We start from the raw sequence: 65,518 nt of genomic DNA, 5'->3' as shown, positions 1-65,518 counted from the left end.
AGCGCGCATGCTCTCCATCCTCCCCTCCCGCCGTGCACGCGCAGGTGTGGCCACGCCTCCCCCAGCCCCCCTCTTCTCCTCCCCGTGCTCGCGCACGCGCGCTGCGGGCCCCTCCCTTCCCGCAGGTACCCGCCGGTGCGGGGGGGGTGCGCGGCCGCTTTAAGGGGAGCGCCCGGAAGGGCGCGCGCCCCGCCCGGCCCCGCCCCGCAGCGCACCGGCCCCGGGGGGGTGCGGTCGGTGGTGGCTGCGGTGGCTGCGGGAGCCGGGTGCGGGACATGGCGCGGGGCCGCCGGGCGCTGCCGGCACCGGGGCCGCGGCTGCTGCCGGTGCTGGGAGCGCTGCTCGGCGCCGCCGCCGCTTTCAACGTGGACCGCGCCTTCCCGGTGCTCAAGGAGGGAGCGACCCCCGGCGGCTTCTTCGGCTTCTCGGTAGCGCTGCACCGGCAGACCGAGCGTCCCGAGCGGAGCCTGTGAGTGAGGGGCGGCTCGGGGCGGGAGCGGAGTCCTCGGGCTTGGGGGAGAGGGATGCGGGAGGTGTGCGGGGCAAGGGTCCATGGGGTAGAGCGAAGGTCCCGGGGTGGGGGGGAAGCGGGGAGGAGGAGCGGGAGGGGCTTCGGGTGCGGACAGAGGGGTTCCTGGGGCTGGGGGGCCCCCCCGCTGGGGTGCGGAGGTGCCGTTAAATCGTTCAGGCGTTTATCGCCTGCCCAGGACTTTGGTTTGCATCCTGCATAGCACGGGGTTCCCTGGGGTTTCCCCCCACAATCAACCATTGGGATACCGGAGCCCCCACCGCAACCCCGCGCTGACTGCGGGGCAGGAGCCCTGCAGCATCCCCCGACCGTGGGAACCATCCGGTACCCGGCGGCGGGGTCCCGGTTCGGCATCGCCCGCGCTGACGCCAGCCGGAGCGGTCGCGTCCCCCCGAAACTCAGGTCGCTGCTGGCCCTGGGGAACTTGTTGGGCTGTAATTCCTGCTGCCAACAAAAGCGCTTTCAGCAGGCACGTTCCCAGTGCGATCCCACCGCCAGCCCTTGCCGTGTCCCCTCCTGTCCCCGCCCTTCTCAGCCGGACCCCCCCGGGCCAGCATTCCCGGCTCCCGTTCCTCATGGCCGGAGGTGCGAGCTGCGTGTTCGTGCAAAAGGGAAGAAGGCGGCGGGGTTGGGTTGGGCTCCTCTCGCTCGAGGGCACAGGGTTTTGCTGGCTCACCCGCCCGACGTGGAGCTCCCGGAGGGCTCCCTTTTTCCCTTCACCCCCGCCTTTTTTCCCTTTCGTTTTTCCCGCCGTGTTCCTGGCAGAGGGACTGGCAGCAGCTGCCGGACGGAGGCATCTGATGCTCCGCATTCCACAGATGCATTTCAGCCTCTCGCCCTGCCGTGGGATGGCTTGTTGTTGCTTCCATCCAGGAGGGAGTGCAGCCATTCCCCATGGAGCAGCAGTGGGCCCAGTGACCTGGGGAACCCACGTTTCCACCAGGACGTGCTGGCTGCCGTCCATGGCCGGGTTCCCTGGCTCTGGTGCCATCAGAGCAGCTGGCGGGGGGACACAGATGTCGCGGTGCTGGCTGGTGTCTGTCTTCTCAAGACATGGGCAGTGGCTGTTGCTGTCTTGGAATGGATATGGGGGGGCTTTGGCAGGCGTTTGCGATCCCCTGGCGTGGGCCACATGGCCTGAGCGTGTCTGGGCGGGATGTGGAGGCTCTGGGAGAAGCCTTTGGAGTGTGAAACCCCCAGGGGATTTGCATCCCCTTCCTCTGGGAGCCCCGCTGCTTGTCCCCATGGGGGACATGGAGGGGCTGTGGGGTGCTGGGCCCATCTCCGCTTCCCCACGGGGCCCTGCATGTGGGCAACAGCCCTGGGGGGCCGTGCAGGCAGCTCTGCCTGTGTGCCGTGGGCAGGAGGGGCCAGGGCAAGTGCAGGCAGCTCCTGCCTAACCCTGGCGTGTGCTTCGGCACGTCCGGGGAGGCACCTGCCTGTTGTGGAAGTGGCAGGAGGGAAATACCGGCATCAGGGTCCTGATGGCCGGGGTTGGACGGGGTTTGGAGCAACCTGCGCTAGTGGAAGGTGTCCCTGCCCGTGGCAGGGGTCGGAACTGGATGGGCTTTAAGGTCCCTTCTATAGGGACGTTAAACATTTGAACCCAAACCATTCCATGGCCATCCAGCCACTGTCCTGCAAGCTGAGGAGCTTCTTCCCCTAGTGCTGGTCAGCATCTTCCCCTGCCCATCCCTCGGCCATCGCAGGTGCAGCGTGGCCACAGCCAGGGTGGGGACAGGAAAGTGATGCTTCCTGCACCACATCCCAGATGGGGGATGCAGGCAGGGAGTTGCCCCATGTTTTTTGAGGGGGGCTCGATGTCTGGTTGCTGCAAGGTGGCTGCCAGAGGTGTTGGGATGGCAGCGTGGAATGGAGGGATGCTCAGAGCACATTCCTGAGCTCCTGAGGAGAGCCGGTTCCTGGCTGAGTGCTGGCGGGGGGCCAGGCTGTGTCCTGTGACAGGGCTCCCCCCCGCCTCCCCTTGGTGTTTTCCATGTCCCAGGGCTGTGCCCATGCAAAGGTCTGTTTGCTTGCTCCTCCCCAGGCCAGGCGAAGGCAAGGTGGGACCAGTGGCGTTATCTGCTGCCCTGAGATTAAGAAACTGCTTTGGCTGCTGGTGCTGGATCTGGCTGCTTCTTAGTTTGGCTTGTGGTTGTGCCGGCAGAACCCAGTGCTGCCCTGGGGATCTGACCCATGGGGGTCCTATAACACCATGAGGAAACTGAGGCACAGTGCATCTGTGCCAGGGAGGAAGGCACAGATGTGGTGGCACCCACATGGGCAGTGTGCTTCATGCTTCAGTTTCCCTTCTGTGTTCATGGGGAGCAGGGGCTCTGCCCAGTGCTTGGGGTCTTCCTGGTCCCTTCTGACTGGCGGGGAGGAGGAGAGCAGCTGAATTCCCGGCTTTCCCTCCCCCTTGCCTGGTTCTCTGCCGATGCCGGGGCTGGCTTGGCTGCGCTCCCCCCAGCTTGGCTGGGCTCCTTGGCAGGCGCAGGGGGGACGGATATGCTGCAGCGGGGCTGGCGCCCGGGGGGTCATCCATCCATCCATCCATCCCTCCCTCCCACCATCCCTCGCTGCCTCCAGGAGCAGCCTCCCCCTCTCCCGCCTCCTTTCCGGCAGGGGCATCAGCAGATTTCCCTGCTTAGGGCTCCCGGGAGGACTGATCATTCCAGGGCAAATGTAGTGGCACTGAGGGGGTTGGTTGGGGCTGGCCTGGAGCTTTGGAGGAGGGTTATGTCAGGGGCACCCTCCAGCTGCCTGTCCTGGGGGGGTGGTTGAGGCCCAGTCTCAGAGCTGAGCTCTGGGGCATCATTGCCAAACCATCCCGCAGCTCCCCCAGCTCAGTCAGTGCCAGCGGGGAGCACCCACACCACCATCATCCCATGTTCCCTGCTTTACCGGGGCAGATTAGGACGGGGCACAGCCTTGCATTCCTGCCTCCCTCCCTTCCCGGCCTCCCCCTCGTGCTGCTGTTTGTCCATCGCTGCCTTTGCTCTGCACTCCGAGCCCAGTCCCTGGGCTGAGCCCCGTCTCCTCATTTTACCCTCAGCCCCCATCCATGTGGCACAAGCTGGTCCAGGCCTCCCTGCAATGGCAGCCCCAGCATCCCAGCTCCTGGTTTTCCCACATGGCAGCTTGGGGCATGCACGGGTGGGGGACGCCTGTGCATGTCCCAGCCCTGCTCTTATGAGGTTTGGAAGCCCCCAGCATCCTGCCCCTCCGGGAGCAGCGCCTGCGGGTGGGCTGCAGCGCCGGGAAGTCTTGGCTGGAGGCAGCAAGATGCTGGAGCCGCTTGGCCCGGCTCTGCTCCCACCCCCCAGGATCAGTGGGGCACAGCCATGGGGAGGGGTGGCGCCTGGGAACGGTCCGGCTGAGCCAGGACCACCGGGGGAGCCCCTGGCAAAGGGCTGAGTGTGTGTTCCTGTGCCCAGGAGCCACGGTGATGGTGGGGCAGAAGGGGGCAGGACAACACCACCACCCCCCCCAAGCTTCTCCCTCCAGCCCTGAGTCACTTCCCCCTGGATAAATGGGGACAAGAGTGACCTTTGTGTGTCGTCCCCCCCATCCCCCAGGTGTCTGGGAGGGGGGTCAGGAATCACGGGAGCAATTCCTTTGTGCCAGGCTGAAAAGAATCAGGAGGACTCATGACCCTCCATGCCCCTACCTTCACACCCAGTGGGATGTGAATCATGCCGGCATCCTCAGCCCAGCATTCTCAGGGGGAGCAGGCACCCCCATACCCCCATTGCACCCCTTGGGGGGGCTTTTCTGCGGCTGCATCCCACCTGCAGCGTGTGATGGTGCCGGAGCGATGCTACCCGCGGTGCCCATCACCGCGGCGTCGCGGCGTGCCGGGGCGGGGGCTGCCTGGGGCCCCACATTCCTCCTGTGCCTGGGCTTTGACTCAGCCTCCTCGATGCTGCCCGGACGCGCCCGCGCTCCCATCGCCCGGCGCTGCCTCCCGGTGGGAGCCGGGATCGCTCCTGTCCTCGCCGCTGTGCGAGCTGAGGACCGGCTGGCTCATCACCCTGGTGCCCTGCGGTGAGGCTGCAGCAGCTCCCTGGGTGCGGAGGGACGCGCTTCCTCTGCTGGCATCAGGCAGCTGTGCCTCCTCCACGCCATTGTCCTCGCCATCCCAAAGGACTTCCCTGCGGAAAGGCTGGCCTTTCCGGAGCCCCCCGGGCACGCGGGGTCCCCCAGCCCCATGGCAGCGCTGTGGATCCTCTGCCCTGGTGCTACCAGCGATCCCCTTGGGGCGTGTGTTGGGGTCAGCATCACCTCAAAGCCCCCAGTGATGAGTTCATATGGAGCTGGGCTGCGGGTGTTGGTTTCCAGCGCGGGCATCCCTCCGTGGAGGGTGATGAACCACCCCTGCATGGCACTTCCATGACTCAGCCGGGATGCCTGTGCCACTCCAGGGCCCTTAGTCACCCCCGGAAGGGCGCTGTCATTCCCCCCCCTCCCCGGGACCCCCTCTGCTGCCTGGATGTGTGGACACAAGCCCAGGCCCATCCTGGGAAGCGGTGCATGTCCTGCGCTGCCTGGAGCCGGTCCCCGAGCTGGGACCCCCGCGGCATTCCCACAGCATTCCCTGGCGCGGCAGCAGGAGCTTGTCTGCCGGACACGCGGCAGCTGCTCAAAGGTTGGCCGGGAAGGGCCGTGGGTGTTTACACAGGAGTGGGGGCCCCGGCGCTGGCGCGGCCGATTCGTGCCGAGCGGCTCCGGTGCTCGGTTTGCAGGCACCAGCCTGAGGCCCTGTTCTTGCACCCCACACCATGCACTGGGAGGGGGGGGCTCAGCCGTGAGCGTGCGCTGGGATTGGGTCCAGCGATCACAAGAGGATGAGTGTGTCCATCAGTCTGTCGCCCACCTCGTCCTGTGCGACCTTTCACTGTCCCTGGGGGTGATGGGCTGGTTGCTGCCAGTCCCATGCATGCCCATCCAAGGGGAACCCCGCTTCCTGGTCTGGAGATGGGGCTGGGTCTGCCCCCTGTTATTTGGGGGTGTTGAGGTGTGACATGCTCTAGGAAGCAGCTCTCATCCCCTTTGAGCACCTCCAGGCCACCTTCATACCCCACCGCCCTCTCCATGGGGCACCCCCAGAAGGAGGCGTTGGGGTGGGTCCTCCATCACCCACCCACTCCCTTCTCTCTGCCCCCCCAGGCTGCTGGTGGGGGCCCCCCGAGACATGGAGCCAGTGAACGGCACACGGACAGGCGCTGTCTACGCCTGTCCCCTTACTGCATCCACCAGCGACTGCCAGCGCCTTGACATTGAGCTGAAGAGTATGTGGGCACCCCAAAACACCCCCTGGCACTTGGGGGCCCTGCATAGTGGGGGGTCCCCCTCTTACATCGCCTCTTCCTCACCCAGATGAGCCGGACAAGGCCATCATCGATGACATGTGGCTGGGGGTGACAGTGGCCAGCCAGCGGCAGCCGGCGGGGAGGGTGCTGGTGAGTGCATGGGCGCCCTGGTTCTTCACACACGTGTGTGCCAGTGCGAGCTGGCACCTTGCGCATCCCCAGGGAGCCTCTGCTGCTTTCACATGGGCCTTGAATGTGTGCCCAGCGTGGTGATGGCAGGCGGGGGCTCCACTGCCACCTCCCTGTCCCCATGGGTCAGGGCTGTGGGGTGATGGGGGGATTGGACCCTAATCCCAGTCACATGCACTGGTGCCAGTGCACAGGATGGTGATGTACCCTATGGGCCATTGTGGCAGGATAGGGCTGCGGCGCAGGGGGTGGGCAGAGGTAGCACAAGGGGTGGCGGGGGACATAGCCCCTTGTTTTTAGGGTGCTGCAGGCGATGCTGGCTGTCCCCACAGGCCTGCGCTCACCGCTACACCAAAGTGCTGTGGTCGGGCAGCGAGGACCAGCGGCGCATGGTGGGCAAGTGCTACGTGCGGGGCAATGACCTGCGCCTCAACATCAGCGACGAGTGGCAGACCTACCACAACGAGATGTGCAACTCCAACACGGACACCGACGAGACCGGCATGTGCCAGATGGGCACCAGCGCCGGCTTCACCGCCAACATCATCTACTTTGGAGCGCCCGGCGCATACAACTGGCAAGGTGCGACAGGGGGTGGGCAGCCCCTTCCACACCATGGTTATATCCCCTCTGCATGCAAGGGCATGCTCTGTGTGTTCATGTGTGTTCATGCGCCTACATGTGCACGGTGTGCAAAGCATGTCATGTGTGCATCTTGCCATGTGCTTGTCTACGAGCCCATGCAAACACATGTGTATGGGCACGTGTGTGTTCGCATGCACTGCAGGCATGAAAGGGGTGCAGGTGCCGAGTTAGGGGCGAGGGGCAGCTCTCCGCTGTGGGGTTAACCCCCCCTCCACCATTGCAGGTACCGACTACATGCTGCAGCGGGAGATGTGGGACCTGCATGACTTCTCCTACCCCAACAAGAAGAACGGCAACACCTACATAGGTGGGGGGCAGTAGGTTAGGGGGGCTTCCCCCTTGGGGGGGGTTTGGGGTGAGGAGGAGGTTTAGGGGATGTGGAGTGCAGGGAGGCCCTGGGGATGTGAGCAGGGGTGCAGTGGGGACACTACGGTGGTGGACGGTGTCATGGTGGGGGACATGGGGTCTGGGGCTGTCGGGGGGTCCCCATCTCACGGCAGGGTTTGGTGGCAGGGTACACGGCAGAGGTGGGCAGCGCGGTGCTGCAGCAGGACGCGGTGACGGTGGTGACGGGCGCTCCCCGGTACAAGCACATGGGCGCCGTGTACCTGCTGAGCCGCAGCCCCCAGCAGACGCTGCAGAGGAGCCTCCTCCTGCCCGGGCACCAGGTCGGCTCCTACTTCGGCAGCGCCGTGGCCCTGGCAGACCTCAACAATGACGGGTGAGGGCCGGGGGCCAGGACCCGCCAGCTTCTTGGGATGTGGGGGGGTCTTGCTTGGGGCATCCTGCGGCTCACAGTGGGGTCTGTGTGGGTCTTAGGGTGGGTTAAGGAAGGGGATTCTGCCTCTTGCTGCGCTCTGGGGAGACCCCCCCTGCGGTCCAGATCCAGCCCTGGGGCAGCAGCACAAGAGGGACCTGGAGCTGTTGGAGCGAGTCCAGAGGAGGCCGTGGAGATGCTGCAAGGGCTGGAGCAGCTCTGCTCTGGAGCCAGGCTGAGAGAGCTGGGCTGGGGCAGCCTGGAGAAGAGAAGGCTCCTGAAGGGGAGACCTTAGAGCAGCTCCAGTGCATAAAGGGGCTGCAGGAAACCTGGAGAGGGGCTTGGGACAAGGGATGCAGGGACAGGGCAAGGGGAATGGCTTGAACCTGCCCGAGGGGAGACTGAGCTGAGCTCTTAGGCAGAAGCTCTTCCCTGTGAGGGTGCTGAGGCGCTGGCACAGGGTGCCCAGAGAAGCTGTGGCTGCCCCATCCCTGGCAGTGCTCAAGGCCAGGTTGGACACAGGGGCTTGGAGCAAGCTGCTCCAGTGGAAGGGGTCCCTGTCCTTGGCAGGGGTTGGAGCTGGAGGAGCTTTAAGGTCCCTTCCAACCTAAACCCGCACAGCTCTGGTGGTGGTGATGGGGGTTATGAGGGGAGTCATCTTCTGGCTCTGGGGGTGGTCCCCACCATTTCTGGTGTCTCGGTGGGGTTGTGCTGCAGCCCTAGCCCTGACCGGCCCCTCGGTCCCGCAGGTGGCAGGACCTGGTGGTGGGAGCTCCCTACTACTTCCAGCGGAAGCAGGAGGTGGGGGGGGCCGTGTACGTCTACATGAATGAGGTGGGGGGGTTCCAGCCCCACCCCAACCTGGTCCTCACCGGCCCCAGCTACTCCGGTTTCGGCTTCGCCGTGGCCAGCATCGGGGACATCAACCAGGATGGCTTCCAGGGTGAGGGGTTTGGGGGCGGTGGGGAGGAGCCTGGTGGGGGTCTTTGTGTAAGAGGGGATGTGGGGGGTCTCTGGAGAGGGCTGGGGTGAAGAGAGGGAGATGAGGGGTGTTTGATGTGTTCAAGGAGGAGAGGGGGTGGGTTGAGGTTGGGGGGGTGGGATTGGAGAGGGGGTGTGTGGGGCTGACCCTGCTCTTCTCCCCACAGATATCGCTGTGGGGGCCCCATTCGAGGGGCCTGGCAAGGTTTACATTTACCACAGCAGTGCAGAAGGGCTGCTGGAGAAACCTCGGCAGGTAAGGGCCCATGGGGAGCCCATCACCAGGGCTCTGGCTCCTATCGGAGCATCCTGTGCTTTGGGGTGGGCTGCAGTGGGTACATCCCCAGCTCCATGGGGCTGGTGAGCAATGGGTGACCCCCCTGCCCCAAATGCAGGTGATCAGTGGGTCAGACCTGGGACCCGCCAGCATGCAGACCTTCGGGTACTCGCTGAGCGGGGGGCTGGATGTGGATGGGAACTCCTACCCTGACCTGCTGGTGGGCAGCTTGGCCGAGAGGATCGTCCTGCTCAGGTAAGGGAGCAGGGACATGGGGGTCCTGCAGCCCCCTGCCTGCCCCAGCACCCGCAGGGGTGCTTCTGGGGCAGCAAGGTGGGCGTGGAGCAATGTGCCAGGGCGGGGGGCTCAGCTGAACCCCATCTCTGCCCAGAGCTCGGCCTGTGATCAACATCCTCGACAAGACCTTCACGGTGACCCCCAGCAAGGTGGACCCAGCCCAGTGCACACCGGAGTCCTGGTGAGCCCCATCCCTCACCATGGTGGGGTCCTGCTGGGGGCACGGCTTCACTCACAGCCCTTTTCTGCCCCCCCCAGCATCACGGTAACCGTCTGCTTCTCCTACAACCAGAGTGCTGGAGACCCCCGGTACAAGGAGAAGATCAGTGAGTGCCCGGGGTGCAGGCCTCAGTGCCTGTGCATGGAGGGATGCTCAGCACTGGTGCAAGGAGCGGGCACCCATGGGGACATGTGCACACAGGGGGTTGTGTGTGTTGGAGGCAGCACCCACAGCACCCTGCTCTCCCCGCAGCCCTGGAGTACACCCTGGAGGCTGACAAGGACCGGCACCCACCCAGGGTCAGGTTTTTGGGGACCCACTCTGCCACCTACCACGGCCTCTTCCCCATGCCCGAGACCCGCTGTGAATCCAAGGAGCTGCTGCTGCTGGTGAGCATGCACCCGTGTGTGTGTGCATGGCAGGTTGCTCTACATGGGCACTGGAGCTGGGGAACCGGCTTCCAGGAGATGGGGAGAGGGGTCATGGAATCCCAGACTGGTTTGGGTTGGAAGGGGCCCTAAAGCTCAGCCAGTTCCAACCGCCTGCCACAGGCAGGGGCTCCTTCCACTGACCAGGCTGCTCTAAGCTCTGTCCAACCTGGCGTTGGTGGGGTGTGGAGGGTCCTGGGTACATCAGGGCCAGGAATAGAGGTAGAAACCATCCCTCCATCCCTCCTATGAAGAGTTTGTTTGGTATCAGGAGTGGGGTGTGAGTAGGAGCTGGTGGTGCCCCAGACGTGGCCAGGGAGCTGGGGCTTTGCTGTGACTGCTGCCACCCTGCAGGACAACATCCGAGACAAGCTGCACCCCATCGTGCTCTCCATGAACTACTCTCTGGTGGAGAAGCCCAGGACCTTCCAGCTGGGTCCCCTCTCCCTCGACACCTTCCCCGTCCTCAACCAGGACCAGTCCCACGAGAATGAGACCAAGGTGCTGGGGGAGCGCTGGAGGTGCTGGGTTGGAATCCCAGTGAGCCCAGCTGGGGCTGGAGGGAGGCTCATGGGGATGTCTGTGTCCCTCCAGATCGAGTTCCAGAAGGAGTGTGGCTCTGACAACAAGTGCTACAGCAACCTCCAGCTCCAGAGCAGCTTTGTCACTGACCAGAACCAGCCCCTGCCCAGGTGAGAGCAGCTCCCTCTGGGTCCCCATCCACCTCCACCACCCGCTGTGCCGTCCCCATGGGCACAGGTTACCCCCCAGCCCTCCCCGGGCCGTGCCAACGGACAGGGCAGAGGTGTCTCCATCCCACTGGGATGGGCCGCCCGTGTGCTGAGCAGGGCCGGTCTCTGCGCAGGCTGAACGGGAGCCAGGTGCTGCAGTACAGCCGGGACGTGCGGAAGCTCCACCTGAGCATCAACATCACCAACGTGCCCACCAGCCCCGCCAACGGCGAGGACGCCCACGAGGCGCTGCTCAACGTCACGGTGCCCGCCAGCCTCCTGCCCTCCTCCGTGCGCCCGGTACGCGGCCCCCTCCCTGCTGGAGATGGTGCAGGACCAGGGTGGGCTTTGCTGGGATGTTCCTAACCCCCTTCCCTCCCCTTCCCTTCCCTAGAGCGGGGCCTGCACCTTTGCAGAGACGGTGTTGTGCGAGCTGGGCAACCCATTCAAGAGGAACCAGAGGGTGAGTGCTCCCCCCCAGCGACCCCCAGCTCTTCTGGGGGCTTACAGGCTGGTGAGGGCCCGGCTGAGCTGCTCCATGGTCCTGTGCTGCAGGCAGAGCTGATCATCACCTTTGAGGCCATTGGGATCATGCTGGACACACGGGAGATCTTGGTCTGGCTGGATCTGTCTACGTGAGTGTCCCTGGGTGGGTGGGAATGGGATGGGAAGAGGGTCCCTGGGGCGATGCTGGCCTCTCTTTTGCTTGGTGCAAGCACAGTGGTGGTGGATTGGGATCATATCCAGCGGTGTTGCTGGTTGGGAAGGATGGGAGGGCAGGCTGGGCTCCTGGGGTGGGCAGGACGGGCACCTCACTGCTCCTGCTGGGAGGGTGGGAGCTGCCCCATGCTGCCTGGGGGCTGTTTGTTGGTGGGAGATGCTGACCTCAGTGCCTTGGCAGGCAAAGCACCCAGGAGGACCTGCAGCCTGTGCTGGCCAGGCTGCTCGTGGACTACAGCATCCAGTCCTCACTGACCATGTGAGTGCAGCAAGGCCGTGCCCCCCATCTCCGCATCCCCTCCATCACCCCACCGGGATATGGGGGGCGGGCACAGCCCCTGGTGCCCCACAGACGGGTGCCCAGAGACGCTCCATCCCCAGAGCCCCATCGCACGTGCAGTCCCACTTCAGCGGGTCGGTGCTGGGCGAGTCAGCCATGCGGGGGGAGCAGGACGTGGGCAGCCCCCTCGCCTTCGACTTCCAGGTGAGTTGGGGGGTGGCCAGCACAGGGGGGGGTTGGCAGACTCGGGCTCATCCTTAGCTCTGCTCCGCAGGTGAGCACCAAGGGCGAGTCACTGGGTGCCCTGGGCACCATCCTGCTGGGCTTCGAGTGGCCCTATGAGATCCCCAATGGGAAGTGGCTCCTGTACCCCACTGAGATCCTCGTCAACAGCAACGAGACCTGCGAGCCCCCTGGGGGGGTCATCAACCCGCTCAACCTCACCGTGAGTGCCCGCTGTGGTGCAGGCTCGTGGCCCTGCCCCACTGCACGTGCAGAGCTGAGGGTTCTGATGGGGCTCGTCTCCCCCCACAGCTCCTGCAGGACCAGGCTCCATCCCGGCACAGGCGGCAGCTGGAGGCCTTTGACCCGGTGGAGCCCCCCATCACCCTGGCCACCGCCAAGAAAGCCAAGTCAGAGGTGCTGCTGGTGAGTGGGGTCCGGCGCTATGTGCCCCATGCCAGGACCACCGTGCACACTGATCCTTGGCACCAGTGTGGTGCATCGGGGACCCTGGTCACCCCTCTCAGCCCTCCTCTTTACCTCCCAGAGCTGCTCCAAGGGCACAGCTCGCTGCGTGTGGTTCGAGTGCCCCCTGCTCCACACGCAGCACCCCACCACCTTCAGCATCCGCGCCCGGGTGTGGAACAGCACCTTCATTGAGGTCAGTGCAGGGTTCCCCTGGAGTCAGGGCTGTTCCCTTGGGGATGGTGCTCAAACAGGGCACCAGGTTTGCCAGGTCTCAGCTCAGAGGCTAACACCCATTCCTTGCCCTCCCTTCGTCTGTGTCACCCGTCCATCATGCATGTCACCCCCATCATCTGGGTTCCTCCCATCATCTACGTGTTTTCACCCCCTCCTCATCCCTGTCCCCCAGGAGTACAGGGACTTTGACCGGGTGAAGGTGGACGGCACAGCGACGCTCTTCCTGCGGACCCACGTCCCCACCATCAACATGAGGAACCATACAGTGCGGGTGAGCAATGCCAGAACCTCTTGCTGGGACACACTGGGAGGGACTGGGGCCACTGGGAGCTCCTCCCCCAAAACAAGGCTCTCCTTGGCCCTTCCAGTTCTCGGTGGACGTGGACTCGGAGCTGATGGAGGAGCAGCCGGCCGAGATCGCGCTGTGGCTGGTGCTGGTGGCAGTGGCGGCCGGGCTGCTGCTGCTGGGGTTCATCATCCTCCTGCTCTGGAAGGTGAGGGGGTGCGGGAGCCATGCCTCAGCCTGACGGGCTCATGTCCTGCTGGTGCCATCCTCCCCACCGGGCAAGCAGCGGGTGGAAGGTGACCCCACAGTGCCGGGAGGAAGGTGCCGGGCTCCAGAGCAATGAGGAAGAGGAGCAGAGAAGCCCCCAGTGCAGAACACTTTGGGAGCTGCCAAGGAACCCACCCAAAGCAGGGCTGGATGATGCTCTCCTTGCTGGGTGGCTCCAGCCCTATGGAGCTCCCTGGGGACCCCACTCTCTGCCCAGGAAGGGTTGGGGAGGGGGGGCTGCAGGGCCACCCACCCTGCAGTGAGCATCACATTGGGCCGAGGGTGCAGTGGGTGCCCCCCCAACCCTGCAGGGTGGCCAGGACCCCTCCGTCCCCTCTCCCCTCACCCCCTGACCCCCATCCCCTCCTTCCCCACAGTGTGGTTTCTTCCGGCGCGCCAACACGCGGGCCATGTACGAAGCCAAGGGGCAGAAGGCAGAGATGAGGATCCAGCCGTCGGAAACCGAGCGGCTGACGGATGACTACTAACGGGGGGCAGCCCCACTGCCCCCCCCGGGCGCCCGCGCCACCCGCCTGGTAATGCCCCATGGGGGCCGCCTACAGCAGCATCCTCCTCCTCTTCAGCCTCTTCTCCTCTTCCTCATTGCCTCCTCTCTCCTGCCAGGTCCCATAGGGTCCCTGTGGGGCGCAGGGGGCTCCGTGGGGTCTCTCCGAGCAGCTCCAGGACTGCTGCTCCCTTTGTCTCTGCTCTCCACCAGCTCTGGGCTCTCTCCTTCACGCTCCGGTGTCACGCCGCAGCCCCACGCTGACCCTTCCAGCTCCACGCTGACCGCTGTGTCCCCCCCTTTCTTCTCCCTGTCCCCACAGTGTGACTTCTTCCAGCGGACCCGCTACTACCGGATCATGCCCAAGTACCACGCGGTGAGGATCCGGCAGGAGCAGCGCTACCAGCCTGGCGGCCTCCTGCCCCGCCGGCGCAAGAAACACTGGGTGACCAAGTGGCAGGAGCCGGAGAAGTACTACTGACCCCCAGCCCCGTGCGAGGGGAGCACCAGGGCCGGTGTTGGACTTTGCACAAGTGCATCTCTCCCTGCCCCAACCCACCTCCTGCCTCGGACGCGGCTGCATCCCGGCGCAGGCTTCCGCACGCTGCTGTCTGCTTCGCCGGTGTGCGGCTCAGCTCTTGCACACTCGTGCCTTGCACGCTTATGGGGACGAGCCCCAGATGTGCCCCCTGTGTTCCCTGACGTGACTGCTGCTGGTCTCACCGAGTGCCTTCCCCCTGCGCACACTCCTCCCGCAGTGTTCTCGCATCCATCCCTGTGCATCCATCCCTCTTCCCTCTGGCTGGGTGCCTCCACCAGGGCTACATGTGCGGTTGGGGATGGTGGGAGCTCGTTCCTTCCCCTCCCTCCCTCCTCCAGAGCAGTGCAGGGGTCTGATTCTGCATGTTTACCCCTCTCTCCAGCCTGCATCTGCTGCAGCTTTGCCTTGGGAGGGGGGGTGTGCAGAGCACAAGGCCGTGTCCCCCCACCCCGCAGCCTTATCCCCCACAGGTCTGTCCTGCCCCGTGGATGCTGCCCCCGGGGTTAAGTTGTTCTGTGTCTTGTCGGTTTTGGTGCAGTCGGTACTGGGAGCTGGGGGGGGGTCCTGGACCCTGCCCCCTTCCCCTTTTCCCACCAGGGCCCAATAAAGCCTCACTCTGGGATTTGTAACCTCTTGTCTCCTCTGTGTCATGGATGACAGTGTGATGGAGGTGGGAAAAGCATTGTTTGGAGGCGGGTGTCTGTGTCCCCAGAGCAGGTGGAGGGAGGGGATTCTTCCCCTCTGCTCTGGTGGGCAGACCTGTGTGTATTGTGTCCAGCTCGGGGGCAGCAGCACAAGAGGGACCTGGAGCTGTTGGAGCGAGGCCAGAGGAGGCCAAGGAGCTGCTGCGAGGGCTGGAGCAGCTCTGCTCTGGAGCCAGGCTGAGAGAGCTGGGCTGGGGCAGCCTGGAGAAGAGAAGGCTCCTGAAGGGGAGACCTTAGAGCAGCTCCAGTGCCTAAAGGGGCTGCAGGAAAGCTGGAGAGGGGCTTGGGACAAGGGATGTAGGGACAGGGCAAGGGGAATGGCTTGAACCTGCCCGAGGGGAGACTGAGCTGAGCTCTTAGGCAGAAGCTCTTCCCTGGACACCTCTGTTCCCCCGGGTTGGGGGGGGATGCGGCGGCTCCGCTGCGGGGTTTAAGGGGTTACAGCGGTGGGCGTGGCCATCATCGAGGGGGCGTGGTCGCGCCAGTCAGGGGGCGGCACCAACGCGGGGGGCGTGGCCGGCGGCGGGCGGGCGGTGATTGGCGCTGCGGCGGGGCCGGGGCCGGGGGTACCGGTAGCGCCGGGTCCCACCGGTCGCACCGGGGCGCGATGCGGCTGCTGCGGTGCCTCGGGCGCCGCGCGGCGCTCTCCGGCGTCCCCACCTACATCGAGCACTTCAGCAAGTTCTCGCCATCGCCGCTCTCCATGAAGCAGTTCCTGGATTTCGGTAAATACCGGGATACCCCCCCCCCCGGGAGCTCCCCCCGGCACGGTACCGGGATACACCCGCTCCGGCTGCACCCGGCCAAGGGCCGTGAATCCCCGGTCGGGGGCGGGATCTCCGCGCCCCACCCCCTGGGAATGCACCACCCCCCCCGGTAAACAAACACCGAGCTGGGGGTGTCGGTACCGGGGAACACCCCCTGATTCCCGGTTATTATTTAGCGGTTGTTACCCCCCCCCCTCCGGTGCTCCCCTCCGTTCCTTGTGTCGTCCTGTTCCCTTCCTGCTCTTGGGTAAATAACCGGCGCTGGGATCACCCTCTCTCGGTACGGGCTCCCATTTGCCCCCCCGTAACCACTCTCAGTGGGTGTTACCCCCACGGGCAAACAACGGCCCGGGTAAATCCCCTCACCCCCGATAAATACCCCCCGCTCCATCATGAGGTGTCTCCTACCCCCGCCGGTAAATAACCCCCTGCGTGGGACCCCCAACCGGTGCTCAAGCCAGCCCCAAATACCCGGGGGAGGGGGGGAATACCCCAGCCGTCCCTGCACCCATCGTGGGCCCCTCCTGTCCCCATTCCCCTCCCACGGGGTTTAATGTCACTGCTATATTTACCCACATCTCCCCCCGCACCATCCCAGGCCGAGGCTGGTGTCTGCACCCTGGGAGTCCTCACCCCCCCACCCCGGTTCGGCACCATCTCCCCGGCACCGGGACCCCCCATGTCCCTTGTCCCCGGGGACATGGCCCCTACAGGGGCTCCGGGACAGATTTGCCCCCCTGTCCCCCCCCCCTCCTCGCTGGCCACCGCATCCTGGCTGAACACTTCAGTGTCCGGGTGGCATCGGGTGTCAGTGACCAGCTCTGTTGGTGGCCCAGGTCCTTCTCCCCTCCCCATTGCCCTCAGGGGGTTTCCAGTCACAGTCTGGGCCATACTGGGCTGTACTGGTATCCCAGCCTGCCTTCTCCAAACAGCTGAGCTCTGCCCCCCCCCCAGCCCCTCCAGTGTCCCCCTCCAGCCAAGAGCAGGACCTGGCTCTGCCCCAGTCCCCCCCAGTGTTCCCCAGCAGGAGCAAAGCCAGCGCTGGGGCTGGGGGTGTCCAGCCAGGGCTCAGCCCAGTGTCCCCCCTCCATGTCCCCTCCAGGCTCCAGCAATGCCTGTGAGAAGACCTCCTTCGCCTTCCTGCGCCAGGAGCTGCCCGTCCGCCTCTCCAACATCATGAAGGAGATCAACCTGCTGCCGGACCGCGTCCTGCGCACCCCCTCGGTGCAGCTGGTGCAGAGCTGGTGAGACGGGGGGGGGGGGCTGGCACCCCATCGCACACCGCCTCGGCTGTGTGGTCACCCCCCATCTCCGTGGGTGCTGCTGCCACTGTTGTAGCTCATGGGGGTCCCACCGCTGGCGCTTCTGTTGTCCTGCTGTTGTCACCCAGAGGGGTCCCAGCGCTGTCACCTCTATGGCTCCCCATTGGCACCACAACCCCTGCCAACGCCGTTGCCGGGGGTGGTGGGGGGGGTCCCCACCAGCGCTGCACGTCCCATCCCACCGCCGCCACCGGTTGTCCTCCGCACGCAGGGCTGGCAGGGCAGCACCCAGCCGGTGCCACGCCACGTCCTTGGCTGACAAGGTGCCAGCGGGGTGTTCCCGGCCATTGGCAGGTCACTGGTGCCACCTCCATGTCCTGCCCCAGCCTCCTGCCCCCTAAAAGGGATGCACGTCCTCAGGGGGGGCTCTGCGTGTCCCTTTAAGCACCGTGTCCCCCCCCCCAGCACCATGAACCTTCTCCCAGTGCCGCCACGTGATGAGTTGTTTGTGCAGCGTCCTCAGCTCCCCTCTTGCAGTGACTCTCGTGTCCCCATGCTGGAATGGTGGCCCTTGGGGACACAGCCCCTATAGTGGGGTGGGGGGCTTGAGGGTCACTGGTGGGGGAACATGAGGGCTGCAGACTCGGACCCCCAACAAGCACAGGGTGGTTTCATGGGGCAACAGCTTTGTCTTTGGTGGGGGGTCCTGGTTGAGGGGGTCCTGAGCCCCTCTGGCTCAATGGGCAGTGCTCAGAGCACCCTGTGCCCCCCTGGCGTGGGGGACCCAGGGTGTCCCCTCTCTGTGGGTGGCATCAGGGTGGAAGGTAACCGGCTGCTTCCCCAGGTACGTCCAGAGCCTGCTGGACATCATGGAGTTCCTGGACAGGGACCCCGAGGACCAGGCCACCCTGGGGCAGTAAGTTGGGGGGTAATACCCCTTGTCCTTGATTTTGGGGTGTCACAGAGGGGCCCTGGCACCCCGCAGCATCCCCAGACTGTCCCCACCCCACAGAGCATCCCAGTGCCACCAGCTCCTGCAGCTGGGCTCTGCGGGAACCCGGTGCCCTCCAGCTTCATCCCTGTCCCCTCCTCAGGTTCACAGATGCCCTGGTCACCATCCGCAACCGGCACAACGACGTGGTGCCCACCATGGCGCAGGGGGTCATCGAGTACAAGGACGCCTATGGGGACGACCCCGTCTCCAACCAGAACATCCAGTACTTCCTTGACCGCTTCTACCTGAGCCGCATCTCCATCCGCATGCTCATCAACCAGCACAGTGAGCGCTGAGGGGACCCCAACTGCCCCTGGGGGTCCCCTGCCTCGAGCATCTCCACCAGTCCTGGGCATCCCACCCCAGCCCTGTCCCTGATGTGCCCTCTGGGGTACCCACTGCTCTCTGTCCCCCTGCCAGCACTGCTCTTCGATGGTAGCACCAACCCCGCGCACCCCAAGCACATCGGGAGCATCGACCCCCACTGCAACGTGGTCAATGTGGTGAAAGGTCTGTGGGGACTGGGGGGCTTCCCCTGCATGGGGGGACTGAACTGGGGGGGGGGTGGGGGTGTTGAATGTCCTCCTCGTCTTCCCTTTGCCCTGGGATCTGCCTGTTTGGGAGCTGCCTGTTTGGGAGCCATTTGTGTCATGAGCTTGGGTAGGCCTCAGCCAAGGTGTCCCCTCTGCTCTGGGGTCACTCCAGAAGACCCCCAAAACCTCCTGGGTCTGGAATGGGATGGGGAGTGAAGGGGACCCCAAACACGGCCCCTGCCTTCGTGCTGGGGGTGCTGACCCTTCTGCCTCCGCCTCCCAGATGCTTACAACATGGCCAAGCTCCTGTGTGACAAGTACTACATGTCCTCCCCCGACCTGGAGATCGAGGAAGTGAACGGTGAGGCCAGGCTGGGGCTGTCACTGTGGCAGGGGGTTCTTGGGTGGCTCATCTGGGGTTGGGAAGGACGGCGCTCTGCTCTTCCCCGCAGCCAGCAACACCCAGCAGCCCATCAGCATCGTCTACGTCCCTTCGCATCTCTACCACATGCTCTTTGAGCTCTTCAAGGTAACCCCGGCCCCATAGCGTGCGGGTGAGGGGGAGCAGCAGGGAGGGTACGGAGGGGTCCCATAAACCGCTCTGTGCCTGCAGAATGCCATGAGAGCCACGGTGGAGAGCCATGAGAACAGCCCGCGCCTGCCGGCCATCAAGGTGATGGTGGCCCTGGGTCAGGAGGACCTCTCCATCAAGGTACACCAGGGACCACCAGCTCCATTGCGGGGGGGGGCCCTGACCCCATCCTGGGGACACTGTGGGTGAGGGGCTGGAGCGGGGCTGTCACCCCCCTCCTGTCACCCTGTCCTGCAGATGAGTGACCGGGGCATGGGCGTCCCGCTGCGTAAGATCGAGCGGCTCTTCAGCTACATGTACTCCACTGCTCCCACCCCGCAGCTGGGCACCGGGGCACCCACCGAGGGAACCCCCCTGGTCAGTGCCATGGGGGCCCCAACGGGACAGGGGGATGGGGGACAGGGAGCGGGTCTGCGGAGCGGGGTGGCACAGGGACTGCTGGGGGTGGCGTGGCCATGTTTGGGGGTGCTTGGGGGGTGGCTTGGAGATGTTTAGAGGTGGCTTGGGGGCATTTTGGGGTGCCTGGGGGTGACATGGAGATACTTTGGTGTGGAAGGGGGACCTTTAGGGTGTGCCTGAGAGTGGTGAGGTGACCACATGGACACTTGAGGTTTGCTCGGGTTGCTATTAGGGTGCTGGGGGGAGGTTTGGTGTCCCCTTGGGGTGCACACCCTAGCTCTGGGGACCCCCACCCCATCTCTTCCCTCCACCCCAGGCTGGATTTGGCTATGGCTTGCCCATCTCCCGCCTCTACGCCAAGTACTTCCAGGGGGACCTGCAGCTCTTCTCCATGGAGGGCTTTGGCACCGACGCCGTCATCTACCTAAAGGTGGGTTCTTCCCCTGGGACGGGGGGGCCGTGTCCTCCGGGGGTGCACGGGGCCCTCCTCATCCCCCCCCGTGTCTCCTGCAGGCCCTGTCCACAGACTCGGTGGAGCGGTTGCCGGTCTATAACAAGTCGGCGTGGCGGCACTACCAGCCCAGCCAGGAGGCAGGGGACTGGTCCGTCCCCAGCACCGAACCCAAGAACACCTCCACCTACCGCGTCCCATAGGGCCCCCCGCGGGCACGCTGCCCCCCCAGGCTGTAGATAGCCCCTCCCCCAACTGCCGGGGACCCCCATAGCCCTGGGGTGGTGGTGAAGCATCCCAGTGCTGCCTCCCCTGGCACTGGTTGGGGCTCACTGGGAAGACCCTGAAATGTGGCGTGAAGGGGTCCCAGCACCCCCCTCCTGCCTTGGTGACACTTAGGTACGTAGCTGGGGATGGTACTGGAGCAGCATGGAGGGGTTATAACCCCCGCTGCCCCACACGCACCCCCCCACCTTGGCATCCACCCCAGGGCCAATGGGGAACTGGTCCTTTCCCAGTATGACCAGTAGTACTTCCCTGTCCATCCAGCCCTAACTGGGGGGGGGACTGGGCCTGTCTGCCCCCGCCCCGCTCCCAGCCCTGGTATTGCACTACTGAGCTGCCCTCACCCACGTGTGCCCCCCCCCCCACCCGCTGTCAGTAAATTGGATGTTCACTGAGCTCCCAGTGTGGTGTTTTGGGGTCACCCCCCCCGCACACCCCCTTGGTCACTGCCCGGTGCCTCAGTTTCCCCACCCAGGCTGGGGAGGGGGCTCTGGTGTCGCACCCCCCCCCCGGGGCTGGGCTGGTGCCGGGGTTGCGGTTCCTCGCTGCTGTGTTTGCCCCCCCTTACCCCGGCGCTACCCCCGGGCCCGCCGGGGAGGACCCCCCCTTTCCACCGGGGACCCCGCGGTCCCTGCGGCTCCCGCTGCCAGCGTCGCGCCCCCTCGCGGCTGCGAGCGGTACCGCGCCCGGGGGCCATTGTACCCTCAGAGGCGCTCGGCACGGACCCAAGTGGCCAATCAGCGGCTGCGACGGGGTGGGGGAGCGGAGGAACAGCCAATAGCGAGGAGGGGCGGGGTGGAAGGGGCGGTGCCGGCCCCCAGCGCAGGCAGAGCAGCACCGGAGCGCTGCAGGAGGGGCCGGGATTGAACCCGGGTGCTGGGCATCACCTATGGAGCCCTCCGGAGCAGTGCCCCAACGGGAACCGCACCTCTGCTCTGCCACCGCCCTCCATCCCTGTACTGCCTGTGCAGGGTGCGCTCTCGGGCACCTCCGGCAGCTCCTCAAGTGCAAACATCCAAGCCCTGCTTTTAAAGCTATAGTGCCAGGACAAGGGTTTTGCTGGGCATCACCTACACACGGTGAGCTCCGCAGCAGTGCCACCAACACGGCAATCTGCCCTCACTTTGCCACCTAAAACTCCATCTGCCCTCATGCGTGATGGTGGGGCTCCAGGGAGGTTCCGCTGCCCCCGTCCCCTGCTGTGGGGGTACAGACCCTTCAAAGGAGTCGGTTTCCAGCAATAAAAACTGTTCCTGCTTCTGCTGAGCCTGTCCCCGGAGCAGCTCGGCCCCTTGGGGCTGCTGCAGCGAAGGGGATGATGGGGTGGTCCTGGGGGCCAGGGTGAGATCTCCCACCCGTGGCTGGCCCTGGCCAGCAGCTGGGCTGACATCGAAAAGGGATGCTGGGTTTAGACTCTTTCCTGTGCACTGAGTACCAGCAGCAGCACCCCTGGCTCGGGGGTCACCTGCACTCGGTGTTTCTTGGGGTGTAGCTGCTGCTCCCGCAGCTGCATCCCTCACCCCAAGTCCTGTCCCTGTCAAATAAACGTGAAGTCATGAAGCAGCTCCTGTGTGCTGTGTCTGCTGCTGTGCTTCCTGCTGGGGCTGGGGGTCAATCCCACCGTCCATCTCCCCCCTCCCCAGCTCCTCCCAGCAAGGCCGTGACCAGCAGCACCCGTAGTGCCAAGGCTTTATTGCAGGAAGGGACGTGCACCGAGTGTGCTGGTGCTCTGCGCTGCGCGGTCGCTACACGGCATCGGTTGAGTCCTCAGCACTGCGGCGGCCAAAGTCCATCCAGTCGGGGTAGTAGAGGTCGTGCAGATCCTCCATCCCCTCGTAGCCCTTGTGGTCACGCAGCTCTGCCGAGGCGAGGGCAGCGGGGTTATCGCTGCCCCAGGCCGGGGTTGGCACTGCGGTGCCAGGCTCTGCCTTATGGAGCTTCCCCCCTAGAGCTGCCCCCCCGGTACCTGTGAAGACGTGGGGCAGGAACCTGGAGATGAGGTGCTTCTGCTCCTGGGACAGGGGCTCTGGCCAGTCCCGCCGGACCAGGCTGCCTGGGGGCTGGGGGGGACCCCTCCCAGCGCCTGGGGCCTCTGCTGCGGGCCGGCACAGGCAGGCGGTGGCTGCGATGGTGAGGATGAGGCCGATGCAAAGCTTCACCTTCATGGCTGTGGAGAGACTGAGCAGGGAAGGGGAGCAGAGGGGCTGTGGCCGTGGGACAGGGGACACGTGCTCAGCCTGTGGCGAGGGGTGATCCATGCGGGAAGCTCATCCCCAGGACATGGCCAGTTCACAAATCCCCCCTGTCCATCCCAGAGGGTCCCCAGGTCCCCTCCACCCCCCCGGCTGGTCCCCAAGTCTTCTCCATCCCTATCTCCTGGTTGGTCCCCAGGTCCCCTAGAATGGACTCAAGTTGGAAGGGGGCCATGAGGATTGAGCCCGACTCCTTGTGCCTCACAGGATTACCTACAACTAGACCATATGTCCAAGAGTGTTGCCCAGAGCTCCTTGAACGCTGCCAGGCAGGCAGCAGGTGCTGCTCATCCCTGGAGATTGCCTGGTCCTCACATCCCCTCCATCCCTCCCCTCCGGTCCCCACATCCCCTCCATCCCTCCCCTCCGGTCCCCACATCCCCTCCATCCCTCCCCTCCGGTCCCCACATCCCCTCCATCCCTCCCCTCCGGTCCCCACATCCCCTCCATCCCTCCCCTCCGGTCCCCACATCCCCTCCATCCCTCCCCTCCGGTCCCCACATCCCCTCCATCCCTCCCCTCCGGTCCCCACATCCCCTCCATCCCTCCCCTCCGGTCCCCACATCCCCTCCATCCCTCCCCTCCGGTCCCCACATCCCCTCCATCCCTCCCCTCCGGTCCCCACATCCCCTCCATCCCTGTTCCCAGCCCTCCGGCACTCACCAGCTGGCTCCGGGCTCAGCGGTTCCTCAACCCAGGGCTCAGCTCTGCTTTTAAAGGCGCCACCACCGCTGCCCCACCCTGGGGCGGCCCCCAACCCCCCCCCCCCCCCCGCAGAGCCCTGGGATGCACGGACAGATGGACACACACACGGAGGGTGTCTGTGTGCATGCACATACATGTATGTGTGTGCGTGTATGTATGTCTCTATATGGAGAGTACAGGAGGTAGCTGGCAGTGGTTGTATGTATATGGGTATAAATGCCCAGCTCTTGATCCCTACCCCTCTATCTCCAGCTTTGTATTTCACAGACACATCTGTATGAAACAGATCAGTGTACACACACCCAGAGCTATGTATGTGTGCAGACACATATAAACATATACAGGTACAGCTGTAGCTGTAGACATGTGCATATGCACACATGCCTAACATGCATACACATGTAAATATATACACATAAATGCAGAGCTTGTTAGTGATATAGCCATATATACAGACACACACATATCCATATACATAGAGAGCTATACATGCACATATACAGCTGTAAGTATAGTGTATACATATAGAGATAGGGATTTTCATATGTAGCTACAGAGGGACATACAGAAGTAACAGTCTCAGTGGAGCAAGCTACAGGGCACTTGGCTTGAATTGCATGTATGTGTACGGAAAAGTAGAGGTAGTGCTAAACATGCACACCCCATATGTCTATATATATATATATATACACTTAGAAATGCTTAGTCCTACTTACACATACACAGAGGGCTATATATACACAGATACATGCACGTACATGTTGGTATTTATGCATGTAGATGGATACATAACCAGCTACAATCCATAGGAGCAGATGCAGCTGTATGTATAGGCAGGTGTACCCCCGCCTCCAGCCCTTGGCCTTGGTGGAGTCACAGCTGGCCAGATGTGCTGCAGGGACTGCTGTGCCCAGCCACACGCTGCAAAGAGGCCCCTTTCTCCAGCCTCTGTATCTCCTGCTACCCCAAACTGCTTTGGGGTGCTCTGGGCTGGGTGGGCCCTGCTCACTGCCTGTGTCTGTGGGGACACACTGTGCATCCCAGGGCTTGGTACCGCATCACCCCTGCATCCTGTACCCAGCCCATCTGCTGCCACCAGCTCTGGCTCTCAATATCGACAGAGACATGGCCCCCATTTACCCTCATTGATTTGTGGAGCACATTTGTCTCCCTCCTTCAATAACACCCGTGGAGCGAGAAACCGGGTGCTCTCCGCTGCCAGCGCTCACCGTGCCGCTATCGGTGCTCCTCAAACAACCCCAAAACAAATGGGCTTTGAATGGGCAGGAAGGCAGCAGCGCCCCAGCCCCGCGCGATCGATTCCCCGCTCCAAGGAGCGGCTTTTACAAGGAACAAACAAATTGGTTTGCAATTTCTGGCTTTTAATGGCTCAATCCGGGCCAAATGAGCCATCAGGGTCACTGGGACGCAGCGGCTGCTTCCTCCAGTGCCGTGGGCTCGGCTGTGCCTTGACGCAAGTCTGCAGCCTGACCCTGGGGTGCTGCTCCCTTCTCCCAGCCCTGGGTGCACCCTGACAGGATGGGTGCAGGGGAACAGGGTGGTGGCAGCAGCCGGGTCTGGCTCTCTTGGGCCACACTGGGCCGAGCTGATGCCTCCCTCTTGCATCTGAGCTGCTGGGAGAGCCCCGCTCGATGCCCGCAGGTGCAGGCAGGGAAGTGGAATTCCTGGAGCAGCCAGGGCTGCTGGCACGTACACACAGCACAGCATGAGGTGCAGGCAGGGCTCCAGGGCACCTCCCTCCTCAGTGTATTCAGAGGAGCTTTGCATAATTGTGGCAATTCGGTTTCCAAGAGCAAAGTCTCTTAGGAAAGTAAATGGCGTGAGGTGAAGCTGGTGCTCCACTGCAGCACATGGAGCAGGACTGGAAAACCGGGATCACTGCAGACAGCGAAAAAAGACAAATCAGTTCTTCAAAAGCTGACAAGTTACAAAGCAGCTTTGAGGCAGGTCCCCATTTCTGCCACCACCCCAAGCCCCATGGCCCTCACTGCAGTAGTTTGTCACTGCTGGAAACACAAGCACCCAGCACACAGGAACCCAACAAGCAGGAGACCTGGTGCCCTTACAGGGAGGGAATGAATCCACACAGGAGGCGCAGCACTCAGGATGCTCTGCTTCCCACAGGAAACACTCCCAGGACCCCAGCACTGCTCCCTGCAGCAAGAGGGAAGTCCACTGAGCTGCCAAAGCAGAGAGCCAGCATTGCTGCTCACCTGGCTCCAACAAGTGAGGGAATCCAGCAAGCAACTGCTTTTGAAAACCATTTTTATTTAAATAAGACTTTAAATACATCACATAAAACATTAAAAGAGAAACCAGGATTCTGTTATTTCACAGGGCATTAGGCCACCGTTGCTAGAACACACAAGCTCTACAGCTCTACCTACAAGGATACTCATTACATTAGTCCAAATCTGATCCCTTGTCAGAAGTTTAACCCCAAGCAACAGCTCCTTTGGGTGCACTACCCCGGTACCTTGGTGCTTGCAGGGTACCAGCACCTGCCTGGCTGGGACCGCAGACATCCAGTCGCTCTTCTGTGACTCCTCTTGTTCTGACTTAAAGCTTCCCCAAATGCCTCTGCTACCAGGAGCCAGCGCTGCCCAGAGGGAAGGCATGATCTCCCCGCACCATGTCACAGCTCACACTTGGTGCCTCGCTCTGTGTGGGACCGCAGAAGGCATGGCAAGAATTCCCATCCATCGGAATGGAGGAGCAGCCAAACAGAGGAGCGATTCGGGCAGTCTCCAGACTGACAGACCCAGTTCCTTGGCTTAGCTTGGAACATCTGGATACTTTTGGCTTCAGGCTGGAGCACGCCCAACTCCCCGTTTACCTCTGTGAAATGAGGGACAGCAAGACGAGATAGCATGGGCTGTGGTCAGTTTATTACATCACTGAAATACACTAGTCCAGACCGAACAGTGGACCCAAGATCGTTACATTACACAAACCGGCTGGTTTTAAACTTATGACAAGGGACAGATGGGAATTTCATGGTAAGGAAATCTTCTTGCATAAAGCTTCAGTGACCCACAGGCACTTAAAACCCATGGACTTTCAGCTGATCGTCTTTAGCCAGTCCAATCTGCAAGAAAGAAAATGCACTTATCAGCACAGCGAAGCAGAGAGGCCACAGCACCCATCCCTGCACCATGAACTGTCAAATCTCTGCTTCCCCCCTGAAGTTTGCATCAAGGGTCAGACCGCACTGTGAAACCTTGCTGGACAGTGTGTGCCTCCAGCAAGAATGTAAAGAGAAAGAGAGTCCACCCTCAGCCTGCTCATCTACTGCTACGGGAACAGGAGCTATCAGTTATTAACATAGTGCCTTATATTTAGTTAAACATTTAGCTGGGACTTGCAGCCAACTGAGGATGGCTTGAACCTGCCCGAGGGGAGACTGAGCTGAGCTCTTAGGCAGAAGCTCTTCCCTGTGAGGGTGCTGAGGCGCTGGCACAGGGTGCCCAGAGAAGCTGTGGCTGCCCCATCCCTGGCAGTGTTCAAGGCCAGGTTGGACACAGGGGCCTGGAGCAACCTGATCTACTAATGGAAGGCGTCCCTGCCTATTGCAAGAGGTTGGGACTGGATGATGTTTAAGGTTCCTTCAAACCCGAACTACTTTGTGATTTGACGATTCTGTGTCATCCTACCTCTACAAGGAACTGGCATATGTTCTTGCGCTGGTCACCTTGCAGCTGAATCACTTCTCCATACTCAGGGTGTTCAATTACAGTACCATTGCAGGCAAATTTCTACAACACAGAGAAGCCTCCTCAGGACCGTGCAAATACAAAATGCTGCTGCAAGCCCCCAGCCTGCCCCGAGCCTCCTTCCCCAATCCCACGCCCCAGCACCCACCTTTTTGAAGGCTTTCACTAGTTTCTTTTTATCGTAGTCATCCGCGATGCCCTGGACTGTGGTGAGGGTCTTCCTGCCGTTCCGCTGCTGGATCCTTATATGGATGTAGTCCTCAGTGCCGGCAGGGAGCAGGTCATCACCCTTACTTGCATCAGCAAAGGGGTCTGCGGAGAGCGCCGGTTACAGCCCGCCCTCCGCGCTCCCATTGGCCGCCCCGCCCGCCCGTCACGCACCGGTCCCGCCCCTTCCGCCGCCGGCTCCACCTCCCCGCCCCTCCCCAGCCGCGCCTGACGCAACCGGCGCCAGGAATAGCAACTGCGCCACGGGCGGGGCCGCGGGGCGGGGCTCCCAAGCCGCTCCCCCCTCCCGGCCCGGCCCGGCGCGGCGCGGCGCGGCCGCCGCCGCACAAAAGGCTCACCGAAGGGCTGGAGGTTCTGGATAGCGGACATACGATATACGGTACGCTTCCCTTCGCGGGGCGGCGGCGGCGGAGGCGGCGGGGAGGAGGCGACGCGAGCGGCTCTCGGCGGAGGATGCTCTCACGGCGGCGGCTCGAGACGCTGTCAGGGGGGCGGGACTGGCGCGGCCCGCTTATATACCGCCTCCGTATGACGCCAGCACGCACGGGAAGCGAGGGCGCTGATTGGACGGCTTGCCGGGAGCGTCACGCCGCACTGCCGAACGTGACCGCGCCCAGGCTGGCGTGAGAGGCGCTAGCGCGTGCGCACCAGAGGCCCGCGTAAGGGGAGGAGGGGAAGGGGCCTGCACGCAGGCGCAGAGCGGCGGGAGTATCGCGGGGCCGCGCGCAGCGGCGGGAGCGCGCCGGGGGCACTCCTGGGGCAGCGCCACAACCGGGGCCGCCGCGCCGGGCACCGCCGCGGCCTCCGCTCCGGACACCCCTCAGCTGGGCTCAGCCCGCGTGTGAGGCACAGGCCCGGTGCAGGGCGGGATCCCCGGAGGGGGCCGGGCCGCTGTGCGGGATCCCCGGATGGGGACCCGGCTCATGCGGAGGCAGCTCGGGTGCGGGCGGGTTCACCTCACCGTGATCACCCACACAGGAACCCTCCCGAGCCGGCCCCGGGACACTGCCGCATCCACAGGGATGTGTAGGGGTAGGACAAGGGGGAATGGCTTTAAACTGATGTCCCTGGCAGTGCTCAAGGCCAGGTTGGACACAGGGGCTTGGAGCAAGCTGCTCCAGTGGAAGGGGTCCCTGCCTGTGGCAGGGGTTGGAGCTGGAGGAGTTCAAGGTCCTTTTCAACCTAAACCATTAGAGATTCAGTGAGCCCACTCCCTTTTACCCCGTGTGGGTGCTCAGAGCCTGGGTCTGGCCTTGCAGCGCCCAGCACAGGCCGGTTTATCTGCCCTGGGCTCCACACCTTGGGGATCACTTCTTTATATGCGCCCACCTGAGAAGACTCAGGCTCATCCTGGAGAGCTTCCCTGTGGATGTGTTTGTCACTCCACTATCACTATGATGGCAGCCAAGCTTGAAGCCATATGCAGATGGAAATTGGGCTTCTCTGCTCCTGCATGGAGAAGCTCTGAGGCTGCTGCAGAACACAGTGTTCTTGAGAGAGGGCCTGGGGGCTCCTTGATGCCAAAGGGAAAGGCTCAAGTTATCACCCAAATCTGCCAGAAAAGGAAGCGTTTTTAAACAAGTGAAACAAGTGCCCTTGGACTACTGCATTTCAACCCTGACAGTCAGACCTTGGCATTTAATGACATTAAAAGCATTTAACCCTCCGTCTGAGTCCTGATTTGGGGGCCAGGAGCCTGGGGCTCGGTGTTCAGTATGAGCTGCTAAAGGAAGACACTTCAGCATTTCCCTGGTGACTGTTGCGAGGTTGAAAACCCCTCACAAAGGGATGAGTGTCTCCTAGCACTGGCTCAGCACAATGCGGAGCAGGGGCTGCTGCCAGGTGAGCATCATCACACCCAGCTCAAAGATGCTCTAAAAATACACTGAGAGCCCCAATAGGAAGATCAGTAAATCTCCTACACAATTAATGGGGTCAAAAACCATAGAGAACCAGAGCATAAACTCTTTGTCAGAGCTGCATATGGAGCAGGAATATTGCCCCTAGGGAGGCATGGGCTTGTTGTAGGTCGGTTATCAGCTCCTTTTAGGTTTCCTGTGGCTGCAGCTCGCTCTCTGTAGGTTTTCCTGCCTGCTCTGGAGCCATCTCCCACTCTCAGTGTGGTTTTGACAGGTTATTGGCATCTGGGTGTGCTGCCATCTCGAGTCTCGGCAGTCCTCACACGCTCAGATGTCACATCCTTCTTGGGGGGGTTATTTAGGATAAACGCCAATGGTTTATCCTGTACTGGGCAGAAGGAATGTTTGTGTTGCTGTATTTCAGTGTCTCAAGCATCTGTCACTCTTGTCTGTCTGTATGTGACAGAACTGGCTGACGTCTCCATCAAAATGTGCATTTGCTCCATCACCACCATGCAGATGGCTCTTCCCTCTCCTCTTTCCCTGATCACATTTTCCTTCTCTCCCAGAAAAGGACCCGTCTCTAGCAGACGCATCCTGGTGTATCCGGACAGCAGGGAAGCAATCAGGGATTTACACTGCATCTTTCTGCTAGAGCACTTCAAAGTCCTCACTGCAGCAGAAGGGCTGGGTTTGGTATTCAGTGCCAGTCCCTGCTACCTCCTGACGATGCTGCTGGGCAGACTGGTCTCACACTGAACCAGGACGCCCCACAGAGGCAATTTATCAGCGTTGCTACAGACTCACACTGTCCATAGGGCACATCCCGGGTTGTAGCCTCACCCCTGGTCCCCCATGGCCTTTGGTGAAACACCAAAAGAGGCAAGCGTCTGTTGAACACCAGCGCTAAGCCCATCGCTAGCAGGGAAATGTTAACATCCATTTTCCGTCCTTCAGAGCAGGATTAATGCCGGGTGCCTTCAGCTCGGCACGGGCGCTTTGACCCTCGCACCCTCCTCACCTCGGTCCATCCTTGGGTGCTCGGTCCCGACCCCCTCCTGCCTCCCTGCCCAAGGAGGTGCCACCTCCCAGGGATGCGCTTGTCCCTGCTCCCCACGAGGTGGCAATGCTGATCTTTGCATCTCTCAGCGGGCAGCACTGAGCTGCTGCAGCTTCTGTGCCCAGTGCCTGGCAAATGACCATCTCCGTCCCCTCTAGGCTGAACACTGGCTCCGTGCACAGGAAAACCCCCTGTGTTCGGCCGTGGTGATGTCTGGTGAGCTGCCAGGCTGCCTTTAGGCTCAGCAGGGGGAGCAAAGAGGGTCCAGAACAGTCTGTGCAGGGCATTCCTCCCCCCAGGTCATGCTTTGGGTTGTGGCAGGGTCCCGCAAAGGCCATTTCACCCTGTGCTCTGAGGTGGGGTCTTGGTGCCCCTCTGATGCATCTGGGAAGTGCAGCAGAGAGGCAGGAATCATCCCGGCCTTTTGCTTTACTGCTTCCCCAGCAGCTCACACATGCCCTCCGGGCTGAGACATTCCTAGAAACCAGCTTTTCTCCTCGCACATCCTTCCTGCAGCCTGCGTGTGACTGCACAGACCCGGATTCAGGATGAGCTGGAGTTCTGGTGTGCAGGATTTGATCCCATTAATCAGTGAGGGCAGCACTGAGAGGCGTCAGCCCCGGTGACTAACCTGCTCCTGGAAGGATCCGAGGCATGGCCCCAGAGCCAGCACAGGGAATCCCAGGCTGGCTGCTCAAGTACCAGAGTCCCCTTCCTTACACAGCCACTCCTGGCAGCTCACATCCCAAAGTCTGCAAAACCTGGAAGTATTTAAGGAGCAAGTGAGCCAACCTGTGCCCAACCCGAGGGGCAGGATGCTCCCTGTGATAGCCGTGTCGGATGCTCCAGGGATGGAGGCACCGGACGTGCTGTAACACACACATCCAAAGGAGGGTTTCAAATGCATCCTCACGCTACACCATTGTCCCAGTGCAGCCCTTTCCCCTGCAGTGGCCATCTGTGGGCACGTCCCAATTCCCACCTAACTCCTGGCACCCGGTGTGCTGCAGTCACTGCTTTCTAAAGGTGCTTCTTCACCAGCCCTGCCACTGCTCAGCTCCCCCTTCCCCTGGCAGGAGCCTTCCTCCCCCTGCTCATCCTCTGCCTTCCCCAGGGCTGGCTGTGACCCCTCTCCTCTCCGCGAGGTGCCAGGAGAGCTCTGAACACCGCGGCTCAGCCCAGCCCGGGGCGCTCCTGGCTCCCAGCCCAGCTCAGCCTCTCCCTGCCTGCACTTGGGCCACGCAGCCTCCCCCGGCTGAGATCGTGCCTGTGGCCGCCTTGTGCCGTGCCCTGGGTGGGTGCTGGGGGCTGCAGCCCAAGTGCTCTGTCCCCTAGGCTTGGGGCGGGTCGAGGGGTAGGGGATCCCCTGGGTGTCCTGCAGAGAGGGGGGGCTGTACCTTCTGCTGCAACCCAGGCAGTGCCAGTGTTGTTCCCATGGGGCTGTCCTGTACCCACAGGGATGCCCTTGGCCGAGGTTGAGGTCTCCGTGCACACACTGTCAGTGCTCACCTCAAATAAACACCCACCTTGATGGGGTCCCCATGGCCCGGGCAGCCCCAGCCCTCGCCTGGGGAGCTGGCATCAGCATGGAGCAAATCTGGCATGGGAGCAGCGATCCCAGGGGCTGGGAAGGGTGGGAGCAGCCCCGGAGCCAGCTCATGTGCCCAGCTCAGGACACCAGCAGCACGCTCAGCTCTGCCTGGCCTTGCCCTGCCCATGAGGTTTGTACCAAGGCAGATCCAGGCTTGGGCACCGCAGGCTCCATCAGCTCTGTGTGTGTCTGGTGGGGGGCAGAGACACGGTGACCCCTGTGCATGGGCCACGCTGTCCACAGAAACAACTGTGGGCCCCATGGCTGCTCCCCCCCTGTTCAGTGCCTGGGACCGTGTCCAAAGGCCCAGAGCGGGCAGGGCAAGGGCAGCTCGAGGAGCCGCACAGGGGTTCTGTGTCCAGGCTCTCCGGATGCAGGATGGGAGCGCAGTGCTGCAGGATCAGAGCCTCAGCACCGGCAGAGGCAGGGATCGCCCCAGCTCGTCCTGTTCATGCACACCAGCAAACCTGCTTTTGCCAGGCACATCCTGCGTTTCCTTCCCCCATGCGAAGGGGCCAGGCTCAACTCCCACTGCCTGGAGCTGGCTGGCACGAGGAGGGGTCCACAGCACGAGGCACGGGGTCCAGAGGGGATGTAACTCCTCTCCCGCTGCTCCTGCCCTGCTCGGCTCCATCCCTCTGCCCTAGTGCAGTGGGGCAGGGGCACTGTGGCCGTCCTGCTCTGCTGAGCCAGGCAGCATCACCCACCCCCAGGGAACAACCTGCTCTGTGCAGGGAGAGACCCTGGGAAGGGGCCAGGCAGGGCCCTGCTGAGCCATGTGGGAGCTCACCACTAGTGACACCCATAGACACAAGGCAGCCCAGTCTGGGCCCTTTCCTGCCCTGCTGGGTGCCTGGCTATGGGGACACCCTGAATGCACTGGGAAAAGCCACAAGCCCCCCCCTCCCCGGGTGCTTGCACACATGGCCCTGTGCTGCCAGTGCTGCCTGGCACAATAGGGATCAGAGTCCCCTGTTAGGGCACGGCAGGGACAAGAGGGGAAGAGCTTTGCTGTGCTGCCCTCCTCATGCATCTGGAGGGCTCCAAGGCCCATGAGAGCAGCAGCCCCTTCCCTCTGCAGGGCACTGCCCCACGCATCTCAGCCCTGAGGGTTACCCCCTGCTCAAGCCAAGGGAGGAACCTGCCCTACCCTGCAAGCAGCCCCGCTCAGGCATCCGACCCTGCCCTGTGTGACAGAGGACATGGGGCTGAATCCACCCCTCACCAACCAGGGGTAAAGGCACGGGAGACTTGTGGGGTAAGAGCAGCAGCGATGGGGAGCACAGGGCAGGGCCCAGAGTCCCCACTCTGCTGACTTGAGCAGAGAGAAGGGGCAGGTGAGGCCAAACACCTGGGTCAGCATCTGCCCCGCTCCGAGCTGGTGTTTCACTTACGAGGCAAAACCCGAAGGGGTGTGGGCAGGTCCCTGCCCCACGGCCGGGCGTGCTCATCCCTGCCTGCGCGCATCAGCTCCCCCAGGGCCAAACACTGGCGGCCGCCCAGCGCTGCCTCCTCCCTCGGCGCTGCCTCTTGTGAAAGCCTTGGCTGCGGCCCCTGGCCGGGACAGGAGCCAGGAGCAGGATTTGGGGTCCTGGTGCCCTGCACCCAGAACCCAGACACGAATGGGGACACTTCCGGGCTGGCCACCAGGACGGGGGAGCTCTGCGGGCACAGCCCCGCAGGTTGCAGTGGCGGAGGGGCTCTTGTGGGGGGTGCCTGAGGTCCTTTGGGCACTGTGGCTGCTGGAGCCACAGCTCCGGTTTGCTGCCATGTTCTGCCTGGCCCCTCTGTGCCCATTTGTGCTGCCCGGGGCTCTCTGGGCACCCTAAGGGTGCAGGAGCAGCTCTTCTGCTCGCCCCATGGTGCCAGGCAGCACAGAGCTGTTCCGGCCCCTCATTTCAGCAGCCAGCATATGCAGGTGGCAGGCTGTGCCTTGGGGTCCAGCTGGAAAACATCTCAGCCTCATCCCCTTCTTCTGCTTACGAGGTGTCAGGCCTCCCCCAGCAGCAGCACCCCAGGGATGAGCCCTCCCCAGGGGACCCTCAATCCCCCCAGTTCCCCTACCAAGGCATCTGCAGGTGGCACTGGTATAAGAGTGCTGCTGAGCCACCATGTCCTTGGCTTCCCAACAGCCACTGGGCTCACCCCATGGAATGAGGCTTCCCTGGAAAACCAGGTCAAGATGGAGCCTTTCTGCAAGTGGCTGCACCGCAGATGTTGCTGTGCTGGTGCCATGGGCTTAGCCTTGTGTTGGCCAGGAGGCAGAGCCATGGGGGCTGCTCTGGCATGGGGCAGGAAGGGCTGGTGGATGGAGCAGGGAATGGCATGGGGCAGGAAGGGCATGGGGCGGGAAGGGCTGGTGGATGGAGCAGGTTTTGGGGGCACAGGGAAGCTCAGGGCCTGGATGCTCAGGTTTGTGTTGGCTCTGAGGCCGCAGCACCCAGCGTGGTTCTCTCCAGGCTGGGGCCAGGTTTGAGTGAACCCCATGGGGCTGAGATCAGAGGTGGGGACACTGCCCCACAGCTCAATTTCAGCCTTTGCCTTTGCTCTTGAACAGGGGCAGGCACAAATACCCACCGTGGGGGGGTTCCCTCTGAGCCCGTGCCCTGCTGGAGGCAAACCCAACACAGGGGCGCAGGAGCAGGAGCCCCTCCAGCCTGGGGCAATGGGGTGCGTTGTGGCTGCATCAGGCGGTGCTGGGCGCTGACGCAGCCCTGTCCTGCCCTGGCTTGTCCCCACGCCCAGCTCCACGCTGCCATTACCGAGGTGGGTCCTGCCCGCGCGTTCCCATCGCCAGAGTCACGGCCGCGCCCGGCCCGCGTGAGGAAACCGCTGCTCCCGCTTGCAAAACACCTCCTGCTTGGCACCGAGCTGGGGCCGCCGTTCCCAGCAGCTCCCGCAGCGGGGGAGGCCAAAATGGGACATTCCCCCCCCCCCCCCCAGGCTCAGGGCATGGCAAAGCCGAGGCTCCAGACCCCAGCAGGGTTGGTCAGCAGGGTCCCGGCAGGGAGGGGATGCAGGCAGGGACCCACAGGCTGAGCGTGGGGCAGCCCCATGCCATGGGATTCACACACTGAGCCCCAGCTCCCAGGCCCCATGCTGCAGGACACAAAGGGCTTGATGCCTGGTTGGCAGTGCCATGTGCCATACTGGTCTGGTTGGTGTGACCATGTGTCACACTGGTCTGGCTGGTGTGCCCATGTACCACACTGGTCTGGTTGGCAGTGCCACGTGCTATACTGGTCTGGTTGGCAGTGCCATGTGCCATACTGGTCTGGCTGGTGTGCCCATGTGCCACACTGGTCTGGTTGGCAGTGCCCTGTGCCACACTGGTCTGGTTGGCAGTGCCATGTGCCACACTGGTCTGGTTGGCAGTGCCCATGTGCCACACTGGTCTGGCTGGTGTGACCATGTGCCACACTGGTCTGGTTGGCAGTGCCCTGTGCCCCACTGGTCTGGTTGGCAGTGCCATGTGCCACACTGGTCTGGTTGGCAGTGCCCTGTGCCATACTGGTCTGGCTGGTGTGCCCATGTGCCACGCTGTCCTCACTGGTGTGACCGTGTTCCCAGTCCTGCCAATTGGCCATGGACCGGCACAGGGCACGAGCCTCACTGCAGTGACACTCACGTTACTGCTGCTGCAGCACACACCAGCCAAGGCCTGCAGCAGGACAGCAGTCCTGGCCTCCCAGTGACCCCACCACGGGGGGCTCGATGCTGGAGCACTGGCACTGGTGGGAGCAGGCAGCTCTAGCCAAAGCTGTGCTGGAGCCAGCAGCTGCCTGCGTGTCTCCATGTTCACTGGGTATGGGGGAGAGCGCAGGGGACAGAAGGGATCTGGCTCCTTCCCTGTTGGTTTAGCAGCCAGGAAGGATGGGATGTGACCACAGGGGTCAGTGGGTCCAGGCCTGTCTGCTGTGGGGAGCGCTGGTTGCCTGCTACTGTGTGCAGACAGAACTGCCCTGAGCAGACACGGACCCTTTGGCCCAGTGAGTCCCCTGATACCCCTCATCCCTCACAACAGCCTCAGCCCCAAGCCCTGTGTCCTGGCAGTCACTGGGGAGCCATCCCCAGCCAAGGTGAAGGTGAAGGAGCTGCCTGGCCACCACAGGGCTCCATCTCTCAGGACACTGCTGCAAACCCCCAGCTTTCAGCCACCACAACCCACAGCCTCTGACCCCTGGGACCAAAGGCACCAACGAGACCTCCCTGGAGCTCCCGGGGCAGCAGGAGAGGGGCTGGGGCTGTCTGCAGCACCCGAGATGGGGCAGGGAGGAGCCCCTGAGCCCCCTGGGTCCCCACGCAGGGCTGGAGCTGGCAGCATGGGTGGAAAATAATGTCTCAGGAGCTGGCTGATGGTGAAAGTTCTTTCCAGGCGTGGCCCAGGAGGAATGTAAATCCCCTGGAGTCCTCACCTCCCTGTAATTAACCCACAGACAAGTTTCAGCCTGGCGCTGGGCCGCCCAAGCTGCGGGCGTGGGAGTGCAGGGGTGACGCAGGCGCGTTCCTGCAGCGCACACATCCCCTCCTGTCCTGCAGCACACATCCCCTCCTGTCCTGCAGCACACATCCCCTCCTATAGCACACATCCCATCCTATAGCACACATCCCCTCCTGTCCTGCAGCACACATCCCCTCCTGTCCTGCAGCACATATCCTCTCCTATAGCACACATCCCCTCCTGTCCTGCAGCACATATCCTCTCCTATAGCACACATCCCCTCCTGTCCTGCAGCACACATCCCCTCCTATAGCACACATCCCCTCCTATAGCACACATCCCCTCCTGTCCCTGCAGCACACATCCCCTCCTATAGCACACATCCCCTCCTATAGCACACATCCCCTCCTGTCCCTGCAGCACACATCCCCTCCTGTCCCTGCAGCACACATCCCCTCCTATAGCACACATCCCCTCCTATAGCACACATCCCCTCCTGTCCTGCAGCACACATCCCCTCCTGTCCCTGCAGCACACATCCCCTCCTATAGCACACATCCCCTCCTATAGCACACATCCCCTCCTGTCCCTGCAGCACACATCCCCTCCTGTCCACTGACTCAGCATGCAGTGTGCTCAGGCAGGTGTGGGGCCCCCTGTGCCCTCCAGCCTGGCTGTCCCATGGGGTGACCCCACACTGCCCTGCCCTATCTGGGGCACAGAGCCTTCTCCATGCCAGAGCAGGCAGTGTCCCGGCCCTGGAGTCTGAGCAGACCCAGGACAAAGGCGCCTCCCTGGCTCTGTGGGATGGGTCTGGCCATGCAGGACACAGGCTGGGCTGCATCCTGGCCCTCGCCCTGAGCATCCTCACCAGCTCTGCAGGCACCATCCTGTTAGGTTGCCAGGGGGCAGTGGGCATATTTCTGGCAGCTGTGAGCCTGCAGATGCCAAAGAGCCTCAGCTTGTGGGGCATGGGGCTGACAGTGTCTGGTGCATCGCAGGGGAGGCCTGTGCAGCCGACAGCCAGAACAAGGACACAGAGGCTGCCTCATGGCCCTGGCAGCGGCTTGGGGCTGGGGGCTCAGGGTGAGCATCCCCAGAGCGGAATCACTTGGGAATCACAGAATCCCAAGGGTTGGAAGGGACCTCATCTGCTCCAACCCCCCTGCAAGAGCAGGGTAACCCAGAGTACATCACACAGGAACTTGTCCAGGCGGCCTTGAATATCTCCAATGTGGGAGACTCCACAACCCCCCTGGGCAACCTGTTCGTGTTGGTTGTGGTTTTGTGTTGTGGTTTTGAGGAGCCCTGCGCTGCTCCCACACACCACAGCCGGGTCTCTGCATGCTCACGCTGCAGGCCTGCAGCAGGTGGGGTCGGTAAGAGCCGGGGTGCCCAAGGGACGCTGTCTGGAGCAGCGAGTGGTGCCATCTGTGGCTACAGCTGAGCACTACCTACAGCCATGGGGGCACCCTCGCGTGCACACCCTTGCACACTCCTTCACGTTCACCTCCTTCCCTCCCCACCCAGGAAGGGCGAGGGCCCAGTTCTGCGGGCAGGAGGCAGGTGCCAGCTCAGCGCCAAGCGCGGTGCTCTGGTGGCTCTGCCTGTGCCGGGAGTGGGCGCAGCATTGCCTGCACGGCTGCATGGCGTGGGGCTGCATGGCTTGGGCTGCATGGTGTGGGGCTGTATGGTGTGGGGCTGCTGGGGAGTACCAGGAGGGCAGGACCCCAGGGCTTGGCTGTGACCAGCACTGAAGGGTGCATCTGGCCCCGGTGTGATGGTGGCCGTGCCCTGCCTCGCTGTGAGGTTCTGGCCCCGCACACTGCAGGAGTCCAGTGCTGGGAGCAGCATCTCGCACCAAGGCAGGGAATGGGTGCCCGTGCAGTACAGCCCAGCACCCTCTTGCAAAGCCGAGCGCCTCCTTGCGCTGCCCAGCACCCGCGCTACACAGACCTGAACACCCCAAAGCTTCCCAGAACTCCCCTGCGTCCTCTGCCGCTCCTGCACATCCCTGAAGCTCCCCGTACCCCCCGGAAAACCGCATCCGCCCCGCAGTTCCCGCACCGCTCCGCTCTGTCTCGCCGCGCCGTCTGCCGACAGCAGAGGGCGCCCGTGCGCAGCGGTTGCCCCCCCAGCGCCGCCCTGCGGATCCCGGCAGAGGCTCGGGGCCGATCCCGAGGGGGAGCGATGCACCGAGACCACCGGGGCTCCTGCCGGCCATGCAGGCCCAGCCATGCAGCCCCCGGCCATGCAGCCCCCACCATGCAGCCCTCGGCCATGCAGCCCCCGCCATGCAGCCCCCGGCCATGCAGCCCCTGGTTATGCAGCCCCGCTCCTGTGCCATGCGGTGCCATGAAAGGCGGATGAAGCTCATCCTGCCGTTTGCTCCTCCCTGCAGTGCGTGGCTGAGCACAGTTATCTGGATTAAACCCAAACAATAACAGGGGCAGAGCAGCCGATCCCAAAGCTGCAGCCCGTAACTCCTGTTACAGATCGGGCGCTCCAGGCGGGAGCAGCCGGCGTTGCACCAGGCCCGGGCAGGCAGCACCGGCTGCGCTTTGAACTCAGGCAGAAAACCATTATCGCACCGGGGTGGAGCCCAGGCTGTCAGGCAGGGCCGCTGCGGGGCACGGCACCCCGCGGGGGCTGCGGGGGTCCCAGTCCTCGGGGGAAGCCAGCGGTGGGAGGCAGAGGTCGCAGCGCTGGGGCTGGTGGGTGCTCAATGGGCTCAGAACGGTTCCTGCCGGGGAGGGATGAACGAGCGGGGCAGGCAATGACCGGAGTGGGGGAAGCTCCCCAGCACAGCGGCTCCATCCATTCCCCACAGCCACAGCGGGTTTCTGGGAGCTCCCCCCCGCAATGTCCTGCCATGGGCACAAGGTGATGGGCACAGAGGGAGCCTCGCCGCCTTCTCTCCATTGCAAACATCAGCCCTCACGTAGCAAGACAAGGGAGTTGGAAGGGATAAACCTTGCCAGAGGGGCCACCTCAAAGCCCTCCTCCAGAGGGGACCAAGCTAAGAGCCAGGGTCCCACCCAGAGAGGGGCTTCTGCCTGGGACAGTGCCAGGAAAGCACAGTTCATGGGGACCATTCCCATTGCTTGTGCCCATTGTCCTGTGGCCTCAGGGCTGTGTGTGCAGGGTGAGTCTGCACAGAGGCCAGGATGAGCCCTGGAAGTGGGAGGGTACTAAAAGCCATCAGAAGCTGTCATGGGGCTGGTGGAGTCCCTGTCATCAACGCTGGCTTTGGCACATCCACCCAGGCTCCTTCGGAATGACTGGCCAGGAGGAGGATGCAATTCCTGCCCTTCTGCAGGCATGAGTGTCTCCAGTCTGATTCAGTACCTGCCTCACCCCGCTGCCAGTGACAAGGGTGTCCCCAAGCCAGGATTCCCATCAGTGGCTTGGAGACCTGGCCTGGAGTCACTGTAGGTGCAGTGGGTGTGGGCAGTGAACAGATGCGGGAGCTGCTGTTTGCCTGCCGTCAGCATGGGAAAGTATGTGTGCAACTCCCTGCCTGCTCTGCCGGGCGCAGTGAGGGGAGAGGAATGAGCAGACAGGGTGTGATTGTATTTCCACACTGATGGAATGAGACACGAGGAGATGCAAGAGCTGCCTGCTATCTGGAAGACAGACACTGACAAAACAACGTGGGAAACTCCGAAGGTTGGAGTTGGCTGTGGAGATAGAGCTGAAGTAATTCATGATAGCTTGGGAGTCTGGCTCTGCTCAGACACAAAAGATACTCATAGAATCCCAGACTGGTTTGTGTTTGAAGGGATGCTTAAAGCTCATCCAGTCCCAACCCTTGCCACGGGCAAGGACCCCTTCCACTGGAGCAGCTTGCTCCAAGCCCCTGTGTCCAACCTGGCCTTGAGCACTGCCAGGGATGGGGCAGCCACAGCTCCTCTGGGCACCCTGTGCCAGCGCCTCAGCACCCTCACAGGGAAGAGCTTCTGCCTAAGAGCTCAGCTCAGTCTCCCATCTTCGGTCTGGAATACTGATGCTTGCTGGAATGGGTTCCTCATTAGAGCCAGGCTTTGGAGACAAGACTGGGATTGAAAACTGTTCAGTGTCTGTTGGTAGAAGTGCAGCAGAAAGCAGTGCTCAGAGAGCTGCCAGCACTGCAGGAGGTCACAGCTCCTGGGTGGCTGCGAGGATGAGTAACTGCAGCTGGTCCAGGGGAAAGAGCTTGAAGGATCTGTTTAAAGACTCTCTAGTGCCAGGCAGGTCTGTGATCCCCGCAGCAGAGCAGAGACAGCCACACCGCTCTGCACTGCCCAGCCATGGCTGAGCCGCTCCCATGGCCAAGTGAACCGGCTGCACTCGCAGCTGATTCACTGGGAATCACTCCCGTAAGGGGAGCTCCTTGGCACACCTTGTGCTGAAACGGGCAGAGCGGGTCCCAGGCCGCGGGGCAGGTCTGAGCTCCAGCAAGGTGCTGATGGAGGTGGTGGCTTGCAAAGCACCAGCTCACACAGGGCCAGGCCTCTGCCTGATGCTCTGCAAACAGGTTGAGGCTTGGGCCATCATGGAAGAAGCATCACCCTCGTCCATATTCACCAAGAGGAAGTTAAGGTTAGATGTAAGGAAGAAGTTCTTTACTGTGAGGGTGGTGAGGCACTGGAACAGGCTGCCCAAAGAAGTGGCAAATGCTCCATCCCTGGCAGTGTTCAAGGCCAGGTTGGACAGAGCCTTGGGTGACATGTGTGAGACACCCCTGCCCATGGCACGGGGTTGGAACTGGATGATCCAACCCAAACCATTCTATGATTCTAAGAGGAGAAAAGGGCTTGTTGAGGACCCAGCATGGCCCTGACCCAGCACTGCCAATGGAGGCTGCCTGCCAGGTCCCACAGGAAGAGCGGGGTCTGGCTTTGCCATTGCAGGACCCAGTTTGAGCCCAGAGAAGGATAAATGAGTCCCTCCCCTTCTCTCCAAGCAGCCCTTCAGCCTCCTGCTCTGTCACTGCCTCCCCCTTGTACAGCTGAAGGCCGTGCTGCCTGTCTCCTGCACCCTGCAGGCATCCCAGTGGGCAGGAGGGGTCAGATGGGGTGAGCATCGCCCATCACCCTGCCTTTGGGCCCAGCTGTGGCTGCGCTCACTGAGCTCCTGAGCCTGCCCCACGGGAGTTTCCATTGCATACACACCATGGAGTTTCCTTTCATGGTAAGAGATCTAGGATTGCTTTCCTCCAGATACAGGGGGGTCTGTCAGGACACGTCCTAGCAGATGATAATCAGCAGCTGAGATAGAAGCAAAGACAGCATATTTCACTCCACACCTTGATATATTTGTTACCCATTTTGGTGTTGTTCAAACCTTCAGAGCGAGCCTGTCAGCAGGGGTAAAGCCCGTGCCTCACATTCCTTACAGGCAGGAGACATCTCTCCCAGGGTTGCATCCTTCAGCTGGTTTCTGCTGAGCTGTGAACTGCTTTAGGAGGCACTGGCGAGAAGCTGGCCCACAGGGAAACCCAGTGATTTCTAATTAGCTCCTATTCATGACATTAAAGCACAATTAAGTGCTATTGTTTGAGGGAAATGCACCACGCTGGCCTGGCCTTTTCTCACCACCCTCACCACAAGGGGTTACTGCGGGTGCTGCCTGTCCACTCCTAACGTATAATTTCATTCACTTCCCTTGCTAGACGCGTTCAGCTTTTTCTTTCCCCCTGCAGCACAGCAGAGGCAGAGATAGCATCTACGGCATGCTTCTCGTTGGAACAGCCTCTGATACCATCTCCTGAGCATTATGATGCGTTTTGTTGGGGTTTTTAATATTTATCTCAAGGGAATTTATTGCGGGTGAGTGTTTCAGCAGAGCCTGGGAGACTGAATTCTTCTGGTAACATAAAATAGATGAAGTGAGGCACGTTCCTCTGTAGAATCCTGCCCTGTCGAGCCAGCGCAAGGGGAACTCTGCTGAGGGTTTCTCACTTCAGAGCAGGGCAGCAGCTGACCAGCAAGAACATCCATTGGGAAAGACCAGAAAAAGCTGATACTGCAGGACAACCTCCAGATCTCCTCTTAGGCTCCTGTGCCAGCTGTAATAAGAGAGCTCAAATGTGGGCTGAGGTTGTGAGAATACAGAGAGAAAAGCCCTAAATCCAGGTATTCCCTGCCTGTGGGCCTGTGGCAGGGCTTTGCCTCATTTCAGGGCAGTTGTCACCTTCAGGCTGTCTTTAACTTGGCCTAAAACATGGGGGCAACCTCAGCAGGACAGAGCTCACAGCAGCTTCTGGTCCACAGGAGGGGCTCACAGCCAACATGGGAACTGCCTGGAGGAGGTCTGCTGGAGCAAACATGAGCAAAGCAAGCACGTCTGGGAGAGCCTGGAGCAGGGGTGGCCAAGGGATGGCTCCTGAGCAGAGCTCCCACATGGCGGCTGTTGGGCAATGCTGTACCCCCCACCACGGAGGGCAGCGGGCCAGGTTGCCCCAGGACTGTGCTGGAAGCCTGGCACAGGCAGCTGCAGGCTCTGCCCTTTGCCAGCAGTGGGGTGCTCGACATCCCCCCCTTTCCCCAGCTCCCTGAGGGATGGGGCACGTGCACATCCCAAATCCCAAGAGCTTGCAGCTTGCAGGGGGTCAAGAATCCAAATCCGAAGTCAACAGGGTCTGGGGCAGCGCTGCCCAGAGCCTAGAGAACTCCACTCAGAGGTCTCTTTCTGGTTAAGCTTCCTCCTTGGTGGCCACCCAGAAAGATCACACCACCCCTCCTGGAGCTGCTAAAGGAAGAGAACGTGACTCCCTATTAAGTCCTTGAGATCTAACAGTGATGTAGATAAAGCGTTGTTGTTATTGTGTCCTTCAGGGAACAGATGAAAGCAGGGAGGCACTATCAATTACCAAGGGTGAGGCTCTGGGAACATCTTAGCAACTCCAAAGCCAGTTAAGTGCATCAGAATGTGAAAACAGCCAGAAGGGCCCCGGGAAGGAAGGAGATCACAACAGGAGAGTGAACACAAAAGGCTTCCTAATCCCTCTAACTCTTTCACTACCTCAGAGGCACCTCTGCTAAAAGAAAACATAACTCCTCTTATCCGGGGATGACATGGCTGGAGCCAGGCAGGCCGGGCTGGGCGTGCGCTTCCCACTGAGCACTTCAGCAGTAAAGGGATTGGTTTTTCCCAACAAAGAACACAACAGAGCAGTGTCTCCTTTCCTGGTTTCTGTTACCTTTTTCACGCTAATACCTGTCCGGCTGCATCACTCTAATCACTGTGCTCAATCCCTTAATAGCCCAATCCAGGCGTGGCTATGGGGTGGCTGCACTGCCTAATTCTGCACATATCCTCTGCATTGTCCCGTTTAAACTCTGCTTTGCAGGTGCCCACAGTGCTCTAACCCCTCACTACTCCATGTCTTGCAATATGTCCCCAACATAAGAAGGACATGGAGGTGTTGGAGCAAGTCCAGAGGAGGCCAAGAGGATGCTCAGGGGCTGGAGCGGCTCCCGTATGGAGCCAGGCTGAGAACATTGGGGCTGTTCAGGCTGGAGGGGAGAAGCTGCGTGGAGACCTCAGAGCAGCTTCCAGTATCTGAAGGGGGCTACAAGGATGCTGGAGAGGGGCTCTTCATTAGGGACTGCAGTGATAGGACAAGGGGTGATGGGTTCAGACTGAAACAGGGGAAGTTCAGGTTGGAGACAAGGCAGAAGCTCTTCCCTGTGAGGGTGCTGAGGCGCTGGCACAGGGTGCCCAGAGAAGCTGTGGCTGCCCCATCCCTGGCAGTGCTCAAGGCCAGGTTGGACGCAGGGACTTGGAGCAAGCTGCTCCAGTGGAAGGTGTCCCTGCCTGTGGCAGGGGTTGGAACTGGGTGAGCTTTAGGGTCCCTTCCAACCCAAACTGTTCTATGATTCTAAGTCATCAGCTGCTGCAGTGGAGCTCCCGGGATGTGATGCAGCAAAGCAAATACTGGGAAACATCAGGCACCTGCCTTTTAAACTGAGTGAAAGCCCCGGTTGTGGGGACTTTCCAGTCTCTGTATAGAGATTCACCCCAGACAAGTATGCAAGCAGAAATTACTCAAGTTTCTTTTCTTTTGAGCTACAAGATTTCTGCCAAAGGTGGTATCAGAGCATAAATAGCACCAGGTCTGTGCTTGCCCTGGGATAGAGGTCCTGATGGAAAAACTTCCATGTGGCTTTACACTGGCCCATATAAAGATTATGGCTATGCCGAGCTCTTAAGTCAGCAGCTTTCATTGCCTTTAGACTCCTTAAGAGCAAACAATAGATTTGTAGAGTTTTAACTATATAAGGCACTCGCAGGCGACTTGGCATGAGAGGATTCACTTGTGTTACTGCACGGAGGAGCAGTGGGGTGGAGCTGGAGCGAGCACCTCTGCGTCTCAGGTGCAACAGCGGAACGCTAAAACATAGCCATGAGCGAGGAGCCTTGGGTCTGAGTCACGCCGGGTGCTGGGAACCCCAGCGGAAGGAGCGGATCCTCCGTATGCCTGGTGCTTCTCGTGGGATGTGACAAAAGACGTGAAATCAGGGAGAGAGAAATGATGATTCTGGGATTTGGCTCTGGCTGTCACGGGTGACGAAAAGCACCGGCAACGCCTCCTGCCCGGGCTATAAAGGGCTCCAGGCCAGGGGGGAGCCAGCACTCGCTGCCTGCGCTGCCGAGCCTCTGCCTCTCTGCAGCCCTCCAGCCTCCACCAGCCTTCGCCATGAGCACCACTGTCCGGCAGTACTCCTCCTCCGTGTCCCTCAAGGGGCCCGGGGGCCTGGGGGGGGGCTCCACCAGGCTCTCCTCTGTGCGGGGGAGCACCGGCGGCTACAGAGCCCCCAGCGTCCATGGAGGCTCTAGCAGCTACTCTGTCTCCTCCCGCATGGTCTCAGGCTTCGGGGGTGGCTATGGGGGCAGCTACTGCAGCAGCGTAGGAGGGGGCCTCGGCGCTGGCTTTGGGGGCAGCTATGGGGCTGGCTTTGGGGCTGGCCTTGGAGCCGGCTTTGGAGCTGGCTTTGGAGGGGGCTTTGGAGGCGGTGATGGCATCCTCCAGGCTGGCGAGAAGGAGACGATGCAGAACCTCAACGACCGCCTGGCTGTCTACCTGGACAAAGTGCGTGCCCTGGAGGAGGCCAACACTGACCTGGAGGTCAAGATCAGGGAATGGTACAAGAAACAGGCGCCTGGTCCCGAGCGTGACTACAGCCCCTACTACAGGACCATCGAGGAGCTCAGGAACAAGGTAGGATGCTGTGATTAACACAGTGGGATGCCTGTTATCAGGGAGGAAGCAGGAACACCGACTCCTACCTGTGTAATTAGAAGCACTAACTAGGTCATAAAAAGTGTCTGAGATGCACATGCAGATTGCCAGGCTGGAGGTTCAGAGATGTCTCCATGTCAGCTTTTGATTACATCCCTCAGGATGGAACAAACAGCAGTTTTCACTGGAAGAAGCAGACGTAAAGGGACGTAATGCAGAAGTGAAGAATAAGAGACGAGTCTGCATTGACAATGATTGGTTTGAGGCAGTTAAAGTGAATGTTCAGGGCAAGCTGTAGGTGTGGGCAGACTGTGAAACATTGATGTCATATTGGGAAACATTCATCAAAGCATTTGCAAACTTGCTTTAGCTCGTTAGTACTGAGGTAATTTAGATGCTAAAGAAAAAAAGACCTGACCCATAATGAACTTGTTGCCTCTTTTTGGTAGCCCCTGCCCCAGGACCAGGCTTGATGCAAACCCATCCACCCAGGCAGCCCTGGAGGGATTCCTCTTGGATCCCACCACCCCATTTGGGAAAATACTCTAGAGTTGACTTTGTTCTTCTCTGTTAGAGCTCATGCATGAATTGTCCCCAGTAAACATGAAGGAGGGCAATGTACAGCTTGAGCTGCAGGAGTGCTGGCAAAAGGTGCAGGGAATCCATTTTCCTTCCCTCTCCTTTGCTCCATAACCAACGACCTCCCAGACTGAATCTTCTCCCAGGGTGGATTAGTTGCTCCTGGCTTCGAAATACAAAACCTCAGAAGAGGTAGGCACTTCCTCACTGCCTTGTTCTCCATTTCTGCAGTCAACAAGTCAGAACCACCCCAGACCAGGACAGGTTGGACACAGGGGCTTGGAGCAAGCTGCTCTAGTGGAAGGTGTCCCTGCCTGTGGCAGGGGGTTGGAACTGGATGGGCTCTAAGGTCCTTTCCAACCCAACCCATTCCATGCTCCTATGATGCTGTGAAACACCCTGCTGGTTCATCTGTCCTGCCTGCTGTGCATGAGGAGTAGGTGGCTCTTCCTTGACCCTTTGCATCATCAGCACCCACATGGGAACAAAAGCCATCATCAGATCTCACCCACCTTACGTGCCTTCATGCTGTCTTTTGAAATACTTCCTGACAGATTCTTGGGAAGAGGTCCCAGAGCAACCAGCCCCTTCCTGCAGCCAGGCTCACCTGTGCCTCACTTGCCCTGATTCAATACACACTTCGGCTCAGGAAACTATTCCTCTCCTGATGGTCTCACTTGTGCTCCCTCTCTTGCTAAGCCAGGAGAAGCTCCTGACACTCATTACTGCTTGTTCTTTGTTCTCCACCCTCCAGGTCCTGGTGGCCACAGTGGACAATGCTAACCTGCTCCTGCAGATTGACAACGCCAGGCTGACAGCTGATGACTTCAGGACCAAGTAAGCCACTTTTGCTGGAAAAATGGAACAAAGTCTCCATAGGCATTTGATGAAATGAGGAGAAAATCCCGTCCAACCCCCCCAGAAGGGAATATGGAAACAAAGCCTTCAAAATGAAGGTGTCATTTCCAAAGCAGATGGTTATCTAACACTTACAGGCCCTTAGGGATTGTTTTGTTTCCATCCAAAACTTCACTGAATGGAAACTTTTATTCCCACTGCTTGTTCCTCTGTGGTACAGTCTCTCCTGTGCACAGAACATGGACTATGCTTCTGCTGAGCACTTAACTGTGCGTGCAAAGCCCAGTCCCAGTAACCAAGCCCACTGACACCAGGAGCAAGGTGATGTTATAGGCTCAGATGGACACTGGTTTATCAGTTGCTCGCTAGCATGCACCATCAGAAGGGTGTCCAGGGGTCAGCTATATCGCCATGATGCCAGCAGCAGCATGGAGGAAGTGAACAACAAACCCAAGTGCTCTGTCCCCAGCTGGGCAAGATCCTCTGCAGCTCCTCTGATTGTTCCTGTCCCCGCAGGTTTGAGACGGAGCAGGCTCTGCGCCTGAGTGTGGAGGCCGACATCAACGGCCTGCGCAGGGTCCTGGATGAGCTGACCCTGGCCAGGGCAGACCTGGAGATGCAGATTGAGAACCTGAAGGAGGAGCTGGCCTACCTCAAGAAGAACCACGAGGAGGTGAGCACAGAGCCCAGCTCAGAAAATTCCTCCCTGAGCCCAGAAATACAAGGTCTGGTTCAACCTTTAAGAGTATCCTGAGTTTGGAATTGCTGGGAGGGAAATGAGAAGTGCTGGTAAAGAAGTAGGGATGATTTATAGAATCATAGAATCATAGAATAGTTCGTGTTGGAAAGGACCTTAAGATCATCAAGTTCCAACCCCCCTGCCATGGGCAGGGACACCTCGCTCTAAACCATATTACCCAAGGCCTCGTCCAACCTAGCCTTGAACACTGCCAGGGACGGAGCATTCACAACCTCCCTGGACAACCTATTCCAGTGCCTCACTACCCTAACGGGAAAGAATTTCCTCCTTATATCCAATCTAAACTTCCCCTGTTCAAGTTTTAACCCATTTGCTCTGGCTAACAGCTTCCTCTCCATACCCTGTATAAAATCCATCCAGCACTTGTCATTTCAGGAATGTCCACTGTAGCTGTCAGAGATGTATTAAAATCCTAGCAGCTTCAGGCCTGGAACATCTGTCTTCTGAGAAATGAAGCCAGCTCCAGGCTCTGATTTATTATCTAACAAATTAACTCAAGTGGAGATTTATTAAAAATTTGGATTCTTTGATTTCTGACTGTGGAGCAAAGGCCCCATATCACTCCCTGTTGATCTGCCTCTGAAACACCCATACAAGGATGCTACCCTTCCTGGAGAACTCTGTCTTGAGATGAACATCTTTATATGCTGGTGGCTGGGTTGCATGACGATGTGTTTCTCTTTTGTGCCAGGAGATGAATGCCCTGCGCGGGCAGGTGGGCGGTGAGATCAGTGTGGAGATGGACGCTGCCCCTGGAATCGACCTCACCAAGATCCTGGCTGAGATGCGGGAGCAGTACGAGAGCCTGGCGGACAAGAACCGCCGCGATGCTGAGCAGTGGTTCTTCAGCAAGGTGAGCTGCTCGACACCGGGGCTGTGGGGCCGGGGCTGCACCAGTCACCGGTGCTCTAACGGCACGGCTCTGGTTGTGCCTTGGTGCAGACGGAAGAGCTGAACCGGGAGGTGGCCATCAACACGGAGCAGCTTCAGAGTGGCAAGACAGAGATCACGGAGCTGCGCCGCACCATCCAGAGCCTGGAGATCGACCTGCAGTCCCAGCTCAGCACGGTACGAGGGGCCAGGGGCACATGGGGCTGTGGGCAAGGGGACACATGGCTGCTCCCATCCCTCCCGCTCCCCATTCCCCCCTGAACCCGTCCCTCTGCTCCACATGCAGAAAGCGGCACTGGAGAGCACCTTGGCTGACACAGAAGCCCGCTACGGCACCCAGCTGGCCCAGCTCCAGGGGCTCATCACCAGTGTGGAGGAGCAGCTGGCTGAGCTGCGGTGCGACATGGAGCGCCAGAACCAGGAGTACAGGGTCCTGCTGGACGTCAAGTGCCGCCTGGAGCAGGAGATCGCCACGTACCGCCGGCTGCTGGAGGGCGAGGATGCCCAGTACGTAGAAGGGCTTTGCTTGGGAGGGCGGGAGATGGGGATTAGCAAAGGAAATAGAAAACGAACCACCTGCATTCCCTGGAGGATCCTGTGAGCCCCTCTCCTGATACGTGGCGTGCAGCAGGGTCTCCCTTTTTGGTCATACCAGTCTAGAACAGCCCAGGGATTATCACAGCGCTGCAGCATCCCTGGGATCCATCCCCGTCCCTCCAGTGTCTGTCTGATCCTGGGGAAGGAGCAGGTACCAGTGCTGCTCATTGCAGCTGCCCTTGTGTCTGAGTCACTGTGGCACACACATTTCCTTCCCGTTTCCTTCCTTACCACTTTGACACCAGGCCCTTCTCAGAGGCATTTTAATCACATGCTGGTACAAGAAGAAAAGGTGGGGGGTTAAATAATGATTTTGTCTTAGAGATTACTGAGTTTTTCCCCTTTTTCTGACCATTCTTTCTCTTTTCTCCTCCTGTAGCATGTCTTCCCACTTGAAAGAAGGTAAGAACATGTCTTGGCTGAAGCACTGACCACAAAGAGCTCTGTCACATCCTTAGTGACCTTCTTAGCACAGTCTTTTTACTAATTTGCTAAAATCACTGTTTCATTACATTTTCAAAATGTGAATTGACATAAACCACTGATGATTTACCAAAACATGTTTCAGAAGTTCCTCTGTGCAGACTGGAACTATGTAATGAAGCATGTAGGGGCAGGAACATGGTGGTGATGTTGGGATTCTGAGGCAGTCGTTGGTAATAACATGGAGATCTTTAAGACGCTTTCTCCTTGGATCCCTGTAAGTAACGGTTCCCTCCTTCTCCACTGCAGTGCCGGTCACCACCCGCCAGATCCGCACAATCTTTGAGGAAGTCCAGGATGGGAAGGTGATCTCCTCCCGCGAGCAGATCACCCAGGCAGCCCACTGAGGCAGCTGCAGGCTCGCTGCAGACCTCGCTCAGCAAAGCCAAAGGAGATTCCAGCTTCTGTGCTCCGGCTCTGAGATCACAAAAAGCAGCTTCTCTTTTCTCACATCCACTGCCCTCCCCCTTTCTCACAGCGCTTAGGAATCAAATAAAGCTTTTCTGTGCAAACCTGGCTCTTGTCTTGGTGCTCTGAAGAGCTGGGCTGTCCCACTGCTGGAGCTATAGGACAAAGCTCCTCTCTGGAGAGAGGAATATTGTCTGTCTCTGGTACCCAGACTGTGGGGCTAGGTCACCTACACTGCTATCATACCAGAGCCCTGGCTGCTCAGCAAAGACAGCTGATGTGGTGGAAGTCTAGAAAGGAACTGATTACATGGGTCATGGGAGGTGGAACTTTGACGGTCTGTGGGTACCCTCAGATGTGGCACGATGACTTTCAGGTTGGGCAAAGTGCCCCTTCCCCGGTTGCAGTGGATGGTAACAGCAGAGCTGAAGCTTTGAACTTAAAGAGTCCAAGCAAGGTGAACAAAACCCAGGTCACACAGACAGGACCCTGCCAAGGATTCCCTTTCCTGCTCTGCTCGGCAGTTCCTGTGTTAAACAGCTTTGGGGTAACATGAATTCAGCAGAGGAGGTGGCAGGATGTGCTGGCTGATACCCCTCCAAAAGTACAACCTCAGCTCAGTTTAATTCTCACTTCCAAAGGCATTGCTAAAGGGTGAGGAAACGAGTGCTGGTGAGTGCTGGGTATGGTCTATCCAAGCAAAGAGATGGGAAGTCTCCCAGGCTGCTGGAGCTGGCCCTGGCACAGCAGCTCACGCTGCCGTCAGCCGGCCCAGCAGTTCCTTGAAAGCCAGTTCAGACACATTCCTGGCTGGATTCCACCCCAGTTATTACTTCATAAATCCAGCTCCTAAATCAATGGGATGATTCAGGGAAACACCACTGCATGTGCACAAGAACAGAGCTGGCCACAGCACTTTAAGAGCCATGTCCAGATAATCTGCTTGAATTTTATGGGCTGATAACAGAGAATTCTTTGGGGGGGGTTAAACACTGAAAGGCTCCCTGCAATGCATCACCCACAGCACGAGCTGGGGCAGCCCAGTGCATGGGCTTGAGCTCTGTGCAGTGTCAGTGGTGGCTGTATTCCCCTGTGCATTAAGAACTGATCCCCAATGATCCTCAACCACCCCAGACCAAACCACCTCTAAGCACTGCACCCTCGACTTGTGGTAAACACAGCTTTGGTTCTGGAGCTTACCACTGAGCAGCAGTGATCTCGCTTCCACCCACATTCCACCAAAGGACATGTAAACACGGCCCAGTGGTCAGAACGGCTCCCACTGCTCGCCTGCTGCACACCCTCATGGTGCAGCCTGGACAGGCCATGAGTAAATACCAGGCACAATTCCTGACCCGAGGCACTTCCAGGCACAGCGTCCCTGCAGTGCTATAGACTGTGCTGTCTCTGCTCCCAGCCCTTGAAGGAGGGAGCCCTGCACATCCCAGAGTCTCTCCCCAGGCTCCAGTGTGGAGCAGCCCAAGCTGAGATGCGTGGGAAGGGCAAGGACAGACTCAGCCGGGGCTCCCCAGGTCACCTCGTAGGGACCCACTGTTCTCCCCATGCAGGAGACCATCAGCATTTCTTGCAGCTCCTCTCCAACAGCCACTTTTGCAACACCCACCGTGGGGATGCTAAAGGTACCCTGCTGGAATTCTTCCTCCATGGCTTTCTCCCAGAAAAGTCCAGGCACACCGGTGTTGCTATAGAACCAACTAAGGCTTTGCTAACAAAATCCCGTTTTAATTACTTTTGGTACTGCAAAGGGGAGTCAGGTGTGGAAAATGCATCTTGATTCTTTCCTGCCTTAAGCATTAATAATTAGGCCTGTCTTTAAGAAGCTGCTGAGGAGGGAGCTGCGGGTGTTGGCTTATGCAGACAGGCAGCTGCAGCTTGAGGCAGGCTTCAGAAATGGTATTTTATTCCAGAAAGATGGTTTGACTCTCAGGCTGCACTGAGATAATCTGACATAAAAGACCAGCAGAAAGAAGCACTAAGGCGTGATTGTTCTGGGGAACCTTCCTATGATAATGTGATACCAGGGCACATTTTATAAGATCATTAAAACAAGCAGAGAGATATTTTTGTCTGGGGAGTTTCATCTATCAGATCTACTGATACGTATGTTTGGAGCCAGCTTCACCTCCACTTTCCTCTTGAAGTAAGACAGAATTGCATGTTCAACCACCAATGTGCTACCATGAAATCACTGTTATGCCACAGCACTGCCATTCTGATTTTGAAATGTATAAAGAAAAGGCTCAGAGTGTGCATGTACTCACGAAACAGAGGCAGAATCTGAGTTAATAGTCAGCCTTTTACTTAAAAGAGAGTGTGCTACCAACAACATGCAGTCATTTGTGGTTGTCTTCAATGGGAGGTCATGGAAATCATGTCTTAGAATTTTTCATGTGGTTTTAAGTCTTAATTAACACTTCATGACTTTAATTGCTGCCTTGTGGTATTATCAACATAGTGCAGATATTTTGAGCAATGTGTATTTTTATGACACAGCAGTTAAATAGGAAACAAAAGATAAAAGAAAAGGCAATTTCATGTAAAGGATGAATATAGAATCATAGAATTATAGAATCCCAGCCTGGTGTGGGTTGGAAAGGGCCTCAAAGCTCACCCAGCTCCAACCCCTGCCACGGGCAGGGACCCCTTCCACTGGAGCAGCTTGCTCCAAGCCCCTGTGTCCAACCTGGCCTTGAGCACTGCCAGGGATGGGGCAGCCACAGCTTCTCTGGGCACCCTGTGCCAGCGCCTCAGCACCCTCACAGGGAAGAGCTTCTGCCTAAGAGCTCAGCTCAGTCTCCCCTCGGGCAGGTTCAAGCCATTCCCCTTGGCCTGTCCCTACTGTTAACCTTGTGCATTGTGACAGTTACTCTTCCTATAGATGACCAGTGGGAAGACGATCGCTCCTGCTGGCTGGCGGGTCCGAAAGCCCTTGCCCACGTCAAGGTCTGGGCTTCACGAGGGCTCTGTTTTGGTTTTGTCACTGACATTCCCCTTTCTCCGTGCCACTGAAACACTATGCCAGAACCACCCACAAGTTCTGCCCCTCTGCATCACCCAGGTGAAGGTGAGGAAATGCAGACAGGGGAACGTGTGCTCCTTGGAGCCGCTGTGCCCTTCCCATCAGCACTGGGAGGACGAACAAGGAGTGGGTGCCCGCAGGCTCCGCACCCCATCCCCTCGCACTCATGTGACAAGAAGATGCCGTTGCCAAGAGACTGAACCCATCCTCTGGCCAGAGCAAACAGCCGAGATTCCAGCTCTCCAAGCTGTACAGACTTGTCTCTGTTCATGGCCAACTCCTGATATTCCCAGGACTCCTCTATCGTTTCCAGCTTTATTCAGATAAAGTGGAGGGAGTCATGCCCTTTAAAGCTACTTAGAAATGTACCTTTGCTGCTTATTTCCATGTTCTTTCCCCCCTCCTTTGGCAAATGATCTAAGGCAGAACTTGGCTGTTGGGAAGGGGCTGTTGGGGCCTGTCTGTGAAGACAGTCAAACGATTCACCATGTACACACTTGAGAAATATCTTCTCCTCCACACCCTGCATTACTAGCTAGTGACACTTGAGATGCGGTTTCTGCCCATGACGCAGGTCAGTGCAGACAGTAGCCAGAGGAGCTTGACCATGCTGTGTGCACTCATTCTTTGAGCCGTTTTGCTCCTCAGAGGCAACCGGTGCCTCTCCTTGCAGCTCTATTTACATGGGAGATGAAAAATCCAGACTCACACTGAAGTTTGTCCTGCCTGGTCACAACTGAAATGTTCATCCCAGAAAGTATCAGCATTAGCTGCTAAGCTTTGTCACTGTCAACTCTGTGCTCTTATTCACCGTGCTTAGAGAGCAGGAGCTTTGTTCTTTACATCCTTTATCTAATTCTATTCCATGTTATTTCCTGGAGCATCTCACAGGTTTTAACTCATGCCAGCCAGTAGCCATACCCTGCCTTCCTGAATGGTCTGCTGGGCTCTCATTCACAAAGAACAACACAAAACATCCACTGCCTATTGCCTTTTCATATTCCTCCACTCTTGGGTGGTCTCTGAAGCAAACCAAAGAAATGGATGAGCCCTGAAGCACAAACTCCCTTTTCATTGCTTTTTCATTACAGAACATCCCTCTCCCTGTGGATAAAAGAGGGGACAGGTCTTTCCAAGATTGGTAGCCAAGTTCCTTCTAGCACTGCTGTACTCACAGGACAGTGATGTACATTGAGGGCTTCATGACACAGTGGTTGTCCCTGCATGTGTGCTGTGCACAAAGCCTAAATAGAGACAGGAACTGTAGTAGCTTGGACAAAAAGACACAGTAAAAGGTGCTAAATTACGCTATTAAAGCACTGCCTCAGTAGCTGTTTCAGAGCTAACAGTACAAAGCAGTATTAAAATGTAGCCCTGAGCAAGGAGCCTCCTCCTTTGAATCACACCTGAGTATTTACTTGGAAACGGAAGAAGCATAAAGACGCCCTTTGTGAGATAAAACAGTTCTATTGGAATACGACAGAAAGCATCAACAGAACAAAGGCAAAAATGATGATTCTGGAAGTTGGCTCCGATTTTCGGAGTGATGAAAATCATCGGGAATGCAAGAAGAAAAAAAAGCGCGGGCAACGCCTCCTGCCCGGGCTATAAAGGGCTCCAGGCCAGGGGGGAGCCAGCACTCGCTGCCTGCGCTGCCGAGCCTCTGCCTCTCTGCAGCCCTCCAGCCTCCACCAGCCTTCGCCATGAGCACCACTGTCCGGCAGTACTCCTCCTCCGTGTCCCTCAAGGGGCCCGGGGGCCTGGGGGGGGGCTCCACCAGGCTCTCCTCTGTGCGGGGGAGCACCGGCGGCTACAGAGCCCCCAGCGTCCACGGAGGCTCTAGCAGCTACTCTGTCTCCTCCCGCATGGTCTCAGGCTTCGGGGGTGGCTATGGGGGCAGCTACTGCAGCAGCGTAGGAGGGGGCCTCGGCGCTGGCTTTGGGGGCAGCTATGGGGCTGGCTTTGGGGCTGGCCTTGGAGCCGGCTTTGGAGCTGGCTTTGGAGGGGGCTTTGGAGGCGGTGATGGCATCCTCCAGGCTGGCGAGAAGGAGACGATGCAGAACCTCAACGACCGCCTGGCTGTCTACCTGGACAAAGTGCGTGCCCTGGAGGAGGCCAACACTGACCTGGAGGTCAAGATCAGGGAATGGTACAAGAAACAGGCGCCTGGTCCCGAGCGAGACTACAGCCCCTACTACAGGACCATCGAGGAGCTCAGGAGCAAGGTAGGATGCTGTGATTACCAAGATACCTTCATCAAAGTCAGTTTTAAAAAGATGACCCTGTTTCTAAAAGCTGAGGGGAAGAGCATTAACAAGGGACAGTAATTGGCCTGAGATGGCAAAACAGAAAGAGCACAGCTGGAAATAATAGCCATAATTTATGGCAAGCAGTTTCTCAATCATGGCCTCCAGAAGGCACAAAGGTGGGGTTTCTACTGGCTGTTTTAATGCTGGGAGAAAGATGGGCAGGAAGGCAGAAGTCAGGAAAGCTGGAGGAGGCTCTCAGACATTGGTCCACGTTACATGATGCTCTGGGGTTCATGATGCCATGACTCTCATTTCCTGCCTTCCCTGGATGCTACTTACACCCCAAGTATGTGCTCCCTTCGCCAGGCTCCTGATTAAGCACTCTGCAGGCAGGGACACGTTATCTCTTTGGCAGAAGTTCCCTACTGAACGATATGCAAACAGAGATCCAGGTTGTTCTCATGAGCATCCTGCAAAGCAGATCTTTTTGAGCCTGTTAGGAGGCTCAAGGTAGAGGTTCATAAAGAAAGAAGCTGCACTATGGGATGGCTGCACGTTGAGAGGTGCAAACAGAGATTTGTGAAATCCAGGAGTCAGAACACACTGGGCTGTGGTAGGTGGCTTCAGCGATGCTGAATAGAGTGTGTGCCCTGCTCTAAATGCAGGAGATGAAATCATGGCCAAGCTCGTTTCTTTGCTCTTAGCAGCTCTCTGGCTGATTTTAGGCAAAAGTCTTTGAACAAAAGCCCCAGAATCCTTCCCTCCCTATCCTGTCACCACTGTCCTTCCTCTGCTCTCATTACTCATCCAGAGCTGATTGCCTGGTCCTTCACCACCACCTACGTGAGGTGACAGCATTCTTAGTAAGCTCAGGTTCCACAGGAGGGGATGGAGGGGTGGGGTTGGGTAATGACTGTACCTGCTCTGTGAGAGTAAATGCCAGGGAAATGAGGCTGAGAGGCTCAGGGGTCAAGCCCTGGGGAAATCCCATTTCTGGAACTTTTCAGCTCTGGGGCTTCACCCTGGGGTGGAGGGCTCGTGCCTGCATGCATGAAGCTTCTCTTCACATGGCAGCTTGGCAGGCGTGCTCTGATCTGGGGCAGAAGCAGTCAAAGGGAGGCAGACCCTTCTCTCCCATCCCGCACCACTGGGGGAAATTACCACGTCACTATTCCTGCTATACTGCTTGGACGTTCCCCAAAGCACCAGAACTCAGTGAGAGCTTTCCATTAGCTTGTGGCTACAGAAATTACCGCTCATTAAATGGCCAATCATTTCCAAAATCCCAGAACAAATATTTGCACCTCGGGTGTTGTTACGAAAGCAGAACAATGCAGGCACCAGACACTCCTTCCTTAGGCCTTTTTAACTCCTCGGCTGGGCTGTTTCATTGCCAGGCAAATCCCAGGGTGCTGCCAGGACTCCAAACATGGTGTGAGTGCCTGGAGGTGCCACTCTGAGAGGGCAACAGGCCGTGGCATGTGCCCACTGCATCAGTGCAATGGGAGACTGAGCATGAGCATCCTGCCTCTATCCTTGGAAGTCCAGCCCAGCAGGCAGGAGATTCAGTGCTGCTCCCATCCTGCTCCTGAATGGGAACACAGGCAGCAGTGTGCTGTTTCTTGGAACTACTTTTTCACTCTTGATTTCTTTTATCCCCTGCCAGATTCTTGCTGCAACTGTTGAAAATGCCAACATCGTCTTACAGATTGACAATGCCAGGCTGGCAGCTGATGACTTCAGAACCAAGTAAGTCCAATGCCTTGGAGAGCTCTTATGAGAAGGAAGGAGAAGCCAGCATGTTTGAGGCTTTGCTTTGCTTTTTGCAACTGAAATTGCTCCAACCAGATCAATTCTCCCTAAAAGTGTGTCCTTTGGGAAGTGTACATCTCTCCCTGGACACAGCACTGTAATGACATTCCTGCACTGTGCAGAGCTGTGCACACAGGGTTAGGAAAAGATGCTTGGCAGAAACACATACCTGGGGAAGGAAACAACAAGGAAAATCCCTTTTCAGCTGGGCTGATGTGCAAGTGTGTGTGTGTGTGTGTCCCCAGGTTTGAGACGGAGCAGGCTCTGCGCCTGAGCGTGGAGGCCGATATCAACGGCCTGCGCAGGGTCCTGGATGAGCTGACCCTGGCCAGGGCGGACCTGGAGATGCAGATTGAGAACCTGAAGGAAGAGCTGGCCTACCTCAAGAAGAACCACGAGGAGGTGAGCACAGAGCCCGGCTCACACTGAGACCTACAAAATGTACCTTGTGCTCAATGGAAATGGTTCAGGGAAAAGTGCAGGACCATCTCTGCAGTCAGGGCTGTGAGGAGACACTCCAGTGGGCAAGGGGAAGGGAATCAGTCCTTTCAGACAGGGCCTCCAGGAGGGGTCTGTGTGCTGGGTGCAACCAAGGTATTTGACATGATGGCAATATACCAACTGCACTCTGACGTGTATCCCATGTGTCTTTCTGTGCCAGGAGATGAATGCCCTGCGCGGGCAGGTGGGCGGTGAGATCAGTGTGGAGATGGACGCTGCCCCTGGAATCGACCTCACCAAGATCCTGGCTGAGATGCGGGAGCAGTACGAGAGCCTGGCGGACAAGAACCGCCGCGATGCTGAGCAGTGGTTCTTCAGCAAGGTGAGCTGCTCGACACCGGGGCTGTGGGGCTGGGGCTGCACCGCTCACCGGTGCTCTAACGGCACGGCTCTGGTTGTGCCTCGGTGCAGACGGAAGAGCTGAACCGGGAGGTGGCCATCAACACGGAGCAGCTTCAGAGTGGCAAGACAGAGATCACGGAGCTGCGCCGCACCATCCAGAGCCTGGAGATCGACCTGCAGTCCCAGCTCAGCACGGTACGAGGGGCCAGGGGCACATGGGGCTGCGGGCAAGGGGACACATGGCTGCTCCCATCCCTCCCGCTCCCCATTCCCCCCTGAACCCGTCCCTCTGCTCCACATGCAGAAAGCGGCACTGGAGAACACCTTGGCTGACACAGAAGCCCGCTACGGCACCCAGCTGGCCCAGCTCCAGGGGCTCATCACCAGCGTGGAGGAGCAGCTGGCTGAGCTGCGGTGCGACATGGAGCGCCAGAACCAGGAGTACAGGGTCCTGCTGGACGTCAAGTGCCGCCTGGAGCAGGAGATCGCCACGTACCGCCGGCTGCTGGAGGGCGAGGATGCCCAGTACGTAGAAGGGCTTTGCTTGGGTGGGCACATCGGGAGGGGATGGGTCAGAGACACAAAATGCTCTCTCTGGGGATTCATTCCAGTTGCAGCTTTCAGGGTTCATTTCATCCTCAACCATGCTCAGATGCCCAGTGACTCTGTTCCTGGTTTCTGCTCTATGTGATGCTGTAACAGGCACCTTGCCCTGCTGGAAAGGGCACTGGTCCCTCTACCTCTGGGAGAGCAGCAGTAGTTTCAGCCTTTTCTGTTTTCCTTCTGCCCGTATACAGAGCCTGTGTAACAACAAAAGACTGTCCCTAACTTCTCTTTGTTTTCTTCTTCTCGTGCAGCATCTCTTCCCAGTACTCCTCCGCGATGTCCTCACACTCCGGCAGAGATGGTAAGAACCGATCTTGTTACACCAAAGGCTTTGAGACCTGCCCTTAGAGCAGTGGCCACACTGACAGAGTTAAAACCACCCTTGGGGTGTGCTGTGCCACCTCGCTGGCTGAGCCACACTGACAGCTCTCAGGAGAGTTTGTGTGTGGTGCACATCTGCTCAGCACGGGACAGAGCTGTCAGGAAGGGCAATTCCTGGCACTCCTTGACCACAAGGATTTGTCCTCAATGGGCCTTGTGATATTACAGCCAGTGGTCTGACTTTACAGAGACCTGAAAACCAAGTGACACCATGTATTTAAGGAATGTGCCTGTGGCCTTCTTTGGCTTTCCCATCAGCCTGGCTCTTCCCTCTTCCCAGCCAGCATAGGGTTGTGTAAAACAAGATTTTCCAGTACCTTGTGGAATTTCTGACATCTCCAGAAGAACATGTGATATCTGATAACGTGTTAAGCAATTCCCATCTTTCCTGCCCCGGGAACAATCCTTCTCTGCCTTCCTTTCGCAGTCATCTCATCGTCCCGCCAGGTCCGCACGATCGTGGAGGAGGTGCAGGACGGGAAGGTGGTCTCCTCCCGGGAGCAGGTTGCACTCACCACTCGCTAGGAGGGCGAGCAGCTTCCACGGACCCTCAGCCCTGGGCTCAAGGGAACCTGGATCTGCACCAAGCACCATCTGGGCCACGTGCGATGGGGCTGGGTCACAGAAAGTGTCTGCTTCCTTCTGCTGCTCCTCCTTCCCCTACTACCCCAATTACCCGTGGGTGCCCCCGCGCACTCTGTACACGTTTAATAAAGCTTTTTTCCCTTGTTGTTGCAACTGCAAACTTGTCTGTCCCTGGTATGTGATCCCTCCGAGCCTCAGGCTTGTGTGCTCATGCCAGGGAAAGTCCTAAGAAACCACAAGAAGGCAGCAAGAGGAGGGGAACAGAGGGGTATGGGTTTCACCTGGAGCAAAAGTAATGTGATACAGCTTTCAATACTGAGCTCACTGCTTGTAAATACACAGGACCGAGACACAAACCGGGTAAGTTTGATACAAAATGAAGGCAATGATGGAAGGATGATGTCTGGTACCAGCGTGCCACACGACTGATAAATAAAGCAAACAAAATTAAGCTCAGTTCTCTAACTCTTGGTACCATAAAGAATCACTTCCTCCTGTAAGTTGAACTTAAATATCTTCAGCAGGACTACTGTGTACCATCCCAAGACATGCACTCAATGTCAGGCTGGTTGGCAGATCTCATACATACATCCTTCTGTCTTACTTGACTGTCTTTAAATCACATTATTGTGCACGATGATACTTTACACAGGTCTTTTCATGCTGCCTGAGGCTGCATTAACAGGTTGCACAGTAGGAATTGCTTAATCCACAGAGGGATGAGTAGCAATAATTGTTATCACTACAGCATCTGGTAGATCACTGCTCAAATCCTTCTTAAAACATGCAAGCTAGTTCTCGTTCTGCCAACAATGTCTGCAGGCAAGCTGCCATCAGGAGGAGGTGGCATGGTTCGGGTGCTGGCAGCCAGGCACCAGGTTCACCTTTGCCCACTCACTTCCTGGAGAGCAGCAGAGGAACAAAAGGATGCTGCCCTGGTCCCACATCACCTGAGGGCTAGATAGGAGAGGAAATCATTTCAGACCCAAAAGCTTGATGGAATCACTTAGATCCAACTTCACGCTTTCTAGCCAGTGGTACTAGGGAGCTCTGTCCAGTCTCAGGACATGGCCTCATGTTTGGCCTTAGACCAAGGGAAAAGGTGATAATTTGCAGTAAACTGGCTTCCCTTTGCTTATAATGCAGCACAAGGAGCTCCTGGGGCTGATATGGAGCACATCTTTGGGACCATTATTGATGATTCACTGCCAGCCTCGCCAAAGACATCACAGACCTCAAGGAACAATTACAGAGGCACCCTGCAAAGGCTCTTAGAAAGTGCTGATGGTGTCATGCTGGGCATGCCAAGACAAGCAGAAGAGAGGGAAGGTGATCGAAGAAGTAGGGAACCTGCCAGGTCTTTCCAGAAAAGGGAGTGTGAAGAGATGCTATCATTCTGCATCACTGCTGAGCAATTACAGGAAAGGGTAGGAAATGAAACACAGACCAGAGTACAGAGGTCACAGAACCCTGATATCACAAACAGGAGACAAGCCCAGGCAGTGCACAAGTAACCACTGTGGCAGATCGCAGTACTGTGAAGAAGGAAAAGACCACCTTTTTGCTACTCACAGTTTGTGTCTGTGAAACACAGACAAACTATCACATCCAAGAGATGGGTAAGCACTGGTTTTGGAGAGCATTTTTCAAATGCTCTGTAAGGTGCAAACACAAGTCCCTGTTAGGGTTCAGCGAGGAGTTAGAGGAACAAGTCCTCAGTGGATAATGGTGGAGCTTTTATGGACAACAGAAGAGAAAAGGAAACCCAAGAATGTCTTTGAAAGGTATTTCATCAGCTGAGACACAGAGAAATATGTAGGATATGCCAGTGTCAAACTTAATATGTAACAGCAAAAACACGTACAACAACTAATACTTCAAATGTGTATCATGGTTCTGATCTTTAAACCCCATGTTTGTAGCAGATAATTGTTTTTAAAATGCCCTTGAGAAGGCGGGTTACTGTGATTATTAGTTCCAGCCTACAAAGAATGAAATTGAGATTTGGAGAAGCTGAACTATTTGCCTGGAGTGATTTGCAAAGGTGGGATCAGAGCCCTGGAGCATCTGGTATCATTGGCGAGATGGAGATCAGCTTCAGAACAGCCAATAAGGAGCAGAAGAGGAGTGGAGTGACAATGACATCAAGAGCTCAATAAGAATCACTTTGTAAACAGCCAACACAAGGATTTTCCATAGGCAAGACTGGAATTCAGTGACAAGGAGCAGCCAGGAGCCAGGGCTGCTGCAGTTCTCACTCTATCGCTGCAGGGACATGCAGCAGCCGGAGCCAGTGTCCAGTGGGCAGCGCCCAGCTCCAGCTTCCCTCTCCTGGCACTCCCTGGTGGCCACTTCACAGGATAAAAAGCAGAATGTACCCAAATAAGTGACTAAACTGACCTAAACCGAACTTGGGCTGGCAGTCCCGCGGGGCACCGGCAGGGAGTCAGGTTCAGTGTCGTGTCTGAGTCCCCAGGGAAGGGGGATGGACATGAAGACAGGCGGTGATTCAGGGAGCGTTTGTAATAACGTGAAATGCTGCCTTGCCTTCCTGGGAGCACGTTCTACTTTCTGTAGTCCATATGCATTAGCTCAAGAACAGTCTGAAGCTCTAAAGTATCTCTGCTCTGGAGCCAGGCTGAGGGAGCTGGGCTGGTTCAGCCTGGAGAAGAGAAGGCTCCTGAAGGGGAGATCTTAGAGCAGCTCCAGTGCCTAAAAGCAGCTGCACTCACTTCAGTGAGTGCTCTTGCAAGGAGGTTGGACTAGAAGATCTTTTGAGGTCCCTTCCAACCCTTGGGATTCTGCGATTATGTGAAAGGGGACTACAAGAAACTGGAGAGGGCTTTGGACAATGGCCTGTAGGGACAGGCCAAGGGGAATGGCTTTAACCTGCCAGAGGGGAGACTGAGCTGAGCTCTTAGGCAGAAGCTCTTCCCTGTGAGGGTGCTGAGGCGCTGGCACAGGGTGCCCAGAGAAGCTGTGGCTGCCCCATCCCTGGCAGTGTTCAAGGCCAGGTTGGACACAGGGGCTTGGAGCAAGCAGCTCCAGTGGAAGGGGTCCCTGCCCGTGGCAGGGGTTGGATCTGGATGAGCTTTGAGGTCCCTCCAACACAAACAAGTCTGGGATTCTATGAAAATATCCTGAGATTACCAAAGGACTTCCTCGGGGGAAATCTCATCTTTCCTTCTCATTTCATTACCCTTTTTAATCTGACAATTTGGTGCAGTAGAACAAGCCTCGGGAATAAAGGCCACAGCACCCATTTACCACCATCCTGCTCTCCTTTATAGAGCCCAGCACAAGAGGCAGATGTAAAGCTGCAGAATAGCTCGCTTCTTGTCATTTTTCATAGTGTTCATTAAATGGGAACAGCACCTTTGCCTAGGGGATGCTTTTCTGCTCATTTGTTACTTGGAAGTATTAATTTTCCCTTGTCAGGCCTGCACTGCTGTTCTTGGAATGCCTGTGGGAACCCTCGTAAGTCATCATTCCTTTCCTCCTCTTCCTCCCTCGGGTGCACGCTGCCTGCGAGGGGCTCCAGGTCGGCTGAGGACACTCATCTGAGGCATCGCCTGTGGCTGGCTGCAGGGCTGCGGTGAGCAAAGTGCTGTCTGTGGACTCCAGTCTGGAAGCCAGTAAAAGTTAATTATGGAAAGAGCCTCCCTGACACATGTCGAACCCATCATTACTGGATCTCCTCATCAGAAAAGGAAAATCTCTTTTAATAAAGTGAGGGCTGTAACTGCGGCCACATCTTGAGGTGTGACTGGGTATAAAAGCTGGTTTAATAAAAATGTCAACTTTCAGATACAAAAAAAAAGCTACCACAAAGTTGACGAAAATCCAATAAAACCAAGAGTGGAATTATTCTTCTCCTTTACAAAAGCTGCAAAATTCTCATCACCTTTGGTTGCAGAGACCTATGGTAACGTCTGAAGTTCAAACTGTATGGAAGAAACGTGGACATTTCTGCTTCATTTTCATCAATAACCGAACAAACTGCACCCATCAATGTTTTCACTTTTCTCATTGGAAAAGAAAGGACTGTGCTTTCCCAGTTACATGAAATTTGGTGTTAGCTCAGCACCAATTTCTCAGCAATTCTGTAGGAAAAGAACAGATTCTGGCCAGTTCTGCTCCTGCTCCACAGCAGAGGCTCCAAGGCGTGCCACAGCACCACGGCACCAGCTCCTCCTGCTAATTGCGGCTGTAACAAAGCATGGGCCCACACAGAATCCACACCACATCGAAGCTGTTCTGTATTTACAGTGTCAAGATAAAATCAAGACTAATGAACCTGCTGCAATGGCATAAGCAATATTTCTGACAGAGGCTGGACCTGACGCATCCTTCATGCTATGTATGCAGGTGACCTGGATGCCAAACCCAACGCTGAGCCACACACGGGGAAAGGCAGCCAGCATTAGCATGGCTGTATGAAAACTATTAAACAAATGAAAGATTCAGATGACAAAACATTTTAATTATTTCCCTTCCTCCTCAATTCAGCATTCCAAGAGTAAAAAAAAATAATAAATATAATAATATATTTTTCTAAAGGAGCTTTTCCAGTGTCTTTTCTAAATCTAGCACATTTTCCTTAGATTATGTTTGGAGAATTCCTGTGGTGCTGGCTGGAACCGGGTCAGACTGATGAGGATCAGGCTGCTTCTGACATTCTCTGTGTCACTGCTTTAGGGATCTTGTGAACCCCCTCACGCTGCTGTCCTTGCTTGGCAGTGGGCATTGACAGTGAACTGCAGCATCAGGTATTCAGGAAACGTCCTTTCTCTTTTGGTTTGGGGAACTACTTGGATGTTTTGTCTACCCTGGAAAGCAACAAAACAAATCCCACAGGATCTCCCCTCTGCAAGGGGATGTTCTGACAAACGCTGGAGGAAGAGAAGCACAAAGTCATCCCTGGTGCCCTCCAGTGCAAATATTCATCTGTGCTCCCCCAGAGCAGCGCATTTCCCAGTCAAATGACCTGGAGCTCGGCAGGTTCTCACTCAGCTCCAGCAGGATGGGACAGACCCTCACGGCAAAGCAGTACAGGAAGCAGTACCCCCAGGGTGCTCTGCTGGCTCTGTCCCAAGGCTGCAGGGCAGCTGATGGAGGGGGCACCCTCGCTTCTGGTCACAAAGGGGTCGAACAGGCTCTGGCAGATAGGACAGCTTTCCCACAGCTTTCCCTTTCCAGGTAGACTCACCCACGCCGGGGATGGATAATTGCTGTGGTGTTTCACTCCCCGGGCACTCTCGGGTATCGTCAGGTTTTGTGTCACTCTTGTTTAGTTGTCATCACAAGTCAGACCTGATGATTCAGGAAGTAACGTTTTTGATGTAGTTTTGAAACACGCTTCTGTTAACCAAAGCACCTTTCTGTTGTGGGATTTCTGGAGACAAACGCCTTTGGGGAAATATTTCCAGCTGAAAAAAAGTAAATTAGTACTAGCCAGGTCACAAGGAGGAAGAATAAACAGCCCTTCTCCGGTAGCAGGATCCACAAGGGCTGGTATAAATAGAGGACTATGGGGACAGAGGGATCACAATCGGCTCCTGCAGCGATCTGTGCAGCTCGTCCTGGGCTCCGGGTTGGATCCGTGCTCGCACGATGAGCTGTGCCGTCAGGCAGGTTGTCACTGCCTGCTCCCAAGGCAGGAGCAGCGCGGGCAGCTCCGCGGCTGGCAGCGGAAGGAAGGTCTCTTCTGCCTCCCCGGGGAGACACGCTACCTACGACCTCGGAGCTGTGATGGGCAACTTTTCCGGTGACAGTTTAAGCGAGGGATTACTTGGGAAGCAGCTGAGTGCCGGCAGTGCTGCTGGTGGAAGCTTCGGAGCTACCCAGAGGGCTTGTTCTGCCCTTGGATTCGGCGGTGGAGGCATCTGCACTCGAGGTGGTGGTTTCACCAGGGCTAGTGCTGGCTGCGGTGATGGGATCTTATTTGCTAACAACGAGAAGGCAACGATGCAGAACCTCAACGACCGCCTGGCCTCCTACCTGGACAAGGTGCGGCTGCTGGAGGGAGACAACGCCGAGCTCGAGTGCAAGATCAGAGAGTGGTACGCCAAGGTAGGGCCCAGCTGCGAACCACGGGACTACAGCTGCTATCATAAGGAGATCGAAGACCTTCAGAACCAGGTAAACCTGTCTTCTTTGAGAAAATCCTAATATTCCTATGGGTTTTGCCTTCATGTGTGGATAGAGCAATGTTAGATGCAATAGCTCTGTCTCTGGAGGAGCAGTTGAAGCCATAGTTCATATGAAATTATGGTTGGAGGGAGGAGGACACTTGCGTCTACGAAGAACTTTCAGCGCAGCCTGCCCTGCCAAGCTGGCACATGAGTTTCCCCACTGTGATGCCATCTAATTGATTAATAATCCCAATATATGGAATTGTTATAAGGAGTGGGATGCATTACCTCAAGCAGGTGTTTTCTCTGGGGGCCTTTGG

The 65,518-nt window shown here is 58.6% G+C and overlaps 7 protein-coding genes across 10 annotated transcripts in view; 5 read left to right on the top strand and 2 right to left on the bottom strand.

The window, feature by feature from the left end:
• Nucleotides 1-231: 231 nt before the first annotated feature.
• Nucleotides 232-14,089, top strand: ITGA3 (integrin subunit alpha 3). Of its 2 annotated transcripts, XM_061362224.1 has the most exons (26): nt 232-469; nt 5,699-5,820; nt 5,909-5,991; nt 6,363-6,612; nt 6,899-6,982; nt 7,189-7,396; nt 8,182-8,375; nt 8,581-8,669; nt 8,809-8,945; nt 9,082-9,168; nt 9,246-9,313; nt 9,460-9,596; nt 9,990-10,136; nt 10,230-10,327; nt 10,501-10,666; nt 10,761-10,829; nt 10,922-11,001; nt 11,268-11,345; nt 11,468-11,570; nt 11,641-11,811; nt 11,901-12,014; nt 12,136-12,249; nt 12,463-12,561; nt 12,659-12,784; nt 13,221-13,379; nt 13,671-13,810. In XM_061362224.1, the coding sequence occupies exons 1-25, from the start codon at nt 276-278 to the stop codon at nt 13,329-13,331; spliced, it is 3,129 nt and encodes a 1,042-aa protein (XP_061218208.1). In that variant the 5' UTR covers nt 232-275; the 3' UTR covers nt 13,332-13,379; nt 13,671-13,810. The 2 variants fall into 2 exon arrangements, with proteins under 2 accessions (XP_061218208.1, XP_061218207.1); XM_061362223.1 differs by lacking the exon at nt 13,221-13,379 and having other exon boundaries at nt 13,671-14,089.
• Nucleotides 14,090-15,163: 1,074 nt separating this feature from the next.
• Nucleotides 15,164-20,182, top strand: PDK2 (pyruvate dehydrogenase kinase 2). Its single transcript, XM_061362220.1, has 11 exons — nt 15,164-15,318; nt 16,463-16,604; nt 17,467-17,538; nt 17,717-17,901; nt 18,037-18,126; nt 18,433-18,510; nt 18,602-18,678; nt 18,763-18,861; nt 18,979-19,098; nt 19,457-19,570; nt 19,654-20,182. The coding sequence occupies exons 1-11, from the start codon at nt 15,201-15,203 to the stop codon at nt 19,792-19,794; spliced, it is 1,236 nt and encodes a 411-aa protein (XP_061218204.1). The 5' UTR covers nt 15,164-15,200; the 3' UTR covers nt 19,795-20,182.
• A 1,286-nt stretch (nt 20,183-21,468) lies between these two features.
• On the bottom strand, nt 21,469-22,931 carry LOC133217087 (gastrin/cholecystokinin-like peptide). Of its 3 annotated transcripts, none has more exons than XM_061362231.1 (3): nt 22,792-22,931; nt 21,843-22,054; nt 21,469-21,734 (listed from the first exon to the last, which is right to left on the bottom strand). In XM_061362231.1, the coding sequence occupies exons 2-3, from the start codon at nt 22,039-22,041 to the stop codon at nt 21,622-21,624; spliced, it is 312 nt and encodes a 103-aa protein (XP_061218215.1). In that variant the 5' UTR covers nt 22,042-22,054; nt 22,792-22,931; the 3' UTR covers nt 21,469-21,621. The 3 variants fall into 3 exon arrangements, with proteins under 3 accessions (XP_061218215.1, XP_061218214.1, XP_061218213.1); XM_061362230.1 differs by having other exon boundaries at nt 21,843-22,080; nt 22,792-22,892; XM_061362229.1 differs by lacking the exon at nt 22,792-22,931 and having other exon boundaries at nt 21,843-22,407.
• A 2,789-nt stretch (nt 22,932-25,720) lies between these two features.
• On the bottom strand, nt 25,721-27,295 carry EIF1 (eukaryotic translation initiation factor 1). Its single transcript, XM_061362202.1, has 4 exons — nt 27,134-27,295; nt 26,716-26,879; nt 26,508-26,609; nt 25,721-25,942 (listed from the first exon to the last, which is right to left on the bottom strand). Exons 1-4 carry the CDS (start codon nt 27,162-27,164, stop codon nt 25,898-25,900), a joined length of 342 nt encoding a protein of 113 aa, XP_061218186.1. The 5' UTR covers nt 27,165-27,295; the 3' UTR covers nt 25,721-25,897.
• Nucleotides 27,296-43,604: 16,309 nt separating this feature from the next.
• On the top strand, nt 43,605-49,654 carry LOC133217070 (keratin, type I cytoskeletal 14-like). Its single transcript, XM_061362201.1, has 8 exons — nt 43,605-44,951; nt 46,306-46,388; nt 46,926-47,082; nt 47,861-48,022; nt 48,112-48,237; nt 48,347-48,567; nt 49,037-49,059; nt 49,390-49,654. Exons 1-8 carry the CDS (start codon nt 44,430-44,432, stop codon nt 49,485-49,487), a joined length of 1,392 nt encoding a protein of 463 aa, XP_061218185.1. The 5' UTR covers nt 43,605-44,429; the 3' UTR covers nt 49,488-49,654.
• Nucleotides 49,655-54,077: 4,423 nt separating this feature from the next.
• Nucleotides 54,078-59,217, top strand: LOC133217069 (keratin, type I cytoskeletal 14). The gene is made up of 8 exons (XM_061362200.1): nt 54,078-54,813; nt 56,504-56,586; nt 56,895-57,051; nt 57,311-57,472; nt 57,562-57,687; nt 57,797-58,017; nt 58,350-58,399; nt 58,907-59,217. The coding sequence occupies exons 1-8, from the start codon at nt 54,151-54,153 to the stop codon at nt 59,002-59,004; spliced, it is 1,560 nt and encodes a 519-aa protein (XP_061218184.1). The 5' UTR covers nt 54,078-54,150; the 3' UTR covers nt 59,005-59,217.
• A 4,791-nt stretch (nt 59,218-64,008) lies between these two features.
• The window catches only part of LOC133217068 (keratin, type I cytoskeletal 19-like), a 4,227-nt gene continuing 2,717 nt past the window's right edge, over nt 64,009-65,518 (top strand). The window contains exon 1 of the mRNA XM_061362199.1: nt 64,009-65,205. Coding sequence (XP_061218183.1) covers nt 64,678-65,205 — 528 coding nt within the window. The 5' untranslated portion in view covers nt 64,009-64,677. The remainder of the gene's footprint in view (nt 65,206-65,518) is intronic.

Source organism: Neopsephotus bourkii, unplaced genomic scaffold (genome assembly GCF_033783945.1).
Source record: "Neopsephotus bourkii isolate Nb327-2 ecotype Australia unplaced genomic scaffold, CSIRO-AGI_Nbou_v1 NB_1090, whole genome shotgun sequence".
NCBI classification, from domain to species: domain Eukaryota; kingdom Metazoa; phylum Chordata; class Aves; order Psittaciformes; family Psittacidae; genus Neopsephotus; species Neopsephotus bourkii.
Note: the sequence above shows the minus strand (reverse complement) of the source record. Positions and strands in the feature narration are given on the sequence as shown.

Coding starts and splice junctions, on each gene's coding strand:
- ITGA3 (XM_061362223.1), top strand. CDS start 276: ATGGCGCGGGGCCGCCGGGCGCTGCCGGCACCGGGGCCGCGGCTGCTG. Junction 5,992..6,362: donor AGCCGGCGGGGAGGGTGCTG/GTGAGTGCATGG, acceptor CTGTCCCCACAG/GCCTGCGCTCACCGCTACAC. Junction 9,597..9,989: donor CCAAGGAGCTGCTGCTGCTG/GTGAGCATGCAC, acceptor GCCACCCTGCAG/GACAACATCCGAGACAAGCT.
- PDK2 (XM_061362220.1), top strand. CDS start 15,201: ATGCGGCTGCTGCGGTGCCTCGGGCGCCGCGCGGCGCTCTCCGGCGTC. Junction 17,902..18,036: donor CATGCTCATCAACCAGCACA/GTGAGCGCTGAG, acceptor TCCCCCTGCCAG/CACTGCTCTTCGATGGTAGC. Junction 18,679..18,762: donor TGCTCTTTGAGCTCTTCAAG/GTAACCCCGGCC, acceptor CTGTGCCTGCAG/AATGCCATGAGAGCCACGGT.
- EIF1 (XM_061362202.1), bottom strand. CDS start 27,164: ATGTCCGCTATCCAGAACCTCCAGCCCTTCG. Junction 26,880..27,133: donor CCAGAACCTCCAGCCCTTCG/GTGAGCCTTTTG, acceptor CGCTCTCCGCAG/ACCCCTTTGCTGATGCAAGT. Junction 26,610..26,715: donor TAGTGAAAGCCTTCAAAAAG/GTGGGTGCTGGG, acceptor TCTGTGTTGTAG/AAATTTGCCTGCAATGGTAC.
- LOC133217087 (XM_061362229.1), bottom strand. CDS start 22,134: ATGGATCACCCCTCGCCACAGGCTGAGCACGTGTCCCCTGTCCCACGG. Junction 21,735..21,842: donor CCTGCCCCACGTCTTCACAG/GTACCGGGGGGG, acceptor TCGCCTCGGCAG/AGCTGCGTGACCACAAGGGC.
- LOC133217069 (XM_061362200.1), top strand. CDS start 54,151: ATGCAAGAAGAAAAAAAAGCGCGGGCAACGCCTCCTGCCCGGGCTATA. Junction 57,052..57,310: donor TCAAGAAGAACCACGAGGAG/GTGAGCACAGAG, acceptor TTTCTGTGCCAG/GAGATGAATGCCCTGCGCGG. Junction 58,018..58,349: donor CTGGAGGGCGAGGATGCCCA/GTACGTAGAAGG, acceptor CTTCTCGTGCAG/CATCTCTTCCCAGTACTCCT.
- LOC133217070 (XM_061362201.1), top strand. CDS start 44,430: ATGAGCACCACTGTCCGGCAGTACTCCTCCTCCGTGTCCCTCAAGGGG. Junction 47,083..47,860: donor TCAAGAAGAACCACGAGGAG/GTGAGCACAGAG, acceptor CTTTTGTGCCAG/GAGATGAATGCCCTGCGCGG. Junction 48,238..48,346: donor TGCAGTCCCAGCTCAGCACG/GTACGAGGGGCC, acceptor CTCCACATGCAG/AAAGCGGCACTGGAGAGCAC.